At 36.3% G+C, this 67,252-nt stretch overlaps 3 protein-coding genes and 2 long non-coding RNA genes across 15 annotated transcripts; 4 read left to right on the top strand and 1 right to left on the bottom strand.

Annotated features, from left to right (window-relative positions):
• Positions 1–8,720: 8,720 nt before the first annotated feature.
• On the top strand, positions 8,721–14,164 carry LOC125497412 (uncharacterized). Of its 3 annotated transcripts, none has more exons than XM_048644211.2 (13): positions 8,721–8,868; positions 9,196–9,313; positions 9,505–9,603; positions 10,291–10,464; positions 10,737–10,835; positions 11,330–11,431; positions 11,521–11,556; positions 12,215–12,241; positions 12,329–12,391; positions 12,888–13,150; positions 13,396–13,472; positions 13,604–13,643; positions 13,760–14,164. In XM_048644211.2, the coding sequence occupies exons 3-10, from the start codon at positions 9,505–9,507 to the stop codon at positions 12,963–12,965; spliced, it is 678 nt and encodes a 225-aa protein (XP_048500168.2). In that variant the 5' UTR covers positions 8,721–8,868; positions 9,196–9,313; the 3' UTR covers positions 12,966–13,150; positions 13,396–13,472; positions 13,604–13,643; positions 13,760–14,164. The 3 variants fall into 3 exon arrangements, with proteins under 3 accessions (XP_048500168.2, XP_048500165.2, XP_048500166.2); XM_048644208.2 differs by having other exon boundaries at positions 10,288–10,464; XM_048644209.2 differs by having other exon boundaries at positions 8,743–8,868; positions 9,245–9,313; positions 10,288–10,464.
• Positions 14,165–20,888: 6,724 nt separating this feature from the next.
• LOC104894134 (hypothetical protein) lies at positions 20,889–25,232 on the top strand. Of its 7 annotated transcripts, XM_048644219.2 has the most exons (9): positions 20,889–21,050; positions 21,385–21,504; positions 21,696–21,794; positions 22,481–22,657; positions 23,516–23,617; positions 23,708–23,743; positions 24,402–24,428; positions 24,516–24,578; positions 25,077–25,232. In XM_048644219.2, the coding sequence occupies exons 2-9, from the start codon at positions 21,436–21,438 to the stop codon at positions 25,173–25,175; spliced, it is 672 nt and encodes a 223-aa protein (XP_048500176.2). In that variant the 5' UTR covers positions 20,889–21,050; positions 21,385–21,435; the 3' UTR covers positions 25,176–25,232. The 7 variants fall into 7 exon arrangements, with proteins under 7 accessions (XP_048500176.2, XP_057251200.1, XP_057251196.1 ...); XM_057395217.1 differs by having other exon boundaries at positions 22,484–22,657; positions 23,516–23,743; XM_057395213.1 differs by having other exon boundaries at positions 23,516–23,743.
• A 676-nt stretch (positions 25,233–25,908) lies between these two features.
• On the top strand, positions 25,909–26,958 carry LOC130591638 (uncharacterized). Its single transcript, XR_008969605.1, has 4 exons — positions 25,909–25,948; positions 26,194–26,270; positions 26,401–26,440; positions 26,557–26,958. It is a non-coding gene; the product is annotated as an uncharacterized LOC130591638 (long non-coding RNA).
• A 7,279-nt stretch (positions 26,959–34,237) lies between these two features.
• LOC104894135 (uncharacterized) lies at positions 34,238–50,031 on the top strand. Of its 3 annotated transcripts, none has more exons than XM_010680311.4 (16): positions 34,238–34,576; positions 34,860–34,929; positions 35,121–35,213; positions 35,911–36,087; positions 36,339–36,437; positions 36,935–37,036; positions 37,129–37,164; positions 37,829–37,855; positions 38,029–38,055; positions 38,140–38,202; positions 38,688–38,918; positions 39,096–39,348; positions 39,459–39,560; positions 39,813–39,889; positions 40,013–40,052; positions 40,169–40,515. In XM_010680311.4, exons 2-16 carry the CDS (start codon positions 34,861–34,863, stop codon positions 40,252–40,254), a joined length of 1,482 nt encoding a protein of 493 aa, XP_010678613.2. In that variant the 5' UTR covers positions 34,238–34,576; position 34,860; the 3' UTR covers positions 40,255–40,515. The 3 variants fall into 3 exon arrangements, with proteins under 3 accessions (XP_010678613.2, XP_057251195.1, XP_057251194.1); XM_057395212.1 differs by lacking the exons at positions 39,813–39,889; positions 40,013–40,052; positions 40,169–40,515 and adding exons at positions 49,263–49,339; positions 49,471–49,510; positions 49,624–50,031 and having other exon boundaries at positions 34,242–34,576; positions 35,914–36,087; XM_057395211.1 differs by lacking the exons at positions 39,813–39,889; positions 40,013–40,052; positions 40,169–40,515 and adding exons at positions 49,263–49,339; positions 49,471–49,510; positions 49,624–50,031 and having other exon boundaries at positions 34,242–34,576.
• A 10,706-nt stretch (positions 50,032–60,737) lies between these two features.
• Positions 60,738–61,310, bottom strand: LOC104894133 (uncharacterized). The gene is made up of 3 exons (XR_790182.4): positions 61,225–61,310; positions 61,092–61,134; positions 60,738–60,953 (listed from the first exon to the last, which is right to left on the bottom strand). It is a non-coding gene; the product is annotated as an uncharacterized LOC104894133 (long non-coding RNA).
• Between the last annotated feature and the right edge of the window lie 5,942 nt (positions 61,311–67,252).

Genomic DNA, 67,252 nt, shown 5'->3' with positions numbered 1-67,252 from the left:
TCCTCAAGTGTATAACCCCCGAGGAAGGAAACTATGTCCTTAGGGAAATACACCAAGGAGCTTGCGGGAGCCATCAAGGGGGCAGAACAATAGCCGGAAAGGCATTAAGGGCAGGATACTATTGGCCCACCTTGAAGGCTGACGCCTCGGACCTAGTCCGGCGATGCCCTTCCTGCCAGATTCACTCGGACATACCGAGAGCACCCGCCACTCCCCTCACCACCATCCAAGCGGTTCTGCCCTTCGACAAGTGGGGCATGGACTTGCTCGAACCTTTTCCCCCAGCTTCCGGGCAAAGGAAGTTCCTAATTGTGGCTATTGATTACTTCACCAAGTGGACCGAAGCCGAACCACTAGCGTCAATTACTGACAAGCAGGTCCAGCTGTTCATCTGGAGGAATATCATCACCCGGTTCGGAATTCCAAGAGCTCCGGTGTCGGACAATGGCCGACAATTCAACAGCGGGCCGACTCGAGAATATTGTGCCCGGTTCGGCATTCAAACGAGGTTTTCAGCCGTCTCCCGCCCTCAGACCAACGGGCAAGCCGAATCAGCCAATAAAATTGTCCTAAAGGGAATCAAGAAATCCCTTGATGCAGCTAAAAGGGCATGGGTTGACGACCTATCTGGAGTCTTTGGTCGGCCCGAACAACAGTGAAAGAAGCTACGGGGCACTCCCTTAGGGGCTTGGTCTATGATAGCGAAGCTGTCCTTCCGGTCGAGGTGGGAATCCCCTCTCCTCGGATGACATTCTATGAGTTTGACCAAAACGAGGAAGAGAAACCCGTCAACTTAGACCTGTTGCCAGAAACACGAGGCAATGCTTTGCTGCAAGCCATCCGGTACAAGCAGAAAATCACAAGGCACTTTAATAGGCGGGTAAAACCTCGGCCAATCAGCCTGGGCGACTGGGTCGTCCGAAAGGTGGAGGCCACCGGACTCTCCCATCTCAAAGGGAAGTTGGGGGCAAATTGGGATGGCCCTTACAAGGTTACAGAGGTCATCAAGCCAGGGACATTCCGACTCGAATCTCCCGAAGGGGTCCCCCTGGCTCGACCTTGGAACTTAGACAATCTCAAAAGATTCTATGTTTAATTTCTTTTCGTTACTTGCAATAGGGGCATGTTGTAAGGCCAGCACTACCTGGTCAGTTATAGCTAGCAAATCCAATTGTAACTCGGACTTAACCAGTCCATGTATCAAGTCGGGTTTCTACCCCAGAAATGAAAAGACTTAGCCAGTCTTATTATTTTTTGATCAAAAAGGCAAACAAGACTTAACCAGTCCATTGTCTATTAAATATTGTGATATTGCAAATAACGAAAATTGTGTAATAAACGACAAGTTGCAAAATAGTAGTTGTATTCCCATTGATCAAAATTTGCAAAATACAACCAAAAGTTTACAAAAATACAGGGTCGAAAGCGAAAATCCAAAAAGCCAACAAGGCAAAAGCTAAGAAAATAAGATCCTAAGGCAGCTGGGTGGAGGGGTCGGTCGCAGGTTGCTCAACACCCGGTTGCTCGGCAGCAGGCTGCTCGGCAATGATCTCCGGAGGCGGCTCGGTGCTCCCTCCTTCTTCGGCAGCTTCTTCATCATCGTCATCATCCTCATCATCATCCGAGCTCGCCTCCTCGACCATCTTTGCTCGGATCACAGCTGCCTCGGCCTCAGCTAGCTCCTGGTAGCGGGACCAAACCGAGTTCCAGTCAGCTGAAGGACAGGAATCGGCCAAGGCAACCCTGAGCTTGGTAAGGGCCTCGTCTTCGCCCATCTTGTGGGAGGATTGGCCCACGTCGGTGCAGAAATCGGTGCAAGCATCCGAGGCCTGCCAGACTTTGAACCACTCCTCTTGAGAGCGGGAGACCGCGGCCTGGGCTTCCTTCAGCTGAGCCTCGGCCGTAGAGAGTTTAAACCTAACCCTCTCCAAGTCACCTTCGATCCGGGTTACCTTGGCCTCGGCAGCAATCTTGCCGATTCAGCATTTCCCTTGGCCGTTGTCAGATTGGCCCTCTCCACCTTCCATTCTTCTTGCTCCTTCTGCCAGGCCTCCTCGCCCTTCCGGATTTTGTCCTTCGCCTCGTCCTGCCGTAGCTCAGCCAGCCGCTTACCCTCTTTGGCTTGATAGAGCTCGTCAAAGTGCGTCCGAGCCGCCTCCTTCAGGTCCTGGACCTCTTGGACCAAAGCAAGTCGATCCTCGGCCACCTTGGTCATTCGGATTGAAAACTGCCAAAACGAAACCAGTTAGGAAGGGAAGTTGAGAAGTAAAAGGCGAAGTAAAGGGCAAAGTAAAAGAAAGTTACTTACGTCCATCCAGGAGCGAAAAAGCTCGCTCGACTCGTTCCTCCCATTGACCTCATTGATATGATCTCGGTCGGTCTGGTTGCACAGGATCTCCAAGGCCTCGGAAATCCTTTTCTTCTTGTCCGTCTTGGACATTTGAGTAAAAGGAACGGGCGCCTCGGACAGAGAACGCTCAGCCAAAGAAGGGTGGGAGGTCTCCGGCACATACCCCAGACTCTGGACGGGTTCGAAGTCCGAGGGGTGAACCGAGACGTGAGTGTCTACGCCTCCAGAATCGGGTCGAGGACTGTTTACCTCGACAGAAGGCTCCTTCCGAGCCTTCTTCGCAGAAGCCTCCTTCTCGGCTCGTGTAATACTCCGTATTTTTAGTAAGTTATTATTTATATTTTTATAAAAGTTTTAGTTTTTGAAAAAGGTTTTATTTACTAAAAAGGCTTATTATTTATTAGAAAGGCTTTTATAAGAAAGGTTTTGGGTATTTAAAACGAACTTTAGCCCAAATGAATTTTGGGCCTAACTTTCCAAAGTTTTACATTCAAGTAGTTGTTTCAAAATAAAATTAAAAATATTTTAAAAACAATTTCAAAAAGGTTTGTAAAAAGAAAAGAAGAAAAAAAAAGGTTTATAAAAAGAAAAAGATTTTAATGAAAAAAAAAAAGGAAAAAAAAAAAAAATTTGCCGCAAACTCATAACTCACGCCAGTGAGTTACATGTTTATCAAATTTTTGTAATCTTTTCTTTTAACTTATCTTTTAGTTATTTTACCTTCTATAACTACGTATTATGGGGTAATTTATATCTTTTCCTAATCTTAGTTGGATAAGCGTAAATATTAGTTATATCTTAGCTAGATTAGTTTATCTTTTTCCTTAAATTTATCTTTTAGTTTCCTAATCCTATTCCAATTCTACTTTTCCAACTAGTATAAATAGGGGTCTCCACCCATCATATTTTTCACACCAAATTTGAGAAATAAATCTCTTTTCTCAAGTTTAAACTCTCTCTCCCTCTTAGCCTACCTTTTCTTTTCTCCCTAGTAGTTATTAATTATTCAAGGTGCGTGTATTTGTAGATCTTTAATAATTGTTTTGCAAGTGTAGTATCATGTTTTTAAGAAAATATTTTGGATTGAAATACATGTTTTTATGAGTTTTATTATGAACTGCATGTGTTTTATATGAACATGTTTGAATGTTTATAAATTTTATTTATGAACTTTGAATTATGTCCTTCGTATAACATATTTATAAAGTTTGATCTTTGAATTTATATTCAAATATTTTAGAAGGAGTTTGATCTTTTGATTCATATTTTAAAAGGAGTGTTTTCGAACTATTGTTATTTTTCAAAGGTTTAACCCTTGAGCAAGTTATTTTATTTATGCCTTTATATGGCTAAAGTTTTACAAAAGAATTATTATTCTTTTTAAAGGAGGATTATTTCCAAAGCATTTTAGTAGTTATATGATCTTTTATGATCACAATTTATAAAGAGGCCACGGCTTGTTATCTATTAGCAAGAACGGTAGCTATTATATTATTTACCCATGTACTTTTTGTATAAGTCATGTGGACAAGGTAGTAACCCATCGTAATAGACTCAGTAAGGAATACTAAACTTGGGGGGTGTGCACACTTTAGGCAAGGTACCTAGGCAAGGAAAAAGGATTTTTATTAAAGTTATATACTTTATATTATACAAGTATTATCAAGTATTTAGAAAGGTTTTTTGAAATTAAATATTTCAAAAGTTTATTTAAATAAACTGTTTAATATTCCGCATATACATGTACTCAGTATTTTTACTGACACGCGTTTTGTTTTGTTTTATGGCTTTGTCCCTGTGATGACCCTTTTGATGAGCAGAATTTACAGGTTGCTTGATGCATACTTCATATGGGGGAGCTAGTGAGGAATCATAATTAGTCAAGGAGTTGTTATTTTATTTTCTTTATTTGTATTGTTATATAGTTGTACGATAAAGTTTATATTAATAAAGAGAAGCTATTTAAGTTATTTCCGCTGCATTAGTTTAAGTTCAGTTAGTAGTTAGTATTAATGCCTTTAACGTTATCACGTGGCAGTAATACTCTCAAGTTTCTCAAGGAGTTTTATATTAAAATAAGTTTTCCAAATGAGAGAAATTTGGGGGTGTTACAGCTCGGGCTTTGGCCAAAGCCTTTTCTGTCAGCTCGACCCTCTCCTCGGCCCTCTCCTTGCGCTTCCTCGGCTTAGGGTTGGACGGGTCCTATAAAAACCCAAAAAGTTAGTAAGAATGTGCAAGGTAAGACCGAATCAGGCCGGATAAAAAAGTGCTTACCTTTGGCTTGGAGGGTTTGTTGATTTTATTGGCCTTCATCTCGGCCCTAATCCGAGCAGCTTTAAGGGCGACAGAAGTCAATCGCTCGGCCATCTCCTGGTCAGTTTCTTTTAGGAAGGCTAAAGAAGCTTCTGCAAAAGGAAAAAGACAGTTAGCAAAATACCGCAAATAAAGCAACAAAAACAAGTCAACCGGACCCCCTCTTGCCGAATTACCCTTAGGGAAGGTCGGACTCAGGCCGAACGCTGCCAGGAAGTGCTCATTCTTGAACAACTTGCAGCTCGGGAGCCAATTCCTCGCTACAAAAACTTCACCACCATCCACTATTTTGGCCTCCAACTGCATGTAGATGGTGGCCACTGCTTCCTCCTCCGATAGCTCGGGCACTTTGAAGTTAAGGCAGTGATTGGGGTCGGCAGATGGAGGTACGATTGGGATACCCCATTCTCCCCCATAATAGACAAAGGCAAATCCTCGGCGAAACCCCTTTTGAGAAGTGGGTAGGTCGAGGACGGTTCGGTAGCCTCGCCGAGCCTGGAAGCACCACCAACCAGGTCCATGATCCCCGGCAGGCATCTCGAACAACTTGTACAAATGGCGCCAGAGGGTGAGGGTCGGCTTAACGCCGATAATATCACATATTACCTGGACCGCCAAAATTCCGCCCCAAGAGTTTGGAGATAGCTGACCCAAGCATAGATTGTAGGCGTTCAATATGTCCTTCTCGAACTGGGTCAGCGGGAACCTCAAGCCCATCTCCATGGCTTTATAATAGAAGGCAGTGCATCCAGTGGTGGGCTCAGAATGGTGTGGCTGGCATCGGTCGGACCAACAAATATGGGTCCTTTATTTGGAATTTGGCCGCTTGGCCTCGGGCATCCTCCAGCAGGGCTTTTATTAAAGATGGGAGAGGAAATTTTGCTCCCGGACCGCCTTTGGGGTCGATTTCAGGATACGCGAGCCGCCCTGACGTCGAAGCCTCGCCTTCTTCTCCCGGCATAGTTACCCTAACTACACCATCAAACAAATATTTGTCTAAGTAACTCCTCGAAGAGGGATAGACCAGGGACACCTCCCAGGGTAGGGGGACGGCACCCTCGGCCTCCTCCTCCTCGGCTTGCGAAGGAGTACTCGGGAGGGAAAGCGCCTCAGGCACAGCCGAGGGATCTGGACAACTTATTAAAGTTGATACCAATATCATGCCCATACCCCTCACCTCCTCGGCTAAATTATAAAGAGGTGAAGGAGGAGGTGTCACTGACTCGGACGAGCTCCCCATTATTTATCAACAGAAGGGGGTCGGCCGATTTTATTAAAAGAAAGAGAAGAAAAACTTAGCGAAAAAACAAAACAAAAGCGTACCTGGTCGGACGAAGAAGATGGAACCCGGACTTAGAGAGAGAAAGAGCAGAAAACTCAAATTTAGAGAGAGAGAGAGAATTGTAAAAGTGACAAAATCTCTCCCCTCTCTCCCTACTTATAGGCAAAAGTCCTCGATTTCCGTGTCCCGCGTCGAAATATGGACCGGGACCTGCGTTTTCGCCACCTTCATGGGCCTCTCAGATGGCCCAAAACTATTCAAAAGGTACAGCTCCAAAGAATGTCAATCGTCACAAAGGTCATAAATGGCCAGAAGTTGAATCGCCACCATGTTTTCAAGCACCCCAATAATCCACCGTTGCCACGTGGCATTTTGGGTTTCAAGAAACTATCAAGTCCACCAGCTCAAGATTATTAGTTCATCAGCTCAAGGTTACCAGCTCGATCACTTCAACCAGTGGTCCAGCATCTTAGGCACCGACTCGGACAAGCATGGGGCTCATTGGCCCCTCATCCGAGCCGCGTCCAACCAACTCGGCCCAAGGAGGCTCTCCTCTTTGGTTGAGTAAGTCTCCTAAGTCCCAGATTGACTTAGCGAGAGCAGGCACCGGCTCGGACAAGCATGGGGCTCATTGGCCCCTCATCCGAGCCGCGTCACTCCTCGTTGGTTTAGTAGATCTCCTAAGTCCCAGAGTGATTTAGCGAGAGCAAGACACCGGCTCGGACAAGCCTGGGGCTCATTGGCCCCTCATCCGAGCCATGTATGAGCAATGCCCTTCCTTTCCTCTAAGGGACCGGGTCGACGCATATGCTTCCCCTCTCCTCTATTAGACCGGGTCGGCACATATGCTTCCCCTCTCCCCTATGAGACCGGGTCGGCACGTAGGCTTCCCCTCTCCTCTATGAGACCGGGTCGGCACGCACGCCTCCCCTCTCCTCGAAGAGACCGGGTCGGTCGGCACGTGCCACCCCTCCCTTTGACGAGACCGAGTCGGCACAGGCCACCCCTCTCCTTGAAGAGACCGGGTCGGCACATGCCTCCCCTCTCCTCAAGGAGACTGGGTCGGCACATGCCACCCCTCTCCTTGAAGAGACCGGGTCGGCACATGCCTCCCCTCCCAAGGAGACTGGGTCGGCACAGGCCTCCCTTCTCCTCCAGGAGACCAGGTCAGTCTGGGTTCAGGGCTATCTAGGTTCCGCCACGAACGGGAGACGCTTCAGCAAGGCCATAATGTTTCCCATTCCTGGCGTGGGGCTAATTGTTTGGGCTTATTTCCTGGGCTAAGCCAGCCAGAGACAATTCAACCCAACAAAGCCTTAAGCCTCCAGAGGGCCCACCTGTGATAGTGCCCCCCAGCTGTCAGTGCCTTCCAGCTGGCCTATAGTTGGGATATCCCAAGCACTATAAATACTCAACCTCCTCATCAATGAGAAGGTATTGAATTCTTACCTAACAAACCAGAGCATCTCTCTCTAGACTTTATCTCTCTAGCTTGATCACTGACTTGAGCGTCGGAGAGGCGATCCCGGAACAACCCCCGGGGAAGTCTAACCCTTACTTTTGCAGGATTCCGGCGTACGGACTTTGGACTCAAGACATTCAGATCTGACCCGGTATTCCCTAAGCAAAAGAATTAGCATCCTTAATTTCTAGACAGAAACACACGCTCATTAAATTTACTGCTATTTAAGACAAGCACTTAACTGAGTTCAATGTGTGTCTGACAAAGTGACAATTAATCTACAAAGGTATTAATTTGAGTATCACTTTTATTGACTCAGTACCACCAAAGTTCAAAGTTCCAAGTTCCAAGTTTCATTACCCTATGAGTTCATTGTTTCATTAGTACTTTCTATCATTCTATTATTTTGTATTTCGAGTTGTGAAAAGAGTTGAGAAGAACTCTTATTGTTTGAGTTTGGGGAAAGGGTTTGAGTGAATCTTGTAAAGTGTGAGGCTTTGAGTGAAGCAAAGAAAAAGAAAGACTTCGAGTGAAGTTCGAGAGGAACAACAGTTAGAGGGAACTGTTGTTGAGACTTGAGTTTGTAGAGGAACTCAAGGAGTGGCTAGAGAGATAATAGGTTTCTAATAAAGGTGTTTTGGCCTATCATAGTGAAAGAGTTGAGTTTAAAAATCTCTACTGTTCAAGGTTGTTTCTTCTTGTAGGCCTAAGAAGTTTTTCCTTGTAAAATCTCTTGTGTCTTTCTGTTGTTCCTTTCATTGTTTTATAATTCCGTGAAAAGTTACGTTTATTTCTCACACATACAATTCACCCGGTGACCCCTCTCTTGTATGTTTCCTAGTGAAATAACAAATGTGTTGAATGAAGAAGAGAGAGATAGCGTGAACTGTGTTGAGTCCGGGTAACTTTCTTGTTTTTGACGGGGAAGGAGAGTGTTGAAGAGGATGAGCTTAGAGAAAGTATGAAAATACTAATAGAAATCGATGTGGGCTTTATATATGGGTCGTCTACACCTATAATTATACGTGTGACAGACCAAATATAAGATATTTGTATTCTATTATTGATCCATAACAAAATGTCGGCAACTTATCCAATCTCATTACATTTCAACTTATTTGAAAATTGAATAGTGACAGTGAGAGCAAAACACTTTCATTTTAATTCGGTAAATTCACCTTTTTTATTGACGAATTGTGAAGGCATATTTGTTCTCATAAGGGTGTTCAATGGGCTGGGGGCTGTTTTCAGCTTGATCCGGCCCATTATAAAAGGGTTGGTGAAAGAACGCCAGCTGGAAATGAGCTTGTTAAAACCAATTAGGGCTTTAAAGATATTACAACTCAAGTACAAGTGATTTTCGCTCCAATTCTCGCACAATCGACCTTGATTTTCGCACCACCAAAGTTCCATTGAAGCTCTACATCGAAACTTATCACTCGGGCAATTGACCTCCATAAGGTATTTTTTCGAATTTCACATGTTATATGATGATGCAATTTGATTGTTGGAAATAAACCCAGAAAATCCCAACGAAGAAATATGCAAGGAATTCAAAATATAACCTTTTGTTAGCGATTAGATGGTATGATTCTGTATCTTCTTTTGATTTATTCACCTGAGATTGAGATAAATATGACAGCTGTTATATAAAGGCGGCGAGATTGAATTGGGAATTGATGTTTGATTGTCATTGCTTTATTGTTTGTTTCTTGTCGATGATTGCTTTAGTAATCAATTTTGACCTAGAAATATTCAGAATTCATTTAATTTATTATTGTTATAAAGATTGCGATTGCAACATTGCGATTTGGGGGCTGAACATCAACCATACCAGGATGTCCATGTCGGGTCGGGAAGCGGAAGTTCCGACAATGAACCTTCGGCTAAGAAGCTCAAATTTCTGGTAAAATTACTTTTACTTTATTCTATTTATATATTTATTTGGACTTCATTTTTTTAGATGAATTTTGAAGGTAGGTTTATTAATTAGCTTGACGTAGGAATTCAGTATATGTTTTAGTACTATTATTATGCTTTAGCTCAAAATTAAAATTAAAATTAAAATTAAGATTTTGGTGGTGAACCATGAACCAGATGTCGGAGTCGGAGTTGGAGTTGGAGTTGGAGTCGGAGTCGGAGTTGGAAAGCGAAAATTCTGACAATGAATCTTTGACAAAGAAGCCCAAAATTGTGGTAAAAACTTTCACTTTTTCTATATTATCAGTTTATTCCTCAATTTAGCTCCCATCTCTTTAATTTTAATTTTTATTTCAATATGGTTTGAATTAAACTTGTACAGCTAGTTTAAGTTTGTGTGCTAACTGGAATATATGATTGAGTCAAGTATAACATGTGTAATAATACAAATTAAGAAAAGGAAATTGAGTCTCTTCTCATGTTTATATTTTGATTTAGAAGATGTATATTGTCCAGTGGTAATGTATGTAGGTTGTGGTTGGGAATCAATTTTTCATAAGATTCTTTTTTTCAATAAAAAGAAAAGATTAGTATTAATTTATAATGTTTATGTTTTTTAGAAGAAGAAAACGAATTAATGAGAAGAGATTGGCTTCCTGGGACTCTCCAATGACAATTTCTTGAATTACTTTAGATTTGGGACGATCCATCATTTCAAATTATTTGTCACCAAACAATGGATTTAACCCAATTCCAGTATTTGGAAATGAAATAATTGATTCCAAGCAGGCCATTAGAGATTTTTATCTTTAGCTTTGTTGTATTTAGCACTTGTGAATAAATAATTAATTTGTAATGTTTTGGATTCGCAAAGTAGTCATTACGGAAGACCTTCACTTTTTATAATAAATTCAACTAGCATATCAACTAAGTAACTCACGTCTTTCGTGGGCGGGGCAGCAGGACCCTATTACTGATGAACTAGCTCATCTGGAAGCAACTGAGGAAGCTGCATTAAAATCAATAATCTGGAATAGGTGCTCGTATATTCTGGAATTGTGCAAGAAACTATCCGATCAACTTTACCATAGAGTGCTTGATAGAGCTGCCATGCTGGTTTGCTTGATCTATGACAAGGTAGGTACTCTCTGTAATTCCTACTCTTCTGTTTGATTGGTTTACTTCTGTCATCTCCTCTCTTCTCTATGTTATACTGGTACATATAGTCATCAAAAGTTGGGACCGGGTCTTCTAAATCAAAATGATTCTTTCTGTTGTATCTTATTATACATTTATCATTCCTATTTTGCATTTACGCTTTTTTTCAGCTCTTGTTATTTATACTACCAAAGTGACCAAAAATTCCTTTATCCAACAATTGCTAATGCCACATTGATGTCACATGACAGGACGATTTGTACCGGATGGGTCATTCTCGCATTGTTTATGGCCAAAGGAGCAAGTTTTGGGACGAACTTGAACAGGATCTTGAACAGTTTACAAATGTGGTTTGTGATTATTGTGGAATTTACCACTGCATGTTCTCTCTTTCATTTTGTATAACACTTGCATTATCAACTGGCACTTTTTGTTCCCACATAGTTTCTGTTTCCTTGCATTGGCAAAGGACGCGAGAAGGAAGTTGTATTCCCTTTTCCTTAATTTTTTTCTCCTTGCTTATTCACATATCACATGTTACCCCTACTTTTCAGTGTCCCCCCCCCCCCCCGACCCCAAACAACTCTAGGTTTTCTGTTCCACCGTCTAAAAAATAGCTAAACGCTCTGTGTGGTGAACCTATTTGTTTGTTTGAAACCACATGCTCAAAAACAAACACTTGGAATTTCACGTAGGATTCCAATTCTGCTTACACCTTTTGCACCAATTTATATGCAATCGTCATCATTTTTAGAGCCTTAATAGAAAGTTATGGGAAAGTAGTGCCGTTGTATCTTTCTTTCAAGTTTAGTAATTAATATATATGAATATTGTTTTTTCACAGAGAGGACCACTTTACGAGGCTTGCAAGTGGATTGTCTGTAAGAAAGTTGATCATGATAGATACTCTCTTTTGAACGAAAATGATGTTGCTGCTTTATTGTTGGTAAAGCTTTTATGTTTTGATGGATTTAGACATTCAGTTGCAATTTCTGTGATAATTCTATTCCTTCTATGTTTACTTTTGACATGCAGATGTATTGGAGTTTACCGGATAGGAAGCCTTATTTAGTACGTGCACCCCCCTCATCCCTCTCCTCTCTCCCTCTTCGCTCATTAAGATTCATTAAGAACTTGGTGCATGGGATGATGTCAGTCACTCTGTCCTTTTTATTTGATTGATTTGACCAAAAACTGTGAGAGCTTTTGTAATGAACTTGGAAATGAGGAAGGGTAATATAAGTTACTGCATAATAGGGTAGAAGAGAGAGAAATTATTAGGTCTTATCACTATAATAGCTAAGGGTAGAAAGCGTAACATATGTGATGAAAATTGTGTGTTCGGTTTGGTTAGTTTGTAGAGTTTCCAGCAACTCAAAAGGTCTATTATTGTATTCAAAGATTGGTGATTTATTTACATCAAATTACAACAAATTATCTGAAGTTTACGTTCTTACCTATCGTCTTATTACAACTTCTTTGTTAAAATATATCAAATAAAAAGGGACAAAGAATTGTGAATGTTTTGGTTAAAATGTAGCGAAGAACAAGGGACAAAAAGAGTATGTATATTTTGGTTAAATGCTTTATTGGGCTATAACTTGATGGTAGATCGTAGATTAAATGCATTGTAAGAGATTTTGAAGATTTAAGTGTCTACCTTTTTGGTATAGGAACTTTAGCCTATTTATGGTTATTTACTGACTTCTTTCGTTATTGTTAAGCACAGGATTTTTATGACAAGGAATTTGTGAAGGTAGCAATATTTTCTTTGCTGTTTAGCTGACTACGTGGTGTCCTGTCATCTTCAACATTAATTTGTTTACCTTGTTTGTTATTATAGAGTGCTATTGATGATGACATTCAGGAAGCAATCAGAAAGGCGAAGCTTTTTCCGAGATTGATGGTAAAATTTATTTTGAATATTACCATAATATATGGGGGTTGATTTTCGGCTGAAGCTTGCTTGAAGAATAAGAATATAACTAATGACCTACGCCTTCCATTTCAAAATGCTTGCCTCGTTTTTTTCAAAAGAAGTCAACTCAAAGTATGTTATATTTTGAAATGGAGGGAGTATTACAAGTCAAATACTAGTTTTCTTCTTGTAACTATAAATTATTATACATCCTTATAAAATTTCTCTCAATAATGTGCGTGAAAACACAAATGATCCTATCTTTCAGTATTCCTCAATTAGTACTTAAGATGATGAAATCCATACATCATTTTTTCCCGTTAATCTGCAGCAGAAAGGGCATCCATTTGGATGCGTTAATCGTCTCATCATTTCTTCTAGCTCATTTTGTCGGAAGGGTTTTTAAGTTTAATGTAGTTGATCATGAAATGAAGTTTAAAGTTGTTAACAACGTGGTCTTCTTTTTTTTTTTTTTTTGGAGCAGGTTGATCAATATACTTGTTTGCTGATAGAGATGGTTAGGGGCGAAAGTCAGGAATGGCTAGATACTGACTTTGCCTAGATGATCTGTATTATTTTGTTCATGGTTAATTCCCTTACTCTTGAGAATATGTAATGCAAATTCTCTCTTGGGTGATGCTGCAGGGCTCCGTACTGCGTTTAAGGATGAGTTAGCCTCAAGGATGGCTGCTGAAGGTCATCCCCCTTATCACATATATGGGACTGCGTTAACGTTGGCAAATGCTGGTATGGTTTCTGATGTGTTAATTTTTCCTCTTGCCACATAATTTTGAATTTTTTGTGATGGGACTTGGTGGACATTTTCTGGTTTTTAAGTGGGCAAACATGTTTCTGATCTTGTACTATCTCTAAATGTATTTTTGGTTGTAAAAGTTTGGAAGCACAATCCTGTCAGTATGTTACATATGCTCTTCGCATTAAAAAATAAATATAAGTGATGTTACATGTTCTTTCCCTTTCTTGGCCTGCAGAACAACAGCCCGTTCAAGCAGAACATCTTGCCTTTGCTGTCGTTTTTGGCAAAAATTTTGACTTTTCTGAGGAGGAGGTAAATCCTGTTAAACTGGATTTCTTATGTGTGTGCGCGTTTGTTTTTCTTTTCATTCTCCTTTGCTAAGCATGCTATTTAACTTCCTACGAGGCTACGAGTCAGTTTCTAATTTTTCATTCCGTTTTAAGGTGAAAGAAATGCAGGAAGACTTCCAAAGTTTCAAGACTGGTACTTTCTCTGCTCTTTTATTTTTCTGTGTATATATGTATATATTTTTCGTCAACCCATGGAAGGTTTCCATAAAAATTATTTCATCATCATATATTTTACGCTATTTTTGTCAGCCTTACGTATGCGCTGCGTGAGTCCCCCAAATGATTGGTTCATGGTCTCGTCCGAGGAAAGACTTAATTCAGGCTTGTGGGCGACTTTAGAGATCTAACGTTTTGATGATCGTCTTTTTTGTACATATAATTCACTCTACTTTTGCATCTTGCTGTGCTTAACTTCTTATGTCCAAAGGTGGATCCAGAATGTTGAACCTGCATGCGGCAGCATTGCTTTGTGACATCAATGTGTATATACATTAGTATTTAACGGATGGGCGAATAGAATATTGACATTACTCTATGTAATGCATTTTTTTTTGTTTCTATTTATGCGAAAATCTAAACTAGCGGAGTATTTCCTCTGTCTTTTGTATTTGCTATATTTTTATTCTGGGAAATCAAATTATCAAATTTGATCGATTGTTTGTTTTTCTTATAAGTAAAACTATAGTTATGTTTAGTCTTATTATATTTGTCTTGATGTGTATATTTATAATATTAAACTTTTATTATTATTTTTTACTTACGGAGAATAAGATATATTAAAAGTTAAAACTTGTTTTGAAAACCGTGCCAAAATGATGTGGCAAATATAAAAAATAGAAGGAGCACTATTTTAAAGATTATGTTGAGTGATTCTAGTAATTCCTGTAGCAAAATTTTCAAATATTATTTAATTATTTATTTAATAGACTTTAATCATAATATTCAAATTCATCCAACTTGTATCCTTTCATTGTATGCTAATTTGAAATGTTATGTTTGTCCTTTTCCTAATTTTAAGTACAATAAATTAAGTTTATATAAGTACTTTAGATAAAACTAATAAGTTCAAATGAGTTCAGACTAATATTCAACTTATTTGAATTTATTAGTTCTTATTAGATTTTATCTAATTTTATTTTTTGTGATAAGAAATGAAAATAAAGTAAACATAATAGATCTAGATTTCAAATCCAAGACCCATTATTTGAACTTTAAAGACCAGAAAATTCAGGTTTAAAACAACACAAAACGACGATGCAACCAACGTGTGTATACTCTATATTATCCACCCACCTAACAATAAATAAATCAATTTAGCACCTACTTATTTCCTCCGCTTCAACACCAAACGGGATAAGTCGAACTAAGTGATGAGCAACAAAATTCCCATCTCTTAACACACGCGACCAATTAATAGAGGCGAAGTCTTTACTCAAAAAGAGAGCATCCTCTAACACAACCTCTAAATCAGAAAAATACAAAGCACCTCGAAATAGTAAGACAATCACTTTTAAAGATAACATTATGTAACTCATGACACCGAGCCAACTTGATTGCTAGACAAAGAGAACTCCCTTCCGCAACTTCTACATGCCACCATGCTTTCACCTATCTCGTTGCGGCAACACCACCTCTCCCTTTTCATCATTGGCCACAACTCCCCAAACCCACCCAACCTGTTCAATAATCGATGTGTCTACCAGCAGGGGAGCCAGGATTTCAAAATTGAGGGGTCACAAAAAAAAAGGAGTACCACTAGCATTAGATGATGGAGTACCAATATCTACCGGTAGCATTGAAGAACATGAATTATCTTGAAATTTCATTTTCTTGAATATAAATTATCGAATATTGGGTTGTTTTCCCATTGCCTTTGATTTTTTTGATCTAGGTGTATCACTCATCGTTCCCTATATTCATTATTGAATATATTAACACATATGAATAACTATTAAGTATTAAACTATATGAAAATCAGTCAATAAATTACCATCATAAAGAAATTAATAATCATAGAAAATTATAAATTAATTAACATTACCTAATTTATACAAATTCACATTTCACAAATTCAACATTCACAAAAAAAATACAACAAACTAACAAAGTGCATCAATCACTTATCACACTTCACAAATTCGAAAATTAACACATGTATGTAAATATTACAATTAATATCAACCAAATAAGATTTTAAATATACAATTTAGGAATTCGGAAATAAATAATGTAAAAGAATTAAAATTAAATTTCTGTAAATGTTAATACAATAATTATTATAATACCTGATGGTCGCAGGCTGCAGGGCTGCGGGCGGGTTAGAGGACTAGGCGAGGAGCGGTGTCGGTGCGGGCGTGTGGCGCGTTGCGACGGTGAGGGTTGGCCGTCAGTCGTGTGGGCAGTAAGCAGTGTGTTAATATTTTTTTAAGCGTGAGCTTTAATTGAGATAGGTGTGTTGGTAAAAGAAGGAGTGAGAAACTGATAATTTTCCAAATTAAATGGTTTTTAATTTTTGATTTAATAAAAAGTCTAACAAAATTGGGAGTTGGACCTATAACTAATAATTATAAAGTATGCAAGTGGGCCAAAAAGTAGACAAACTGACATTAAATAGCTGCGTTTGTACTCTGTTGTGCTCCCTTTCTTTATTTATTTTTTCTATTTTTTTTTACGAAAAATCTTTATTTTTTTTAAAAAATTTGTGGCGTCATGTGACCCCACGTGACCCACTCTAGCTCCGCCTCTGGCATCTACATTCACCTTCACACACCCAGGAGGTGGCTTTCACTTCTTCGTGAGCATAGGTGGTCTGGGAGCCGTACCTCCATAGATTTTATTTGAGTACTCACCATATTCCCTAGCTGCAGTAAAAGCCAAGTCTGCTACTTGATCATTTGGGTGGCACAGGACTTGAAGACCACCTTATTCCTATGTTGACATACATAGTACGCTAGGTAGCTCATGGCCACAATCACTCATCCTCTACTGCCTGCCAGTTCCCAAAACCCAGCAAACCTCACCATCTTCACGCGACAGATGATCCCCAAACCCGTCATCTCCTACACTTCCTTTACCTTCGAGCAGGTCAGCTACACATGGCTAATGGTTTTAGGACCCTCGTTGCACAACGGGCAAACATCATCGACTAAGATATGTCAATGTTTGAGCATAGCTCTAACTAGAGATGGCAATGGGTAGGATCTGGACAGGGTCCTCTAGGATCCAGATCCGTTTTTGGAAAGATCCATATCCTACCCGGATCCGGTGGGTAATAAGATAGATCCAGATCCAGATCCGTATGGATCCTACGGATCGGATCCGGGTCCTAAATGGATCCAAACGGATCCTTGCTTATTCTTCATTAAATATCTAATTTTCACAATAATTAAAGATTTTAAACAATAAGTCATCTATATAAACCAAAAATACATTTTATTTTTGAAAAATAACCATTGTAACTACTTACAACTATTCAATTATAAAATGTAGATTAGTTATCAACCTAATTTTCGAACTTAACTATCCAGTGAATTGCACAAAAATCGCACATTAATTGGAACAAATCCAAAATTAAGCGAAAATCCGTTTACATGTAATAACTAATTTTATCAAATATATATTAATTATAATAATATTATAAAAATGGGTAAACGGATCTGGATCTGCGTAATTATTTAGGACCCAGCCAGATCCATATTTTTCAGGAGGATCCAGATCCTACTCCAAGGTCCGAAATTTGAGGATTCCGATTCGTCAAAAATGGATTGGATCCACGGATCCGGGTAGGGTCCATTACACAGCCATCTCTAGCTCTAACCGGCGAGTAGCCAAACAAACTTTCCAAAAAAATGTCTTACCTTTGGTGAGAATTGCAAGCTCCATATTAACCAAGCACGATGAAATAAATCAAGTATTCTGACTTACCCACCATATATGTTATCTTCAATAGTAGGAGCCATCCTTGGTGAAAGCCCATGCATCAAGATCATTAGCGTTGCGATCAATATGAGGCAATGCCATGATAGCTTGAACCTCTCTCATTGAAAATCTCACTAACAATTTCAGCATTCCACTCAATCGACCAAAATCAATCAAAGTCACAAAACATAGTTTAGCCATCAACTACAACACTTGTTATGAAATGTATCTCCATCCAAACCTGTGGTCTTCCCAATATTAAAATTAGCACCATTCCTACTCGATAAAGAGCTCTTCCTTCACTAAAACCTTCAAACCCAAATACTTCTCCACGAATAATACAAAGAGCCCCAAAGAGGACTCAAAAAAGTAAAACAAAAAATTATGTTACAAAGCAATAATAGATAGCAAACTAGCATTAAGTATTACATAACCATATGCTAGATATTATTCAAAATCAACCAGCCCAACTGGTGTTCAAAATCAACATAACTACAACTCCATAATAATTGTTAACATATGTGACCAGTTAGGGTTTTTTACTTTTTAACTTTCTATATGGGCTAGTCCAATACTTTTAACTGTGAAATGAGTTATGATTTTTTAGGTTGTTTCCATAAATGGGTTGAACGGATGAAATCAGGTCGAAATTTTCAACCTGATCCAACCATTTAATTAAACGGTTGGTCAATTCGATCCATTTAAATAAACGGGTTGAAAAATAAATGGTTGAGTTCGGTTGAGTAATATTTTGCCAGCTCTAGTAATAACCATAAACGCAGAGTTACCTTTGCAATCAAAATTAAGTCTGGCTACCAAGAGAAAAAGGCATAGTTTAGGGTTAGCATTGAGAATTTCCCTTTTTTATTTGCTATGTTTTCATTTTGGAAATCAAACTACCAAATTTGATCGATTATTTTGATTTTCTTATAAGTAAAAATATAGTCATGTTTGGTCTTATATATCTGTCTTGATGGAGAATCATAATATCAAATTTTTATTATTTTTGCTTAGGAGTAGTAAGATATATCTATACAAATATATTAAAAGGCGTGTGAAAACAAGAAACTCTGCCACGTCGCTCTCCCGAGAGAGTTTTAGTTCATGTAATCCATGTATAATTAAAAAAATAAGAAATTGCATAGTATAAGGTTTGATCCCAAGACCTCAAGTACATATATTAAAGTTCTAACCACTCGGGTAAGTTGTATTTAGTGTTATTATTATAAAGTTTTATATTATTAAATGAATTTTTTTTCTTACCTGCGGCATAGCCCGGGACTAATAACTAGTTAGAGGTTAAAAATGTCTTGAAAAGTATGTCAAAACAATGTAACAAACAAAAATGTAAAGAGAATACTTTTTTCTTAGAGGAAAACAGTAGAAATAAATTAATCAATGGACAAAATGTCCATAAGTACGTAGTTGGACACCTTAGTTGGACAATGGCATTCCTAGCGTTGTTCGACACCAAATTAAAAGGGATAAGGCGAGCTAGGTGATTAGCTAGGACAAAGGACATAGAGTGAGAACGAAGGATAAAGGGTTCGGGGTTTTTTGAGAGAGAGAGAGTTTGTGTGGGAAATGTTGTTGAGCCAATATGATTTTGATGAGTACAAACTAAAGTAATAACTAACAAGGTTTACAAGTTTTATGTGTGCAAGGTTCATGAATTAACAATGATGCTTTATAAAGATAATAAGTGAAGTTCTTGTGTTGGAATCCAAGGGTGTAATTAGGTTTCTTATGTAAGAAACAAAGATCTTCATAAGATAATGAATTGGAACTATGGAGTTGTTCCTGTGAATAAAGAAATTGTTCCTATGAAACTATGTTAGTGGAACTGTATAGGAAACATGTGTCTAAAACGATGAACTGACTAAAATTATAAGATATTGTTTATCAGTTCCTTTGTAAGGAACTGATGAAATGGCACTGTTAAGGAACTAACGAAATTAAAGAAACTAGACAAGTATTATATGGTGCAATAGTTATAATGTGTCAGTTGAATTGTTAAAGGCTAAAATTTAGGAAACTGTTTTGTGTTTGTTAAAAATCTGATTTTAAGGAAAATATTTTTAAAGGAAAGATTTTATCTTTATTGAAAATAAAATCTTTTTCGGTTTTTAGATAAAATATTTTAAAAGATATTTAAAATTTAATTAGATTTATTAAAGGATTTAATTGGTTTTATTAATTAAATACTTTTTAATTAAATCAGATTTTTGGTTTACTGCATTAAGTGGTTGCTATAATTAAGGAAGCAGTAAATTTCCATAACACAGTTTAACGTAGATCATAGATCATGGGTGTCAAAAGGATTAGAATTTTTTTCCATAACAAATGATCTAAACCACGCTCATTAAATTTACTGCTATTTAAGACAAGCACTTAACTGAGTTCAATGTGTGTCTGACAAAGTGACAATTAATCTACAAAGGTATTAATTTGAGTATCACTTTTATTGACTCAGTACCACCAAAGTTCAAAGTTCCAAGTTCCAAGTTTCATTACCCTATGAGTTCATTGTTTCATTAGTACTTTCTATCATTCTATTATTTTGTATTTCGAGTTGTGAAAAGAGTTGAGAAGAACTCTTATTGTTTGAGTTTGGGGAAAGGGTTTGAGTGAATCTTGTAAAGTGTGAGGCTTTGAGTGAAGCAAAGAAAGAGAAAGGAACTTCGAGTGAAGTTCGAGAGGAACAACAGTTAGAGGGAACTGTTGTTGAGACTTGAGTTTGTAGAGGAACTCAAGGAGTGGCTAGAGAGATAATAGGTTTCTAATAAAGGTGTTTTGGCCTATCATAGTGAAAGAGTTGAGTTTAAAATCTCTACTGTTCAAGGTTGTTTCTTCTTGTAGGGCCTAAGAAGTTTTTCCTTGTAAAATCTCTTGTGTCTTTCTGTTGTTCCTTTCATTGTTTTATAATTCCGTGAAAAGTTACGTTTATTTCTCACACATACAATTCACCCGGTGACCCCTCTCTTGTATGTTCCTAGTGAAATAACAAATGTGTTGAATGAAGAAGAGAGAGATAGCGTGAACTGTGTTGAGTCCGGGTAACTTTCTTGTTTTTGACGGGGAAGGAGAGTGTTGAAGAGGATGAGCTTAGAGAAAGTATGAAAATACTAATAGAAATCGATGTGGGCTTTATATATGGGTCGTCTACACCTATAATTATACGTGTGACAGACCAAATATAAGATATTTGTATTCTATTATTGATCCATAACAAAATGTCGGCAACTTATCCAATCTCATTACATTTCAACTTATTTGAAAATTGAATAGTGACAGTGAGAGCAAAACACTTTCATTTTAATTTCGGTAAATTCACCTTTTTTTATTGACGAATTGTGAAGGCATATTTGTTCTCATAAGGGTGTTCAATGGGCTGGGGGCTGTTTTCAGCCTTGATCCGGCCCATTATAAAAGGGTTGGTGGAAAGAACGCCAGGCTGGAAATGAGCCTTGTTAAAACCAATTAGGGCTTTAAAGATATTACAACTCAAGTACAAGTGATTTTCGCTCCAATTCTCGCACAATCGACCTTGATTTTCGCACCACCAAAGTTCCATTGAAGCTCTACATCGAAACTTATCACTCGGGCAATTGACCTCCATAAGGTATTTTTTCGAATTTCACATGTTATATGATGATGCAATTTGATTGTTGGAAATAAACCCAGAAAATCCCAACGAAGAAATATGCAAGGAATTCAAAATATAACCTTTTGTTAGCGATTAGATGGTATGATTCTGTATCTTCTTTTGATTGTATTCACCTGAGAATTGAGATAAATATGACAGCTGTTATATAAAGGCGGCGAGATTGAATTGGGAATTGATGGTTTGATTGTCATTGCTTTATTGTTTGTTGTTTCTTGTCGATGATTGCTTTAGTAATCAATTTTGACCTAGAAATTATTCAGAATTCATTTAATTTATTATTGTTATAAAGATTGCGATTGCAACATTGCGATTTGGGGGCTGAACCATCAACCATACCAGGATGTCCATGTCGGGGTCGGGAAGCGGAAGTTCCGACAATGAACCTTCGGCTAAGAAGCTCAAATTTCTGGTAAAATTACTTTTACTTTATTCTATTTATATATTTATTTGGACTTCATTTTTTTAGATGAATTTTGAAGGTAGGTTTATTAATTAGCTTGACGTAGGAATTCAGTATATGTTTTAGTACTATTATTATGCTTTAGCTCAAAATTAAAATTAAAATTAAAATTAAGATTTTGGTGGTGAACCATGAACCAGATGTCGGAGTCGGAGTTGGAGTTGGAGTTGGAGTCGGAGTCGGAGTTGGAAAGCGAAAATTCTGACAATGAATCTTTGACAAAGAAGCCCAAAATTGTGGTAAAAACTTTCACTTTTTCTATATTATCAGTTTATTCCTCAATTTAGCTCCCATCTCTTTAATTTTAATTTTTATTTCAATATGGTTTGAATTAAACTTGTACAGCTAGTTTAAGTTTGTGTGCTAACTGGAATATCATTGATTGTCAAGTATAACATGTGTAATAATATCAAATTAAGAAAAGGAAATTGAGTCTCTTCTCATGTTTATATTTTGATTTAGAAGATGTATATTGTCCAGTGGTAATGTATGTAGGTTGTGGTTGGGAATCAATTTTTCATAAGATTCTTTTTTTCATAAAAAGAAAAGATTAGTATTAATTTATAATGTTTATGTTTTTTAGAAGAAGAAAACGAATTAATGAGAAGAGATTGGCTTCCTGGGACTCTCCAATGACAATTTCTTGAATTACTTTAGAATTTGGGACGATTCCATCATTTCAAATTATTTGGTCACCAAACAATGGATTTAACCCAATTCCAGTATTTGGAAATGAAATAATTGATTCCAAGCAGGCCATTAGAGATTTTTATCTTTAGCTTTGTTGTATTTAGCACTTGTGAATAAATAATTAATTTGTAATGTTTTGGATTCGCAAAGTAGTCATTACGGAAGACCTTCACTTTTTATAATAAATTCAACTAGCATATCAACTAAGTAACTCACGTCTTTCGTGGGCGGGCAGCAGGACCCTATTACTGATGAACTAGCTCATCTGGAAGCAACTGAGGAAGCTGCATTAAAATCAATAATCTGGAATAGGTGCTCGTATATTCTGGAATTGTGCAAGAAACTATCCGATCAACTTTACCATAGAGTGCTTGATAGAGCTGCCATGCTGGTTTGCTTGATCTATGACAAGGTAGGTACTCTCTGTAATTCCTACTCTTCTGTTTGATTGGTTTACTTCTGTCATCTCCTCTCTTCTCTATGTTATACTGGTACATATAGTCATCAAAAGTTGGGACCGGGTCTTCTAAATCAAAATGATTCTTTCTGTTGTATTTATTATACATTTATCATTCCTATTTTGCATTTACGCTTTTTTCAGCTCTTGTTTTTATACCACCAAAGTGACCAAAAATTCTTTATCCAACATGCTAATGCCACATTGATGTCACATGACAGGACGATTTGTACCGGATGGTCATTCTCGCATTGTTTATGGCCAAAGGAGCAAGTTTTGGGACGAATTGAACAGGATCTTGAACAGTTTACAAATGTGGTTTGTGATTATTGTGGAATTTACCACTGCATGTTCTCTCTTTCATTTTGTATAACACTGTGCATTATCAACTGGCACTTTTTGTTCCACATAGTTTCTTGTTTCCTTGCATTGGCAAAGGACGCGAGAAGGAAGTTGTATTCCCTTTTCCTTAATTTTTTTCTCCTTGCTTATTCACATATCACATGTTACCCCTATTTCAGTGTCCCCCCCCCCCCCCCCGACCCCAAACAACTCTAGGTTTTCTGTTCCACCGTCTAAAAAATAGCTAAACGCTCTGTGTGGTGAACCTATTTGTTTGTTTGAAACCACATGCTCAAAAACAAACACTTGGAATTTCACGTAGGATTCCAATTCTGCTTACACCTTTTGCACCAATTTATATGCAATCGTCATCATTTTTAGAGCCTTAATAGAAAGTTATGGGAAAGTAGTGCCGTTGTATCTTTCTTTCAAGTTTAGTAATTAATATATATGAATATTGTTTTTTCACAGAGAGGACCACTTTACGAGGCTTGCAAGTGGATTGTCTGTAAGAAAGTTGATCATGATAGATACTCTCTTTTGAACGAAAATGATGTTGCTGCTTTATTGTTGGTAAAGCTTTTATGTTTTGATGGATTTAGACATTCAGTTGCAATTTCTGTGATAATTCTATTCCTTCTGATGTTTACTTTTGACATGCAGATGTATTGGAGTTTACCGGATAGGAAGCCTTATTTAGTACGTGCACCCACCTCATCCCTCTCCTCTCTCCCTCTTCGCTCATTAAGATTCATTAAGAACTTGGTGCATGGGATGATGTCAGTCACTCTGTCCTTTTTATTTGATTGATTTGACCAAAAACGGTGAGAGCTTTTGTAATGAACTTGGAAATGAGGAAGGGTAATATAAGTTACTGCATAATAGGGTAGAAGAGAGATAAATTATTAGGTCTTATCACTATAATAGCTAAGGGTAGAAAGCGTAACATATGTGATGAAAATTGTGTGTTCGGTTTGGTTAGTTTGTAGAGTTTCCAGCAACTCAAAAGGTCTATTATTGTATTCAAAGATTGGTGATTTACTTACATCAAATTACAACAAATTATCTGAAGTTTACGTTCTTACCTATCCGTCTTATTACAACTTCTTTGTTAAAATATATCAAATAAAAAGGGACAAAGAATTGTGAATGTTTTGGTTAAAATGTAGCGAAGAACAAGGGACAAAAAGAGTATGTATATTTTGGTTAAATGCTTTATTGGGCTATAACTTGATGGTAGATCGTAGATTAAATGCATTGTAAGAGATTTTGAAGATTTAAGTGTCTACCTTTTTGGTATAGGAACTTAGCCTATTTATGGTTATTTACTGACTTCTTTCGTTATTGTTAAGCACAGGATTTTTATGACAAGGAATTTGTGAAGGTAGCAATATTTTCTTTGCTGTTTAGCTGACTACGTGGTGTCCTGTCATCTTCAACATTAATTTGTTTACCTTGTTTGTTATTATAGAGTGCTATTGATGATGACATTCAGGAAGCAATCAGAAAGGCGAAGCTTTTTCCGAGATTGACGGTAAAATTTATTTTGAATATTACCATAATATATGGGGGTTGATTTTCGGCTGAAGCTTGCTTGAAGAATAAGAATATAACTAATGACCTACGCCTTCCATTTCAAAATGTTTGCCTCGTTTTTGTCAAGAGAAGTCAACTCAAAGTATGTTATATTTTGAAATGGAGGGTGTATTACAAGTCAAATACTAGTTTTCTTCTTGTAACTATAAATTATTATACATCCTTATAAAATTTCTCTCAATAATGTGCGTGAAAACACAAATGATCCTATCTTTCAGTATTCCTCAATTAGTACTTAAGATGATGAAATCCATACATCATTTTTTCCCGTTAATCTGCAGAGAAAGAGATCCATTTGGATGCAGGTTAATCGTCTCATTCATTTCTTCTAGCTCATTTTGTCGGAAGGGTTTTTAAGTTTAATGTAGTTGATCATGAAATGAAGTTTAAAGTTGTTAACAACATGGTCTTCTTTTTTTTTTTTTTTTTGGAGCAGGTTGATCAATATACTTGTTTGCTGATAGAGATGGTTAGGGCGAAAGTCAGGAATGGCTGGATCTTCTGCTCACCAAAGCTGAGGAGACAATTGATATAGCCTCATACGCTTAGATGCTAGTTCAATAGAGGATTTAATGGGGATATTCACAGACTGTTCTGCTATGAAGTTGTATAGGTTATAGAATTCAACCTCCTGTCAATTCTTATATGTAAAAAAACTATGGTGTGTTTGCTTAACCTTTCTAGTTTTGTCCTGTTTGGCATCTATATTTTGAGGTCGAGGTGCTTTACTGCTGGTTAATCAATGATTGAGGGGGCTGTTATTACTTATTAAGCCATTCAATAATTGCCCCCTTTTTTTATTAGTGAGAAAATTTCTCAACTATTATTGTGTTGTTTTACAGGTCCAAAGTCAGGCGGAAAAGTCAGTCATGCCTTTTGATCTGTTGTTCAAGATTGAGTTTCTCGAGGGACCTTCATCTAACGGTGATTATGACTCGAGCAAAGTTGCTGAATATCGTCGTAGGGCTGAAGAGGCTTCTTCATCTGTGGATATATGTGACTTGATTACTGTTGCTGAACTTCGTCGTAAGGCTGTAGGGAGTCGTTTTATCACGAGGGACCATTTCTTGTGGGCTTTTGATCAGGGAGGATGTGGTACTTGTTCTTTGATACTGACTTTGCCTAGATGATCTGTATTATTTTGTTCATGGTTAATTCCCTTACTCTTGAGAATATGTAATGCAAATTTTCTCTTGGGTGATGCTGCAGGGCTCCTACTGCGTTTAAGGATGAGTTAGCCTCAAGGATGGCTGCTGAAGGTCACCCCCTTATCACATATATGGACTGCGTTAACGTTGGCAAATGCTGGTATGGTTTCTGATGTGTTAATTTTTCCTCTTGCCACATAATTTTGAATTTTTTGTGATGGGACTTGGTGGACATTTTCTGGTTTTTAAGTGGGCAAACATGTTTTCTGATCTTGTACTATCTCTAAATGTATTTTTGGTTGTAAAAGTTTGGAAGCACAATCCTGTCAGTATGTTACATATGCTCTTCGCATTAAAAATAAATATAAGTGATGTTACATGTTCTTTCCCTTTCTTGACCTGCAGAACAACAGCCCGTTCAAGCAGAACATCTTGCCTTTGCTGTCGTTTTTGGCAAAAATTTTGACTTTTCTGAGGAGGAGGTAAATCCTGTTAAACTGGATTTCTTATGTGTGTGCGGTTTGTTTTTCTTTTCATTCTCCTTTGCTAAGCATGCTATTTAACTTCCTACGAGGCTACGAGTCAGTTTCTAATTTTTCATTCCGTTTTAAGGTGAAAGAAATGCAGGAAGACTTCCAAAGTTTCAAGACTGGTACTTTCTCTGCTCTTTTATTTTTCTGTGTATATATGTATATATTTTTCGTCAACCCATGGAAGGTTTCCATAAAAATTATTTCATCATCATATATTTTACGCTATTTTTGTCAGCCTTACGTATGCGCTGGTGAGTCCCCCAAATGATTGGTTCATGGTCTCGTCCGAGGAAGACTTAATTCAGGCTTGTGGGACGACTTTAGAGATCTAACGTTTTGATGATCGTCTTTGTTGTAATATAATTCACTCTACTTTTGCATCTTGCTGTGCTTAACTTCTTATGTCCAAAGGTGATCCAGAATGTTGAACCTGCATGCGGCAGCATTGCTTTGTGACATCAATGTGTATATACATTAGTATTTAACGGATGGGCGAATAGAATATTGACATTACTCTATGTAATGCATTTTTTTTTGTTTCTATTTATGCGAAAATCTAAACTAGCGGAGTATTTCCTCTGTCTTTTGTATTTGCTATATTTTTATTCTGGGAAATCAAATTATCAAATTTGATCGATTGTTTGTTTTTCTTATAAGTAAAACTATAGTTATGTTTAGTCTTATTATATTTGTCTTGATGTGTATATTTATAATATTAAACTTTTATTATTATTTTTTACTTACGGAGAATAAGATATATTAAAAGTTAAAACTTGTTTTGAAAACCGTGCCAAAATGATGTGGCAAATATAAAAAATAGAAGGAGCACTATTTTTAAAGATTATGTTGAGTGATTCTAGTAATATCTGTAGCAAAATTTTCAAATATTATTTAATTATTTATTTAATAGACTTTAATCATAATATTCAAATTCATCCAACTTGTATCCTTTCATTGTATGCTAATTTGAAATGTTATGTTTGTTCTTTTCCTAATTTTAAGTACAATAAATTAAGTTTATATAAGTACTTTAGATAAAACTAATAAGTTCAAATGAGTTCAGATTAATATTCAACTTATTTGAATTTATCAGTTCTTATTAGATTTTATCTAACTTTATTTTTTCAGATAAGAAATGAAAATAAAGTAAACATAATAGATCTAGATTTCAAATCCAAGACCCATTATTTGAACTTTAAAGACCAGAAAATTCAGGTTTAAAACAACACAAAACGACGATGCAACCAACGTGCGTATACTCTATATTATCCACCCACCTACCAAGGCTTCTCAATAGGATTTGTATCTGGAAAAAAAAAAGATGAGAGAGAAAGTTCTAGACCGAGAAACTCTAGAACCAAAAGACAACACAGCCGAAAATATCCATCCAAACCCTAGAAATTCCCCCAATTCAATTTCTCCCCCTTCGCAAGTGATTTGTTGGATTTTTCAATCAGTTAAGCTTCGAAAATCTTCTATCAAATATTTCTTTTCCCTTCTGATTTGGTTTATCTACTTTTTGAGCATTAATTATGAGTTCAGTAGCTTTTCCCTAATTCAATTTGAAGGCCATACCTACGATATAGCGAAATCATGGCATTTGTACTTTTTTGCCCCAAATCCTATTAAAATTCCTGCTAAAAAGACTGAATTTGTCTATAAAACTTCCCAAGCTAACTTTAATTGGGTTAAAGGCTTTGTTTATCCTCCCTTAAAATCCGATCCAGCTGGTTGTGCTAGGGTTTCTCGGTTGGTAGCATTAATGGTGAGTGAGAGTTATCTCTGGTGGTTTGTTTAGCTTCCTTGCCTTATTGCTTTCCTTTGGGTAATGGTAAGCGTGCAAGTATTGGTGAGAATGTCCTGCAATTTTCTGCTCCAGTATTTATTGTGATGGAATTTCTCATTCATACTTCTGAAGACAGGAGTATTATCTCTCTGGACTCCTCGGCAAATCGTTCCTATTTAAGGAACTCTCAGGTTGTTTCTTCCAATTCACTTCCTTATCCTACTTCTTTTTCATTCTCCTGTTTGGTAGAATTAAATTTGTCTGCAAGTTCGTTTTCATTTATTATGGCGTCCTCTAGTAATTTTAAAGATGTTCTCCTTTCGAACCCTAAACCTAATGCTGAAATTATTTCTTCGTCTGTTGCTAAAGAGTCTTCTCCCTCTGCTGTTGAAGCTCTAACTGTTTTCCCCTCTCCCTCCCAGAATGGCCCTCCTTCCCCCCCTCCTTTCCTGAGGCTGATATTTTGGATAATCTTCCTCAAGTCCAAAAGGACATTGATGAATTATCCAAATCTTGCCTCCTTGGCGAGATGTTATCTGCTCCCCTTGATTTGCGCACTATCATTGCTAGAACTAAGGCTGATTGGCGAGTTGTTAAAGGTGAAGTTAACTATTTAGAAATGGGTAATGGTTGGATCCTTCATCGGTTTGCTAACCCCCAGGATTTCTCTCTTGTTTGGAGTGAGAGACCCTAGCACATTCAAGGTGACATGTTTGTGCTTGCTCCCTGGAAGCCCAATTTTGACCCATATCTGGAAGAGATAAAGTGGGTTGATATTTGGGTTAGGATTCTGAGGCTTCCTACTGAGCTTCTAAACTTTGATTCTATTGCTAATATATTAGTTGCTAATGATATTGGTGCCCTCATTAAACTTGATCGAAGATCCTTATTGCGTAACAAAATTCGATTTGCTCGTGCTTGTGTTAGGGTTGACATCCAGGGGCCCTTGTTGGAGTTTGCTGAGGTAAGTAGAGTTGGGGATTTAGTTCATGGGTATGTGATCTGGTACGAGGATTTTTCCTCTTGTTGTTCGTTTTGTGGTGAGTATGATCATACAATTGATATTTGTCCTTTGCTTAATTCCCCTAAAAAGGAATTAACTATCCAATTGGTTAAGAACCCTAAACAAAAAGCTTTGTATGACACTCTAGCCAAGGCTGCTGGGCAAGATACTCATGTATCCACAGCTAAGCCAGCACATGTGGTACATGTGAAGCCTAAGCATCTTGGCAAGAATGTTGGTTCTAAGCCCCTGCCTAAGAAAAAAGCTGCTAATGTTTCTGATGCTGGTCTCCTCCCCACTCCTATTGCTAAAGGAGTGGTTATCCATGATGTTGTTCAGTCAAGTCCTAAGCTGCCTAAGAATGCTGATGAAGTCCTTGGAAAAGGAAAAGGTAAGTTGGTGGTATCTCAAGTGTTTTGTTCCGAGGATTCCTCTGATGATGAGGTTAACTTCCTTAAACCTCTAGTCTCTTCTCCTCCTGACCTGGGTCAGAGAAAGATTGTAGGTGCAACTGGGCTTGCACCACTCATTCTGCCTCCCCCTCCTATTCAAGTGTTCTGCCCTTCTGATTTGTTTGGTGACAATCAATTTGCTGTTATTGATCCCTCCTCTGATCCTTCTGATAATGATTGTTTTTTGGCTGATGATGAGAATGCAACCTTTTGCATTGAGGAGCAGGATAATAACTCTGCTGGTGGAGTTAATTCTCTGCCTGAGAATTCCTTCCACTCTTTGCACTCTGATAACTCTATTATTAATCAGTTGATAAGAATGGGTGTTGATGCTACTAACCCAGTCGAGCTCTCTTCTCAATCTGGGTCAGTAAAGAGGAGAATCGAAGACAAGGAGGATGAAGATGATGCTTCATCTGCTCTGAAGAAGAAGATGAACTAAGTTTGTCTTTACTATGATCATGGGTAGCCCTCTAACCACCTTTTTGTGAAGTTTAATAATGATAATTTCTAGTTGGAATATTCGTGGAAGTGTTAGGAAAAATGCTTTATTAGAAACAAGGGACTTTTGTTTAGTTAATCATGTTAAAATTTTAATGCTTTGTGAAGTAAAATCCCAACCCCCCCCCCCTACTCAAGCTACTGCCACCCAATGTGGCTTCCAGTTTTTTGATTTTATTCCAACTATAGGATTTTTGGGTGGCTTATGGATTATGTGGAAAAAATGTAATATTTACCCTTTTGATCTTTCGATTATCTATAAAGCTTCAAGGTTTATATCTTGTCTAATCCAGCTTAATAGCACAAATGTGTCTTATGTTATAATCTTTATATATGCCCCAGCACAACAAGCTTTTAAGCAAGAATTCTGGGAAGAGGTAATTTTGTATGCACAATCTCTTTCTCTTCCCTTTATTATTATGGGGGATTTTAATGAAATCTCTAATGTGTCTGATAAGATGGGTGGTGCTCCTGCAACTTTGGCCCGATTCTCAACTATGCAACAGGTTTTAAGCAGGCTTCCTTGTTTAGAAATCCCATTTTCAGGACCTCGATTTACCTGGCGCAAGAAGAAGGGGGGTGTTAATAACATACATGAGCGTCTTGATAGAGGTGTGGTCTCAACGTCTTGGCTAAATTTATTTCCTCAAGCCAAACTTACTCATCATGTATTTACTTCATCGGATCATTGTCCCATTTCTCTTAAGTACCTTCCCACTACTACGTTCAAAGTTCCCCCTTTTAAATTGGAAAAAATGTGGTGCCTTCGAAAGGACTACGATAATCTTGTTAAAAAAACTTGGTGTACCCAATTCATTGGGTCTTACATGTTTAGACTTACTCAAAAGTGTAAGTTATTAAAGATAATATCTAAAATCTGGAACCAAAGTCAATTTGGTAACGTTTTTAGGCAGCTAAGGGCAGTTGATGACAAACTTCAAATTATTCAACAACTTTTACTATCAGATCCCACTAATCACACAACTTATACTAAACAAGAGATTTTTCTGGAAAAACGGGCAAAGCTTATTTCGTTTAGCCGCGAGTATTGGAAACAAAAATCCAAAGCGGATTACCTGCTCCTTGGAGACACTAATTCTTCTTATTATCACACTCATGCTACTATACGGCGTAATAGAAATTCAATTAAGGAACTCATTACTCCTACGAATGAACATATAACAAATCCTGACGATATCTCTCGTGAACTAACTAATTCTTTTAAGCATCGTTTCACTTCGGACCCGAGTGTCTCCTTCCATCTGGACTATGATTTCTCCCTCCTTGATGCTGTTATTTCTGAGAGAAATAATTTGCTTCTTACTTCTCTGGTATCTGGAGAGGAGATTAAGAATGCTACCTTTAGTCTTGCCCCTGACAAGTCCCCGGGGACTGATGGGTTTCCTCCTTTTTTCTTTCAGAAATACTGGACTCTCGTTGGCAATAGTGTGATTCGAGCGGTCCAAGCTTTTTTTCATTCGGGTAGAATCTTAAAAGAAATAAATCATACTTTTTTAGCTCTAATCCCGAAAATTGACAATCCTTCCTCTGCTAATCACTTCCGTCCAATTAGTTTGTGCTCGACTATTTATAAAATCATTTCAAAAATTTTAACTTCGAGACTTAAGGAGGTGATGGGCCAAATTATTCATCCTCTTCAGGGTGCTTTTGTCCCGGATAGACTAATTCAAGATAATATCCTCATAGCCCATGAGATTTTTCAATCCTTTAAGACCAAGACTGGGTCTTCGGGTTGGATCGCTATTAAGTTAGACATGGAAAAAGCTTACGATAGGCTAGAATGGAACTATATTTTTTACCACTCTTGATAAACTGGGGCTTAGTGCCAAGTGGGTGGAGTGGGTTAAGGCCTGCATCACTTCCACCTCCTTCTCAGTACTTGTTAATGGTATCCCGGGAATAAATTCTCCCCATCTCGTGGAATTAGACAAGGGGATCCGATGTCCCCTTACCTTTTCATTTTGTGTGCTGAGCTTCTAGCTCGTCTATTGGCTGCTGCTGCCTCTGGTCCTACTAAACCCATTGGGGTGCCTATTGGTAAATCAGGGATGAGAGTCCCCTTCCTTACCTTTGCTGATGATACTATGATCTTTGCTAAAGCTAATAACTATAGCTGCTTGGTCATTCGCCAGATTCTCGATAAATATTGTTCAATGTTGGGGCAATTAGTCAACTATCATAAATCCTCCTTCCAATGCACGGCTAATGTTACGGGGGAGGAAAAAGCTAATTTTGCGTCGATTCTGCAAATGCAAGAAACTTTTGATTTGGGGGAGTATTTGGGATGTCCAATTATTCATTCTAAAGTCACGAAAGAAACCTTTAGTTCTGTCATTTGTAAAACTATTAGTCAACTGACAGGCTAAAGTCGTATCACCTTATCAAAAGTAATCCTAAAGTCCTCTAACAAATAGTAGTCAGGGAAGTAGGGTCGAATCCACAGAGAAACAGTGTTCTTTTCCTAATTGTCAGTCAAATCTAGAGTATAGGAACGAGTGTTTGTGAGTAATTATACTAAACTAGACTATAACTATATCAAGAATTATCAATAATAAGAAGTCTAGGGCATAGGTTCACCAATGATCAATATTTCGGGATGAAACACAAAAATCAACAAATAACAATGCAGTTAAATAGGTTGATTCGCACTCTCAAGTCTAAATCAACCATAGAACGATATTAACAGGCTCTCGCAATTTATTAATACCAACTCTACCTATTGAAACTAGCCTTATATCAAGTTTATACCTCTCGGCGCATAACCTAATATTGCAACACTATAACAATCAAATCTGACCAAATTGGATTGAAAAGACATAAAAACATTCAATAGGAATCAACATGCATCAATAAAAATCAATAGTTTAATAAACATCTCTTCCTAATTGATCATGGATCCCCCTAAACCCTAGAAATAGACAGGGTAAGTTGTATTTAGTGTTATTATTATAAAGTATTATATTATCAAATGAATTTTTTTTTTACCTGGGGCATAACTCGGAACTAATAACTAGTTAAAGGTTTAAAAAATGTCTTGAAAACTATGTCAAAACAATGTAACAAACAAAAAAGTAGAGAGAATACGTTTTTCTTGGAGGAAAACAGTTTAAATAAATTAATCAATGGACAAAATGTCCATAAGCACATAGTTGGACACCTTAGTTGGACAATGACATTCCTAGCGTTGTTCGACACCAAAAGGGATAAGGCGAGCTAGGTGATGAGCTAGGACAAAGGACATAGAGTGAGAACGAAGGATATAGGGTTCAGGGTTCTTTGAGAGAGAGAATTTGTGTGGGAAATGTTGTTGAGCCAATATGGTTTTGATGATGACAAACTAAAGTACTAACTAACAAGTTTTACAAGTTTTATGTGTGCAAGGTTCATGAATTAACAATGATGCTTTTTAAAGATAATAAGTGAAGTTCTTGTGTTGGAACTCCAAGGGTGTAATTAGGTTTCTTATGTAAGAAATAAAGATCTTCATAAGATAAAGAATTGGAACTATGGAGTTGTTCTTGTGAATAAAGGAATTGTTCTTATGAAACTATGTTAGTGGAACTAGTATAGGAAACATGTGTCTAAAATGATGAACTGACTAAAATTATAAGATAGTGTTTATCAGTTCCTTTGTAAGGAACTGATGAACTGGCACTGTTAAGGAACTAACGAAATTAAAGAAACTAGACATATGGTGCAACAGTTATAATGTGTCAGTTGAATTGTTAAAGGCTAAAATTTAGGAATCTGTTTTGTGTTTGTTAAAAAATCTGATTTTAAGGAAAATATTTTTAAAGGAAAGATTTTATCTTTATTGAAAATAAAATCTTTTTCAGTTTTTAGATAAACTATTTTAAAAGATATTATTTTGATAAAAGGATTTAATTTTGGTTTTATTAATTAAAGTTCTTTTTAACTAAATCAGATTTTTGGTTTACTGCATAAGTGGTTGCTATAATTAAGGAAGCAGTAGAATTTCCATAACACATGTTTAACATAGATCATGGAGATCATGGGTGTCAAAAGGATCGTGTTCCTCTGATTAAGGAACATCACGCGAAAATGCTTTTACCCACTAACACATGATCTAAACCACGCTCATCAAACAAACTGCTATTTAAGACAAGTACTTAACTGAGTTCAATGTGTGTCTGACAAAGTGACAATTAATCTACAAAGGTAGTATTAATTTGAGTATCACTTTTTATTGAGTCAGTACCACCAAAGTTCAAAGTTCCAAGTTCCAAGTTTCATTACCATATGAGTTCATTGTTTCATTAGCACTTAACTGATTTCAATGTGTCTGTGACAAAGTGACAATTAATCTACAAATGCTACTTCACCCAAAATCCCCAAATCGAAAACCCTAACAAAAGTCGCAAATTCGATTGAAGCTCCAATTCTCGCACAATCGACCTTGATTTTCGCACTACCAAGCTTCCATTGAAGCTCTACATCGAAACTTTTCACTCGGGCAATTGACCTCCATAAGGTATTTTTTCAAATTTCATGTTATATGATGATGCAATTTGATTGTTGGAAATAAATCCAGAAAATCCCAAATAAGAAATATGCAAGGAACTCAAAATATAATCTTTATTAGCAAAGATGCATACTTTGTATTCGACGAAATACCTGAGAGAAATATGACAGCTGTTATATAAAGGCGAGATTGAATTGGGAATTGATGGTTTGATTGTTATTATATATCTGTTTTCTTATTATTATTGTTATACTTACTTAAAATTACTTTTACTTTATTCTATATATACCAGGATGTCCATGTCGGGGTCGGGAAGCGGAAGTTCCGACAATGAACCTTCGGCTAAGAAGCTCAAATTTCTGGTAAAATTACTTTTACTTTATTCTATTTATATATTTATTTGGACTTCATTTTTTTAGATGAATTTTGAAGGTAGGTTTATTAATTAGCTTGACGTAGGAATTCAGTATATGTTTTAGTACTATTATTATGCTTTTGCTCAAAATTAAAATTAAAATTAAAATTAAGATTTTGGTGGTGAACCATGAACCAGATGTCGGAGTCGGAGTTGGAGTTGGAGTCGGAGTCGGAGTTGGAAAGCGAAAATTCTGACAATGAATCTTTGACAAAGAAGCCCAAAATTGTGGTAAAAACTTTCACTTTTTCTATATTATCGGTTTATTCCTCAATTTAGCTCCCATCTCTTTAATTTTAATTTTTATTTCAATATGGTTTGGATTAAACTTGTACAGCTAGTTTAAGTTTGTGTGCTAACTGGAATATCATTGATTGAGTCAAGTATAACATGTGTAATAATATCAAATTAAGAAAAGGAAATTGAGTCTCTTCTCATGTTTATATTTTGATTTAGAAGATGTATATTGTCCAGTGGTAATGTATGTAGGTTGTGGTTGGGAATCAATATTTTATAAGATTCTTTTTTTCAATAAAAAGAAAAGATTAGTATTAATTTATAATGTAGGTGTTTTATGTTTTTTAGAAGAAGAAAATGAATTAATGAGAAGAGATTGGCTTCCTGGGACTCTCCAATGACAATTTCTTGAATTACTTTAGAATTTGGGACGATTCCATCATTTCAAATTATTTGGTCACCAAACAATGGATTTAACCCAATTCCAGAATTTGGAAATGAAATAATTGATTCCAAGCAGGCCATTAGAGAATTTTATTTTTAGCTTTGCTGTATTTAGCGCTTGTGAATAAATAATTAATTTGTAATGATTTATATTCTCAAAGTAGTCATTATGGAAAACCTTCACTTTTTATAATAAATCCAACTAGCATATGAGCTAAGTAACTCACGTCTTTCGTGGGCGGGGCAGCAGGACCCTATTACTGATGAACTAGCTCATCTGGAAGCAACTGAGGAAGCTGCATTAAAAGCAATAATCTGGAATAGGTGCTCGTATATTCTGGAATTGTGCAAGAAACTATCCAATCAACTTTACCATAGAGTGCTTGATAGAGCTGCCATGCTGGTTTGCTTGATCTATGACAAGGTAGGTACTCTCTGTAATTCCTACTCTTCTGTTTGATTGGTTTACTTCTGTCATCTCCTCTCTTCTCTATGTTATACTGGTACATATAGTCATCAAAAGTTGGGACCGGATCTTCTAAATCAAAATGATTCTTTCTGTTGTATCTTATTGTACATTTACGCTTTTTTTTAGGTCTTGTTATTTATACCACCAAAGTGACCAAAATTCCTTTATCCAACAATTGCTAATGCCACATTGATGACACATGACAGGATGATTTGTACCGGATGGGTCATTCTCGCATTGTTTATGAACAAAGGAGCAAGTTTTGGGACGAACTTGAACAGGATCTTGAACAGTTTCCAAATGTGGTTTGTGATTATTGTGGAATTTACCACTGCATGTTCTCTCTTTCATTTTGTATAACACTGGCATTATCAACTAGCAATTTTTGTTCCCACATAGTTTCTGTTTCCTTGCATTGGCAAAGGACGCGAGAAGGAAGTTGAATTCCCTTTTCCTTAATTTTTTCTCCTTGCTTATTCACATATCACATGTTACCCCTACTTTTGAGTGTCCCCCCCCCCCCCTCTCAGGCCCCGAACAACTCTAGGTTTTCTATTCCACTGTCTAAAAAATAGTTAAACGCTCTATGTGGTGAACCTATTTGTTTGTATGAAACCACATGCCCAAAAACAAACACTTGGAATTTCACGTAGAATTCCAGTTTTGCTTACACCTTTTGCACCAATTTATATGCAATTGTCATCATTTTTAGAACCTTAATAAAAAGTTATGGGAAAGTAGTGCTGCTGTATCTTTCTTTCAAGTTTAGTAATTAATATATATGAATATTGTTATTTCACAGAGAGGACCACTTTACGAGGCTTGCAAGTGGATTGTCTGTAAGAAAGTTGATCATGATAGATACTCTCTTTTGAACGAAAATGATGTTGCTGCTTTATTGTCGGTAAAGCTTTTCAGTTTTGATGGATTTAGACATTCAGTTGCAATTTATGTGGGATAATTCCATTCCTTCTGATATTTACTTTTGACATGCAGATGTATCGGAGTTGCCCGGATAGGAAGCCTTATTTAGTATGTGCACCCCCTCATCCCTCTCCTCTCTCCCTCTTTGCTCATTAAGATCCATTAAGATCATGGTGCGTGGGATGATGTTAGTCCCTCTGTCCTTTTTATTTAATGGATTTGACCAAAAAATGTGGAGCTTTTGTAATGAACTTGGAAATGAGGAAAGGTAATATAAGTTACTGCATAATAGGGTAGAAGAGAGAGAAATTATTAGGTCTTATCACTATAATAGCTAAGGGTAGAAAGCGTAACATATGTGATGAAAATTGTGTGTTTGGTTTGGGAGTTTGTAGAGTTTCCAGCGACTCAAAAGGTCTATTATTGTATTCAAAGATTGGTGATTTATTTACATCAAATTACAACAAATTATCTGAAGTTTATGTTCTTACCTATCTGTTTTATTACAACTTCTTTGTTAAAATATATCAAATAAAAAGGGACAAAGAATTGTGAATGTTTTGGTTAAAATGTAGCGAAGAACAAGGGACAAAAAGAGTATGTATATTTTGGTTAAATGCTTTATTGGGCTATAACTTGATGGTAGATCGTAGATTAAATGCATTGTAAGAGGTTTTGAAGATTTAAGTGTCTACCTTTTTGGCATAGGAACTTTAGCGGTTTAGCCTATTTATGGTTATTTACTGACTTCTTTCGTTATTGTTATGCACAGGATTTTGATGACAAGGAAGTTGTGAAGGTAGCAATATTTTCTTTGCTGTTTAGCTGACTACGAGGTGTCCTGTCATCTTCGACATTAATTTGTTTACCTTGTTTGTTATTTCTTTGCTGTTTAGCTGACTACGAGGTGTCCTGTCATCTTTAGCCTATTTATGGTTATTTACTGACTTCTTTCGTTATTGTTATGCACAGGATTTTGATGACAAGGAAGTTGTGAAGGTAGCAATATTTTCTGCTGTTTAGCTGACTACGAGGTGTCCTGTATCTTCGACATTAATTTGTTTACCTTGTTTGTTATTATAGAGTGCTTTTGATGATGACATTCAGGAAGCAATCAGAAAGGCGAAGCTTTTTCCGAGATTGACGGTAAAATTTATTTTGAATATTACCATAATATATGGGGGTTGATTTTCGGCTGAAGCTTGCTTGAAGAATAAGAATATAACTAATGACTTACGCCTTCCATTTCAAAATGTTTGCCTCGTTTTTGTCAAGAGAAGTAAACTAAAAGTATGTTATATTTTGAAATGGAGGGAGTATTACAAGTCAAATACTAGTTTTCTTCTTGTAACTATAAATTATTATACATCCTTATAAAATTCTCTCAATAATGTGCGTGAAAACACAAATGATCCTATCTTTCAGTATTCCTCAATTAGTACTTAAGATGATGAAATCCATACATTATTTTTTCCCGTTAATCTGCAGCAGAAAGGGCATCCATTTGGATGCGTTAGTTGTCTCATCATTTCTTCTAGCTCATTTTGTCGGAAGGGTTTTTAAGTTTAATGTAGTTGATCATGAAATGAAGTTTAAAGTTGTTAATGACGTGGTCTTCTTTTTTGGAGCAGGTTGATCAATATACTTGTTTGCTGATAGAGATGGCTAGGGGGGAAAGTCAGGAATGGCTAGATCTTCTGCTCACCAAAGCTGTGGAGACAATTGATATAGCCTCATACGGCTTAGATGCTAGTTCAATAGAGGATTTAATGGGGATATTCACAGACTGTTCTGCCTATGAAGAGTTGTATAGGGATATAGAATTCAACCTCCTGTCAATTCTTATATGTAAAAAAGTTATGGTGTGTTTGCTTAACCTTTCTAGTTTTAATCCTGTTTGGCATCCTAATATTTTGAGGCTGTGTGCTGATGGTCAATCAATGGTTGAGGGTAGCTGTTCTTATGTATTAGAGCCATTTAATAATTGCCCCCTTTTTTAGTGAGAATTTCTCAACTATTATTGTCTTGTTATGTTACAGGTCCAAAGGGAGGCGCAACAGTCAGTTATGCCTTTTAATCTGTTGTTCACGATTGAGTTTCTGGAGGGACCTTCATCTCTTGGTGATTTTGACTCGAGTAAAGTTGCTGAATATCGTTGTAGGGATGAAGAGGCGGCTTCATCTGTGGATATATGGGACTTGATTAAAGTTGCTGAACTTCGTCGTAAGGCTGAAGGGAGTCGTTTTATCACGAGGGACCATTTCTTATGGGCTTTTGATCAGGGAGGATGTGGTACTTGTTCTGATACTGACTTTGCCTAGATGATCTCTATTATTGTGTTCATGGTTAATTCCCTTACTCTTGAATATGTAATGCAAATTCTCTCTTGGGTGATGCTGCAGGGCTCCGTACTGCGTTTAAGGATGAGTTAGCCTCGAGGATGGCTGCTGAAGGTCATCCCCCTTATCACATATATAGGACTGCATTAACGTTGGCAAATGCTGGTATGGTTTTTGATCTGTGTTAATTTTTCCTCTTGCCATATAATTTTGAATTTTTTGTGATGAGACTTGGTGGACATTTTCTGGTTTTGAAGTGGGCAAACATGTTTCTGATCTTGTGCTATCTCTAGATGTATTTTTGGTTGTAAAAGTTTGGAAGCACAAATCCTGTTGTCAGTATGTTACATATGCTCTTCGCATTAAAAAGTTAAATATAAGTGATGTTACATGCTTTTTCCCTTTCTTGGCCTCCAGAACAACAGCCCATTCAAGCAGAACATCTTGCCTTTGCTGTCGTTTTTGGCAAATTTTTTGACTTTTCTGAGGAGGAGGTAAATCCTGTTAACCTGGATTTCTTATGTGTGCGCGTTTGTTTTTCTTTTCATTCTCCTTTGCTAAGCATGCTCTTCCTACGAGGCTACGAGTCAGTTTCTAATTGTGCATTCCGTTTTAAGGTGAAAGAAATGCAGGAAGACTTCCAAAGTTTCAAGACTGGTACTTCCTCTGCTCTTTTATTTTTCTGTGTATATATGTATATATTTTTCGTCAACCCATGGAAAGTTTCCATAAAAATTATTTCATCATCATATCTTTTACGCTATTTTTGTCAGCCTTACGTATGCGCTGCGTGAGTCCCCCAAATGATTGGTTCATGGTCTCTTCCGAGGATAAGTCAGGCTTGTGGGACGACTTCTGAGATCTAACTTTTTGATGATCGTCTTTGCTTTGTACATAATTTACCTCTACTTTTGCTTCTTGCTGTGCTTATGTCCAAAGGTGGATCCAGAATGTTGAACATGCATGATGCATGCGGCAGCATTGCATTGTGACGATCAATGTATATACATTAGTATTAAACTGATGGGCAAATAGAATATCGACATAACTCTTATGTAATGCTTTTTTTTAATGTAACTTTATATATTTTATTTTGGGAAATCAAATTTACCAATTTTAATCGATTGTTTTTTTTCTTACAAGTAAAAATGTAGTCATGTATTGTCTTATTATATTTGTCTTGATGTGTATTTTTATAATATTAAATTTTTATTATTTTTTACTTAAGGGCAATAAGATATATTAAAAGTTAAAAGATGTCTTCAAAATCATGTCAAAACAAAATAGCAAACAAAAAAATAGGAGTATTATTTTAAAGATTATGTTGAGTGATTCTAGTAATTTCTAAAACAAATTTTTCAAAAATTATTTAATTATTTATTTATTAGACTCTAATCCTAATCATAATATTCAAATTCATCCAACTTGTATCCTTTCATTGTATGCTAATTTGAGATATTATGCTTGTTCTTTCACCTTATTTTAAGTACAATAAATTAAGTTTATATAAGTACTTTAGATAGAACTAACAAGTTCAAAAGAGTTTAGACTAATATTCAACTTATTTGAACGTACCAGTTCTTATTAAATTTCAATATATTTAAATTAAAAAAATACAAAAAAAAATTTAATTTTTGAGTCAAAAGGGCTGCGGTGATGGTTAAAACCGCAATCCTTTGTACAAGAAGGGTTGCGTTTTAAGCCCAAAATCGCAACCCTTCCAATAAATCGCAACCCTTCCATATTGGAAGGGCTGCGGTTTTGGGCTTAAAACGCAACCCTTTGTTGTGAAGGACTGCAGTTTATCACTTTTAGTGAAGGCTGGCCGAAAAAATAGCCTTTAGGACAGTTTTGATCATAATCTTTGCGTTTCTTTCCTCTAGTGAATCTATTTTTCATTGAAAATCTCATTAATAATTTTAGCATTCCACTCCATCGACCCAAAATCAATCAAGTCACAAACATAGTTTAGCCCATCAACTATAACACTTGTTATGAAACTGACTATCTCCATCCAAAACCCACGAGTCTTCCCAAATTTTAATATTAGAACCATTCCCCACTCGGCAAAGAACTCTTCCTTCACTAAAACCTTCGAACCCCAAATACTCTCCACGTATAATTACCAACGATCCCCCAAGAGGACTCAAAAAAGTAAAACAACAAAAATTATGTTACCAAGCAATAGTAGATAGCAAATTAGCATTAAGCCATTACATAACCATATGCTAGTTATTGTTCAAAATCAACAAAATTAACCCAGGTCTTCTGCCTGCCTATGGTCGAATTGGTGTTCAAAATCAACACAACTACAATTTCATAATAAATTGTTCAACATTCATTGTGACTAGTTAGAGTTTTTTATTTTTCAACTTTTTATATGGGCTAGCCCAATTTTTTTTAGATGTGATATGAGTTAGGATTTTTAGGTTGTTTCATAAATGGGTTAAACGGGTTAAAATCCGGGCAAAATTTTCAACCTGCCCCAACCCATTTAATTAACTGGGTTGGGTCAGTTCGACCCATTTAATTAAACGGGTTGGAAATTAATGGGTTGAGTTTAGGTCGGGTTGACAGGTTGGGTAATATTTTGCTAGCTCTAAGTATAACCATAAACGCGGAGTTACCTTTGAGAATTAAAATTAAATCTGGCAACCAAAGAGAAAAAGGCATGGTTTAGGGTTAGCATTGAGAATTTTCCTTTTTTATTTGCTATATTTTTATTTTGGAAAATCAAATTACCAAATTTGATCGATTATTTTGATTTTATTATAAGTAAAAATATAGTTAGGTTCGGTCTTATTATATTTGTCTTGATGTAGAATCATAATATCAAATTTTTAGTATTTTTGCTTTTGAAAACTGTGTCAAAACAATGTAGCAAATAAAAAAGTAGAGGGCATACTTTTTTTTAGAGGAAAACAGTAGAGATAAATTAATCAATGGACAAAATGTCCATAAGCACATAGTTCGAAACCTTAGTTGGACAATGACATTTCCAGCATTGTTCGACACTAAAAAGGATGAGTCGGGCTAGGTCGCCTAGGTGATGAGCTAGGACAAAGGACATAGAGTGAGAACAAAGGAAAGAGGGTTTGGGGTTTTTGGAGGAGAGAGAAGTAGAGGGGATTAGGGTTGAAAGGTGAGACCATGAGAGGCGTGCATAATATAAGGTGATAGCGTGTTTTATGTATTGGGCTTATTACAGAGCTCATCTGGGCCTGCAATTTTGGGCTATAACTAATCCGGTTGGGACGAACCAGATTAGTTAAAAATTGATTTGATTCTCCTCCTAATCGGATCAGTTGATTGACCCAAATTTTTGCGCCCAAAATATTTTGATTTACTAAACCGGTTTTAGGAGAATCGGATCAGTCTCGTTGTGTCATATAAAGTTTTTCAACTAGTATGGTCTTCACCATAGATTTCCATGACAAGGGCAAAGAAGATAACAAAATCAATGTCTTTACTTCATCCTCAAATTTAATATCAACAAAAGACAATTGGCCCAAAACCAAATCAATCTCATTGATGTGTTCGGTGGCTGAACTACCATCAACCATCTCCATATCAAACAAACGACACATCAAATATACTTTGTTGATAGCCGAAGGTTTCTCATACATATTTGACGAAGTTTCCATCAACCCGCCGTTGTTTTCTCATCCTTGACATAGAAAGCCACACTCTGGGATAATGTCAATCTCATCACACCATGACCTTGTCGGTCTAGTACTTTTCATTCATCTTCTTTCATATCACTTGGCCTTTTACCTTCAAGTGGTAGGAAGAGTTTCTTTTGTACAAATAGTCCTCTATTTGCATCTTCCAAAAGCCAAAATATTTCTCATTAAACTTCTCAAGTCTCACCTTTTCATCCTCCATTGTTGAACAACAATCCAAGTTCAAAAATCACAACTTTATATAAAAAAAGCAAAAAACTTTGCACTCCAATCAACAAATAACTAGTTTTGCACACAAATCTAATTCAATTACACCAAAATTAACCTTGGCTCAGATACCATTTGTTGAAAATTAGACTAAATAAGCAAAGCACTAATTACTTGTAATTAACACTAATCAACAACTAACAAAAAGCGAAATTAAGCACAAATATGAAAGCAATGAAAAATACACTGAATAACGTGAGAAAACTCGAGCACCGGGAGAAAAAATCCACCAAGCAATCACCTTTGATTAATGGTAATAATGGATGATGATTACAAGCATTAATGGATGAGGTTAATGCTATTTTCTCTCTCTTCTTCACTAAAGCCCAAGAAGATCTCTCTATTTGTGAAGAATAACCTAAAACATGAAAGAGGAGGGTTTATAGAATTATATACTTTAAGGGGCTTAGTACCATTCAAGGGACGATATTAAAGCTCAAAGCCGATAGGAAACGCGACATATCTGGGTAGCTCGGACGAGCGACAAGAAAAGCCATCCCTGAATGCTTAATAAATCATTTTTATACAGAGTTTTTAGGCATATTTAGGTTGTATTTTTAAAGCATATTGAAAGCATATTTGTTCATAAGGGTGTTCAATGGGCTTGGGGCTGTTTTCAGCCTTGATCCGGCCCATTATAAAAGGGTTGGTGGAAAGAAGGCCAGGCTGGAAAGGGCCTTGTTAAAACCAATTAGGGCTTTAAAGATATTACAACTCAAGTACACGTGATCTCGCTCTCCTAAATGCTACTTCACCCAAAATCCCCAAATCGAAAACCCTAACAAAAGTCGCAAATTCGATTGAAGCTCCAATTCTCGCACAATCGACCTTGATTTTCGCACTACCAAGCTTCCATTGAAGCTCTACATCGAAACTTATCACTCGGGCAATTGACCTCCATAAGGTATTTTTTCAAATTTCATGTTATATGATGATGCTGATTGTTGGAAATAAATCCAGAAAATCCCAAATAAGAAATATGCAAGGAACTCAAAATATAATCTTTATTAGCAAAGATGCATACTTTGTATTCGACGAAATACCTGAGAGAAATATGACAGCTGTTATATAAAGGCGAGATTGAATTGGGAATTGATGGTTTGATTGTTATATATATCTGTTTTCTTATTATTATTGTTATACTTACTTAAAATTACTTTTACTTTATTCTATATATACCAGGAGTCCATGTCGGGGTCGGAAGCGGAAGTTCCGACAATGAACCTTCGGCTAAGAAGCTCAAATTTCTGGTAAAATTACTTTTACTTTATTCTATTTATATATTATTTGGACTTCATTTTTTTAGATGAATTTTGAAGGTAGGTTTATTAATTAGCTTGACGAGAATTCAGTATATGTTTTAGTACTATTATTATGCTTTTGCTCAAATTAAAATTAAAATTAAAATAAGATTTTGGTGGTGAACCATGAACCAGATGTCGGAGTCGGAGTTGGAGTTGGAGTCGAGTCGGAGTTGGAAAGCGAAAATTCTGACAATGAATCTTTGACAAGAAGCCCAAAATTGTGGTAAAAACTTTCACTTTTTCTATATTATCGGTTTATTCCTCAATTTAGCTCCCATCTCTTTAATTTTAATTTTTATTTCAATATGGTTTGGATTAAACTTGTACAGCTAGTTTAAGTTTGTGTGCTAACTGGAAATACATTGATTGAGTCAAGTATAACATGTGTAATAAAATCAAATTAAGAAAAAGAAATTGAGTCTCTTCTCATGTTTATATTTTGATTTAGAAGATGTATATTGTCCAGTGGTAATGTATGTAGGTTGTGGTTGGGAATCAATATTTCATAAGATTCTTTTTTTCAATAAAAAGAAAAGATTAGTATTAATTTATAATGTAGGTGTTTTATGTTTTTTAGAAGAAGAAAATGAATTAATGAGAGAGATTGGCTTCCTGGGACTCTCCATTGACAATTTCTTGAATTACTTTAGAATTTGGACGATTCCATCATTTCAAATTATTTGGTCACCAAACAATGGATTTAACCCAATTCCAGAATTTGGAAATGAAATAATTGATTCCAAGCAGGCCATTAGAGAATTTTATTTTTAGCTTTGCTGTATTTAGCGCTTGTGAATAAATAATTAATTTGTAATGATTTATATTCTCAAAGTAGTCATTATGGAAAACCTTCACTTTTTATAATAAATCCAACTAGCATATGAGCTAAGTAACTCACGTCTTTCGTGGGCGGGGCAGCAGGACCCTATTACTGATGAACTAGCTCATCTGGAAGCAACTGAGGAAGCTGCATTAAAAGCAATAATCTGGAATAGGTGCTCGTATATTCTGGAATTGTGCAAGAAACTATCCAATCAACTTTACCATAGAGTGCTTGATGGAGCTGCCATGCTGGTTTGCTTGATCTATGACAAGGTAGGTACTCTCTGTAATTCCTACTCTTCTGTTTGATTCGTTTACTACTGTCGTCTCCGCTCTTCTCTATGTTATACTAGTACATATAGTCATCAAAAGTTGGGACCGGATCTTCTAAATCAAAATGATTCTTTCTGTTGTATCTTACTATACATTTATCATTCCTATTTTGCATTTTCGCTTTTTTTAGCTCTTCTTATTTATACCACCAAACATTCCTTTATCTAACAATCACTAATGCCACATTGATGTCACATGACAGGACGATTTGTACCGGATGGGTTATACTCGAATCGTTTATGACCAAAGGAGCAAGTTTTGGGACGAACTTGAACATGATCTTGTACACTTTACGAATGTGGTTTGTGATTATTGTGGAATTTACCACTGCATGTTCTCTCTTTCATTTTTGTATAACACTGGTATTATCTACTAGCAATTTTTGTTCCCACTTAGGTTCTGTTTCCTTGCATTGGTAAAGGACGTGAAAGTTGTATTTCCTTTTCCTTAATTTTTTCTCCTTGCTTATTCACATATCACATGTTACCCCTACTTTTGAGTGTCCCCCCCCTCTCAGGCCCCAAACAACTCTAGGTTTTCTATTCCACTCTCTAAAAGTAGCTAAACGCTCTATGTGGTGAACCTATTTGTTTGTATGAAACCACATGCCCAAAAACAAACACTTGGAATTTCACGTAGAATTCCAGTTTTGCTTACACCTTTTGCTCCAATTTATATGCAATCGTCATCATTTTTAGAGCCTTAATAGAAAGTTATGGGAAAGTAGTGCTGCTGTATCTTTCTTTCAAGTTTAGTAATTAATATATATGAGTTATTGTTTTTTCACAGAGAGGACCAGTTTACGAGGCTTGCAAGTTGATTGTCTGTAAGAAAGTTGATCATGATAGATACTCTCTTTTGAACGAAAATGATGTTGCTGCTTTATTGTCGGTAAAGCTTTTATGTTTTGATGCATTTAGACAGTCAGTTGCAATTTCTGTGTGATAATTCCATTCCTTCTGATATTTACTTTTGACATGCAGATGTATCGGAGTTGCCCGGATAGTAAGCCTTATTTAGTACGTGCACCCCCCCCTCCTCCTCTCCCCTCGCCCTCTTTTCTCATTAAGATTCATTAAGATCATGGTGTGTGGGATGATGTTAGTCCCTCTATCATTTTTATTTAATGGATTTGACCAAAAAATGTGGAGCTTTTGTGATGAACATGGAAATGAGGAAGGGTAATATAAGTTACTGCATTATAGGGTAGAAGAGAGAGAAATTATTATGTCTTGTCACTATAATAGCTAAGGGTGGAAAGCATAACATATATGATGAAAATTGTGTGGTTAGTTTGGTTAGTTTGTAGAGTTTCTAGCAACTCAAAAGGTCTATTATTGTATTCAAAGATTGGTGATTTCTTTACATCAAATTACAACAAATTATCTGAAGTTTATGTTCTTACCTATCCGTTATATTACAACTTCTTTGTTAAAATATATCAAATAAAAAGGGACAAAGAATTGTGAATGTTTTGGTTAAAATGTAGCGAAGAACAAGGGACAAAAAGAGTATGCATATTTTGGTTAAATGCTTTATTGGGCTATAACTTGATGGTAGATCGTAGATTAAATGCATTTTAAGAGGTTTTGAAGATTTAAGTGTCTACCTTTTTGGCATAGGAACCTTAGCCTATTTATGGTTATTTACTGACTTCTTTCGTTATTGTTAAGCACAGGATTTTTATGACAGGGAATTTGTGAAGGTAGCAATATTTTCTTTCCTGTTTAGCTGACTACGAGGTGTCCTGTCATCTTCAACATTAATTTGTTTACCTTGTTTGTTATTATAGAGTGCTATTGATGATGACATTCAGGAAGCAATCAGAAAGGCGAAGCTTTTTCCGAGATTGACGGTAAAATTTATTTTGAATATTACCATAATATATGGGGGTTTATTTTCGGCTGAAGCTTGCTTGAAGAATAAGAATATAACTAATAACCTACGCCTTCCATTTCAAAATGTTTGCCTCGTTTTTGTCAAGAGAAGTCAACTCAAAGTATGTTATATTTTGAAATGGAGGGAGTATTACAAGTCAAATACTAGTTTTCTTCTTGTAACTATAAATTATTATACATCCTTATAAAATTCTCTCAATAATGTGCGTGAAAACGCAAATGATCCTATCTTTTAGTATTCCTCAATTAGTACTTAAGATGATGAAATCCATACATTATTTTTTCCCTTTAATATGCAGCAGAAAGGGCATCCATTTGGATGCGTTAATCGTCTCATCATTTCTTCTAGCTCATTTTGTCGGAAGGGTTTTTAAGTTTAATGTAGTTGATCATGAAATGAAGTTTAAAGTTGTTAACGACGTGGTCTTCTTTTTTTTTTTGGAGCAGGTTGATCAATATACTTGTTTGCTGATAGAGATGGTTAGGGGCGAAAGTCAGGAATGGCTAGATCGTCTGCTCACCAAAGCTGTGGAGACAATTGATATAGCCTCATACGGCTTAGATGCTAGTTCAATAGAGGATTTAATGGGGATATTCACAGACTGTTCTGCCTATGAAGATTTGAATAGGGTTATAGAATTCAACCTCCTGTCAATTCTTCTATGTAAAAAAACTATGGTGTGTTTGCTTAACCTTTCTAGTTTTAATCCTGTTTGGCATCCTAATATTTTGAGGCTGTGTGCGGCTGGTTAATCAATGATTGAGGGTGGCTGTTATTACTTATTATAGCCATTCAATAATTGCCCCCTTTTTTTTAGTGAGAAAATTTCTCTAACTATTATTGTCTTGTTTTAAAGGTCCAAAGTGAGGCGGTACAGTCAGTCATGCCTTTTGATTTGTTGTTCAAGATTGAGTTTCTCGACGGACCTGACGGTGATTATGACTCAAGCAAAGTTGCTGAATATCGTCGTAGGGCTGTAGAGGCTTCTTCATCTGGGGATATACGTGGCTTGATTACTGTTGCTGAACTTCGTCGTAAGGCTGAAGGGAGTCGTTTTATCACGAGGGACCATTTCTTGTGGGCTTTTGATCAGGGAGGATGTGGTACTTGTTCTGATACTGACTTTGCCTAGATGATCTCTATTATTTTGTTCATGGTTAATTCCCTTACTCTTGAGAATATGTAATGCAAATTCTCTTTTGGGTGATGCTGCAGGGCTCCGTACTGCATTTAAGGATGAGTTAGCCTCAAGGATGGCTGCTGAAGGTCATCCCCCTTATCACATATATGGGACTGCGTTAACGTTGGCAAATGCTGGTATGGTTTCTGATGTGTTAATTTTTCCTCTTGCCATATAATTTTTAATTTTTTGTGATGTTGGTGGACATTTTCTGGTTTTGAAGTGGGCAAACATGTTTCTGATCTTGTACTATCTCTAAATGTATTTTTGGTCGTAAAAGTTTGGAAGCACAATCATGTCAGTATGTTACATATGCTCTTTCACATTAAAAAATAAATATAAGTGATGTTACATGCTTTTTCCCTTTCTTGGCCTGCAGAACAACAGCCCGTTCAAGCAGAACATCTTGCCTTTGCTGTCGTTTTTGGCAAAATTTTTGACTTTTCTGAGGAGGAGGTAAATCCTGTTAAACTGGATTTCTTATGTGTGTGCGCGTTTGTTTTTCTTTTCATTCTCCTTTGCTAAGCATGCTATTTAACTTCCTACGAGGCTACAAGTCAGTTTCTAATTTTTCATTCCGTTTTAAGGTGAAAGAAATGCAGGAAGACTTCCAAAGTTTCAAGACTGGTACTTTCTCTGCTCTTTTATTTTTCTGTGTATATATGTATATATTTTTCGTTAACCCATGGAAGGTTTCCATAAAAATTATTTCATCATGTATTTTACGCTATTTTTGTCAGCCTTACGTATGCGCTGCGTGAGTCCCCCAAATGATTGGTTCATGGTCTCGTCCGAGGAAAGACTTAAGTCAGGCTTGTGGGACGACTTCTGAGATCTAACTTTTTGATGATCGTCTTTGGTTTGTACATATAATTCACTCTACTTTTGCATCTTTCTGTGCTTAACTTCTTATGTCCAAAGGTGGATCCAGAATGTTGAACCTGCATGCGGCAGCATTGCATTGTGACATCAATGTATTTTATGCGGCAGCATTAGTATTTAACGGATGGGCTAATAGAATATTGACATAACTCTATGTAATGCTTTTTTTTTTCTATTTATGCGAAAAGGTTAAATAGCAGAGTAGTCCCTGTCTTTTTGTATTTGCTGTATTTTTATTTTGGGAAATCAAGTTTTCAATTTTGATCGATTGTTTGTTTTTCTTAAGTAAAAATATAGTTAAGTGTAGTATAATGCTTGATATTGTTGAATCTATATGATACTTGAATTTTTTCCACTCAAAATCAGATTCGATTTCTAATATTAAAGCTAATGTTGGCAACATGTTAAACTCTTCTGCACAACACAACAACCAAAGTCGACGTCGCCGGAATCTAGATTCAGAGATGTTTTCAGATTTTTTTGGCCCTTGGGCAGTTTCCTCACGTGCACTAACAACGATCACCATCACACATTTTTCATTTTTTTTGTTAAGCGTTTTTTACTGTTAATTAGGAATTATTTGCGTTTTTTTCTATTGTAATTAATTTCTTGATGTATTATTTGCTGTTTATTCCAATGTGATGTTCTTGGCATTTTAATATTACATTTTATGTTGTAAATTTCTTAATATATTTAGAGGTAAAAAAATAGATTTTTTTTTGGGTCAAAAGGGCTGCGGTTAAATCTCCTCAACCTTGACCATTCCGATTCTTATCAACGAATGATGAATCCTTTGTAATAAGAGTTGAATATAAACAGAACACAATCATATCAACTCATTAAAATTAACCAATTCTGTTAAAATCAAGACAACCCATGACAAAAGTTGGCATTTGAATCATTAAGTGACAATCTTCGACAAGTAACAACATTATCCGTATAGAAAAGAAGACCCCACCAACATTCCAAAATCTTCTCTTGTGTGGTTAGAACTAATGTAGATGCCAAAATTGCACACCTAAAATGCAAGTTTTAATTTCTCCCTAAAAAGCCCCTAAACACATTTTTAAATCAAATGCAAATATAATGTCGATTGATTAGAAAATGAATTTGATATCTTAATTGTGGAAAATCAGAACATATAGTTTGAAGTAAGATGGGAAAACCACATGTGAAAAGATAAATGAAAACAACACTGTTAGTAGATGCTAGAAAATGAATACGAGCCAACATCTTGAACTTTGGAAGAAAGTTGAAGCCAGACAAAACTAACCTATATTGGAGATCAATGTATATAATGTACTGGTGATATTGATATTTCTATAAGCCACGTCATCCTCTAGTTAGTTATATGTGGGTATTCTCTCTAACTACCACTCTAACAAACTTCTATATATATAGCTAACAACCAACTTTTGTACAACAAGTTTTTCAATACAATTCATTACAACAATTATGAACTTCTTTCTTTTCTCTCAATCAGTTTCTCTGTAATAATGAAGCTAAACTTCATAAATTGACATGGTATCAGAGCAAAATCCCGAATTCTAGGTCATTTTTGCTGAAATTTACGCATTGATTCTGATTCACTTGAGGTTTTGAAGATCGCAGCAGAAGAATTCCAGCTAAAATTCTTCAACTGTGGTGTGATTTGTCCAAATTCTATTATGAAATTCTGATTTTAGATCTTCAATTTTCCTAATTCAAATTCCTGGCTCAAATTTCTCAATCATTTGAGCATTGAACAATTTCGTTCTTGTTGATTACTAGTATTTGCTGAATTTCTTGGCTAATTTCACTTATTTCTGCTAAAAGAATTCATCTATTCTTGCTGAAATTCTTTCGGTCATCTCTAAAAGTTCTTGAATCTTAGAATCTGCTAATACTAGAATCATATTCATCTGATTTTTCTTCTTGAATTCATTATCTTGTTTTTCTTCACTTCGTTTCTCTCAATTTCTATCTGAATTTTTCTCAAAGTTTGATCATCATGCCTGTTAATTCAAACACACAATCTACATTACCTCTGAATCAGAATCCTAGTAGCATATACTATATTCATCCATCCGATTCAAACTCTGCTCAATTAGTTTCTTTCAAGTTTAATGGTGAAGGCTATACTAGTTGGAAAAGAGCAATGTTGCTCACCTTACCAGCTAAGAATAAGGTAGGTTTTGTTGATGGAGTTTGTAGATCACCTACTGATGAAACCTTTGATGAATATAAAGCTTGGTCTAGGTGTAATGATCTAGTATGCTCCTAGATCTTGTTCAATCTTGATGAAAACATAGCTAGTAGCGTTATGTTTATGAAAACTGCTAGGGATATCTGGATGGATCTTGAGAACGTTTTGGTTACACATCCTTGGCTCAGATTATTTATGCATTAGAACATAAATTAGCTGATATTCATCAACAAAAGGAACTCAATCTGTATCTGAGTTTTCACCAGCATCAAGACAGTTTGAGATGCAATTGATGAAGCTAACTCCTTACCTTATTGCACCTGCAATAAATGTTCTTGCAACCTGACAAAGAGGCTCCTTGAAAGGCATCGGGAGAAGACGTTCATACAATTCATGATGAAATTGACAGATCAATTTGCAACAATTAGAGGCAATATGCTCATGATGCGGAAGCTACCTAAGGTGACTGAGGCCTATAGGATGTTTGCTCATGAGGAAAAACACATGGAGATTTTGTAACACCCCCAAAATCTACACGCGTCTACCACTGCTACATCGCGTCGACTTCGGGGGCGTTACCGCCGCGATGGAACGCAAGGCATAATAAGAGTAACGATAACTTAAAACATTGTCTTGAAAACTAAAATGCAGCGGAATTAAAATATAAATACAACTCGGGAATCATCAATGACCCCTTTCATTCAAACAACAAACCATTTATATAAGTCTTAGAAAAACCAATAATACTTATTTCAAAATGCTTTAATGTAAATACCAAAGCCTATCCCCGTATGCTCGAGATTATGCAGCAGCACCAGCACACCTAGTCTGCTCCCCATTGTAGCATCAATGGTTCATCGCAGTTCATCAAACACATAATAACACACAATCAGCTATGCTGAGTACGTAATGAACCATTGAATACATATAAGCATAAATGATGCACACATGAACAATCTTAAGCATGATGCTACATTATGTTACATCCTTTAACCTTTAATCTTTAATCTTTATTTGGCATCGAACGGGCACCGTCATCTTACTAGAATCATACGGGCTACTGAATCCTTAATAGACATAGGTCTATTAGATGAAATGCAAATACGGTTTTGTTCCGTCTCACACCCATCACCTTAGTATGCATACCCCCAAGATCGAACGGAACCTTCCGCCTACTTGAGTGTCAAAAATATAAGGACACTACTGTCGTCACAGTAGGCCTGCGTAGGAGCGTAGACAAGTCCCACACTCCCCCATTGTTCATCACTTGTAGGGAGTCCAGCTACAAGATATTGCCATAATTCATTTTAATTTAACCATTCATTTCATAACCACATATAGTCATTTACCTGTTCTCTTAGTTACAATGCTCAAATCGTATCTCTTGTAACACTCTTGTTACACTATGGATACATAGAATCATTTACCTGTCCTCTTAGTTACAATGCTCGAATCATATCTCTTGTAACAACCTTGTTACACTATGGATAGATTAAAAATGCTCTTGTTTATACTACGATAGAATTACGCATTCCAATGCAACATATCGATTTCAATTACAAATGTCTAACCAGACAATCTCAATCAATCAAACGTTCCCTATCATGCTTCTAGGTTCCAATAACATAGATTGCAACCTAATCATGATACTAATACTTGGGATTAAACTGGTACGCGTACGTACCTTGTAGCGGAGAATTTTTGCTGTCTTAATCGAACGTTCCGCTTATGAAATTGGGACCTAAACCGTTAAATAAAAGCTTTAGTGCTACTGTCGTTGGTAATATTAACAACTACTACGTAATTAAGACTATACGGTTTAATAATTTGAAGTAAACGATAACTAAACCCCTTGTTTATGAATTTTCGTTACTTTTCTATTATAAAGAGTTTAACGTCTTTTAAGGATTTAAGGTTAGTGAGCATACTATTATTAGTTAGTGTCATTAGTCAACTATCTTTACCAAACCAATTAAATCATAAGTCCAACCATGTTTTATGTCCAAAATCTTATGTCCAAAAGTCTTAGGTCTAATCCAGTATTATGTCCGAAAGTCAGATCCGCAATTATACTCAGATCAGTAAAATAAACTCATTAACTTGAATTATTAATTAACTAATTATAATTTAACATAACTATGAAAACATAAATTATAATTAAACTTAATATAATATATTCAATATATTAAATGTCTTATACAGTTAAGCTCGCCGAAAATCAAATTCCGGCGACCGATTTTCGGCAACGGCGCAACACACTCGCGCACTACCGCAGCCCTCGATCCAGCCTCGTTGCTCGCAGCACACACACGACAACACGCTTCGTCGCTCGCAGCCCTCGCACCAGCTTCGCCACTCGTAGCCCTCGCACCACACTCCAACGCGAGGCTTCGCACAGCACCCCTCGAGCCTCGTCGAAGGCTCGCACACACACGCTGCACTCTTCACACAGTCTTGAGCTTTGTCGCTCGTCTCGAACACCGCACACACACACACACAGCCTCGCTCGTCGCGCACAATTGTCGCGACTCGCTCGATCTACGAACTCCCTTCGCACAAACCCGCTCGCTCGCACCACTTCACGTCGCAGCTCGCTCGCTCGCTCTCTTAACCGACGCACAGCCTTCGCTCGTGCACTCGTCTCCGCACGCCCAACAGCCTCGACGAGGATCCGCGCAGGACCCAACGAGGGGACGAAGAAGAGACGAACGACGAGGGAGAGACAAGAGATCCGAGAGAGAAGAGGAGAGCAGCTAGAGAGGAGAGAAGAGGAGAGCAGCGAGAGAGGAGAGAGAAATTGAGAGGGAAGAAGGAGGTGACGGCTGAGAAGGAGAAAGGAAAACTTAGAGTTTTCTGAAATTTCTCTTATTTCCCTTTTTATAGCCTTCTAAAAGTGATAACTCTAGATCGGGTGAACTCGGCTTAACTTTTATAAATCCGAAATTAACACAACCGACTCGTATTAATATTATTATATTCTTATTATTCTGTAAATGATATTAAAATACCTTTTTATTATTTTCTTGGTATTTCTTAATTATTACGAATTAATTCCAAAAATACGGAGTATTACAGATTTCCTCTGACACTACTTCACATTATGAGTCCATGGCTTTCATAGTAGACAAAAGAAGATACTCTGAACCTAAGTCTTTTGGCAACAATGTAAAACACAACAACAACAGTTTCAAGAGGAATTTCAAAGGCTCAAGAGGATCTAAGTCTGATAAACAAGGGTCTAAGTATTATTGTACTCACTGTGAGATTCCAGGGCATAATATTGATAGATGTTTCAAAGTCCATGGATATCCAGCCAACTTCAAAGGCTTTAAAGACAAAAGAGTTGCAGCTCTATCAAATAATGAAATCACTACTGCTATGGATATTCATGATACACCAAGTACCTCACTGTCTATGAACCAATATAATCAGCTCATGACTATGCTTAAGTCCAACTCAAACACAACCGGTGCTCAACCTATGATGGCAGGTAACAGTTTATGTTCCCTATCTTTTTCTGATTCTAAGTGGTTACTTGATAGTGGTGCAACATACCCACATTTTCTCTGACTTAACTTATTTCTCTGAATATAAAAATAAGCATGATTCTAAAAATTTCATTACTACCCCTGATGGGAGTAAGATACCAGTGAAACATAGTGGTTTAGTAAAATTGACTAATGAAATTATGCTCCATAATGTCTTACATGTGTCTCTGTTCAAGTTCAACCTAAATTCTATTCACAAGCTATGCAAAGATATGACATGTGAATTACACTTTACTCCTGATGAATGTTTTGTTTCTCAGAATGAGAAGTTGATTCCTCTTGGTAAACTCAATGCTAGGTTTTATAATGTTCAAGACCAGAAGGTTTGTCACAAAGTTGCTGCTGTTTCTCATGAATGTAATAAGACATGTCTAGCTGCTGTTGATGATGCTAAGTTGTGGCATCTTAGGCTAGGACATTTATCATTTAATAAATTACATTTTCTTCCTATCTCTTGTGATCCTAAGTCATGTTTACAAGACACAATATGTGAAGTTTGTCCAAAGGCCAATCAAACTAGAGTGTCTTTTCCAAGAAGTTCAATAAAGACCACTAAATCTTTTGAGTTGCATCTTGATGTATGGGGTCCTCACTCTGCTAACACACCCTCTGGATGTAACCAATTTTTCACCATAGTGGATGATTTTAGCAGATTTACATGGATACATTTCTTGAAGCATAAATCTGATTCTGTGTCATGAAGAATTTTTTGCAAATGGTTCAGACTCAGTTTAATACCACAGTGCAATGTACTAGATCAGATAATGCTGGTGAGTTGTGTGGGTGACATGAAGCTACTATATGATCATCTTGGTATACTTGATGGGTTTTAAAATATACCGCAAGTGCACGGTGTCTGTTTGGCAGAAACTGGCAAATACGGGTCGATCCACAGGGAGAGGAGTTCTACAGATTTATGTTCATTATCTAACTACTTCAAGAGGAAAAATAATTGAGGAATTAATAACTAAGCTAGAGTAAACTAAACGCAGAAAAATGGGGATTTATCAAATACTTAAAAGCCTAGGGCAATCGATCGGTCCACCATGCTTATACCAGTTTAATCAATATAATATAGTTCAACAACACTTGGATTAAGGTTCGAATAAATGAAGCATTTGCTAATCCTTGCAGGCATTAACAACTCCTAGATTAACATATGCCAGTACGGTCGCTCAACATAATCAAATCTACCTATTGTAATAAGCCTCTAATGAATATGATCTTTCGATTCTAATTCTTATTAGCTAAACATAACTCATGATATTGCGCAATTACATGAATTAAACAAGTATAACAAATCAATAGGAATTATTCTAATTCAATCCAATTATAGAAGAACATCAACCTACAATAAAAAAGGTATAAACATGGCTTCCCTCTCTAAACCCTAGAAATAGACTACTCACTCATGATGATATTAAACGTAATAAACATAATCAAAGTAAAAGAATTCATAAAATTAAACTAAGTAGAGAAGAATACCAAATGATTGAAGAACGAAGGAAAAGGAAATCGACGATCTATATAATCTTCCAATGTAAAAGTTCAACAAAACTCGAGAGAATAAACTAAGTGTTTTGGCCCTAAAACGTAGAAAATAAGATAGTCTAAACGAAAATATAAAAAACCTATTTATACTCTTTACAAAACCGGCTAAAAAATCCAAAAAAACGCGTCTCGAGAAACCGCCCGGTCGACCGGGCGAAATCCGCCCGGTCGGGCGACGGTGATTCACAACTTACGACAAAAAAACAAATCCTCCCGGTCGACCGGGCGAGCGCGCCCGGTCGGGCGCGCAAGCGATTTTGGATCTTTTCTCGCCCGGTTGACCGGGCTAACATTCCTTGCATTTTGGTGAAAAATTGATTTCGCCCGGTCGGGCAAAACCGCCCGGTCGACCGGGCGGAGAAACAGTGATTTTGCATCAACTTGTGAAGGCTGTATCTCTCGAACCAGATGTCGGATTGGGGCGTGTGACCTATCATTGGAAAGCCCTTGAAGTCTAGTTTCGAACCCAACTGGAATTTATTTATTATCAATTGTATATCAAAAGTTATAGCCAAAATAGTGAATAGGTGTCAGTTTTGACACTTCTTTCACCAACTCTTTGCTTCATTCTAACTCAAAATTGTCCCGAAATGATGCATTGTGATCCTTGTGCAAGATATCTTCATCTTCAATGATTAATAGGCTTGATCTTAGGTAATCATAATCAATTTGCATCAAAGTAACCTGAAAATGGATCAAAACACGCAAACGGGAGTAGTAGAGCACAACTTACGTAATTCATTCCATTATGCACCTAAATGCTCTAAAGAGAGTTCCAAATGCAATCAAATGCATCTAAAAACTATATATAATTGTGACATATCAATACTCATTCAGACCAGCTGTAGTAATACACCCCAACAGAATGGGGTTGTAGAACGGAAGCATAAACATCTTCTAGAGACAGCCAGGGCATTGTACATACAGTCAAGGGTTCCTGACAGATTTTGGGGATATTGTGTCATGTGTGTTGCATATCTAATCAATTAAATGCCTTTGAAAGCAGTCAACCATGATACTCCTTATTTTAGATTGTATGGCAAAGCTTCTTGTCTTTCTCATCTTAGAACTTTTGGTTGCTTATGCTATGTCTCTACTCTTAAGCATAAAAGATCTAAGCTTAATGAAAGAGCCAAGCCCTATGTTTTCCTTGGGTATTCTGATAGACAAAAGGGCTATAAGGTTCTTGATATTGACAGTAACAAGGTTGGTGTAACATGAGATGTTTACTTTCATGATAGGCATTTCCCCTATCACATATTTTATAAACATTCTAATCCTGCATCCAATTACATTAATGCCATCTATCTGCTTCCATCTAGTTCTGCTCCAATTTTTCATGATTCTCCCGACTTCTCTTCACCTAATGCAATTTTTCCTTCCCATGATTCTCCACCATATTCACCTATTTCTCCTTCATCTTCTCTTATTCCTGACTCATCTCCAACTCAAGTTACAACTAATCCTAATGCTTCTACGGATGTTGTTGTTATACCATCCTCTTCTTCATCCGTACTTGATCTCTCTGACTCTTATTCACCTCCTCTTGTCTCTAGAAAATCCACCAGACATCATAAAACACCTTTCTATCTTCAAGATTATCATTGTCATTCTAATTCTTCTTCTCTGCATCCCACTCATTGGGGCAATCTTGTTTCATACACCCATTTTCCTATTGATCATGAAGCTTTCATTTCTCAAGCTTATGACTTAGTTGAACCTTCTAATTACTCTGAAGCATCTACGGACCCTCTTTGGATAGATGTTATGTCAGTTGAGTTATTAGCTCTTCAAAACAGCCACACTTGGGACTTAGTGCCTCTTCCCAAGGGTAAAAAGCCTATAGGTTCTAAATGGGTTTACAAAGTTAAACTCAAGGCTAATGGTGAATTAAAGAGGTGTAAAGCTCGACTGGTTGCTAAAGGTTTCAATCAAAAGTATGCGATAGATTATGCAGAAACCTTTAGTCTAGTGGTAAAAATGAGCACAGTCAGAACACTTATAGCTGTGGCAGCTTGCAAGAAATGGCAATTATTTCAACTAGATGTGAATAATGCCTTCTTGCATGGAGACTTAAAGGAATTAGTCTATATGAAAGTACCTGAAGGGATGCCTAATCCTCACAATCTTGTCTGCAAACTCACTAAATCCCTCTATGGCCTAAAACATGCTTCTAGACAATGGCATGAAAAGTTAGCTCAGACTCTACATGCTCAAGGTTTTGTTAAATCTCACTATGATCATAGCCTGTTTATCAAGAAGCATCATGAAGATATTTGTATTGCAGCTGTTTATGTAGATGACGTAATTGTCACTAGTACTAATCTTACTGAAATAGAAGCTCTTAAAGCTCACTTGCATCATGAATTCAGTATTAAAGACCTTGGTAAGTTACATTACTTTATCGGTCTAGAGGTAGGCTACACTGATTCTGGTATCTTGTTGAGTCAAGGCAAGTTCACCAATGAGCTCCTATCATGTTGTAATCTTGATCTCACTAAGAAGGTTTCCAATCCTATTCCTTTGAATATCAAGCTTCAAACAGATCTTAGTGAACTCCTAGGTGATCCATCTAGTTACAGATCATTGGTAGGGAAGCTGAATTTTCTTACAGCAACTAGACCTGATTTTGCTTATGCAGTTCAAAGTCTTAGCCAATTCATGCAATCTCTTAGAACATCTCATCAAGCTGCCTTGCAACATACTTTCAGATATGTCTCTTGTACAGTTAGTCAAGGAATTTTGTTGAAAGCTAGTGATGAGCTTTGTCTTCAAGCTTTTTCAGATTTTGACCGGGCTTCTTGTCCAGATTCTAGGAAATCCATCACTGGTTACATTATCTTGCTTGGAGGTTCTCCAGTTACTTGGAAATCCAAGAAACAAAGCACTGTATCCAAGTCCTCCTCTGAGGCTGAATTCAGGGCCATGGCAGCAACAGCCTCAAAAGTAACCTGGGTTATCAGGTTATTGGAAGACTTGGGCATCACTAATCTGAGGCCCGTCACTCTTCATTGTGACAATCAATCAGCTCTACATATTGCTAGGAATCCTGTCTTCCATGAGAGGACCAAGCATGTAGAGATAGATTGTCACTTTAATAGGAAAGAAGTGCTTGAAGGCTTGATACAACTCACTTACCTTCCTATCCAACAACTTGCTGATGTTTTTACTAAGGTGCTTCCCTCAAAGCAACTCAATAGTCTTCTTCACAAGTTGGGAATGTCTACTAATTTCCCTTCCAACTTAAGGGGGGTATTGGATATTAATGTATATAATATACTGATGATGTGGATATTTCTATAAGCCACATCATCCTCTAGTTAGTTATAGGTGGTTATTCTCTCTAACTATCTCTCTAACAAACTTCTGTATGTATAGCTAACAATCCTCTTTTGTACAACAAGTTTTTCAATACAATTCATTACAACAATTATGAACTTCTTTCTTTTCTCTCAATTAGTTTCTCTGTAATAATGAAGCTAATCTTCATAAATTGACAACCTACTTTATCATCTTAATTATCAAAAAAACTAAACTTATAATCTTTGTTCAAGTTTGACATATGTTATTCAGTTGTTTAAAGTTTGAAGAACATGGCTTCTTAGTCTTAACTTTTGCTGAACATCGTCTTGCTTGCATAGGATTCACAAACTGGTACAAAATAACTGTGTTCTCATAAGTCATAACCGTATGTTAATCAACAGTATCAAAATGAAGTTATTAAGCACAGTGTTTGTGAGTTGTGACAACTCTAATGGCAAATTACATAGTCCTAGACCCTAAGATCCCAGCACATGACTGTCTGTGCAATGTAATTTCTTCCTGGGAGAGATGTGCACCAAAGGGTGCTGCCAAACCACCCCCCAACATCTGTGTAGTCAGGATCTAACACGCGAAGACGACCCTGCCAAATGCCAATGCACAAAAGGGGGACGAAATCAATGTTAAAAGGAAGAAACCTGGTAGATGCGGCAGGAAAAACATGATAAAAATAAAACTATACCATGTTAATCGACTGTCTAGATTATAGATAATATCATACCATGATTAGAGACTAAGAGAACATTGTCGAAGATGAAGGGGCCCTACACAGCATAAATCATTAACATTTATGGGAATGAATTAGTATAATACAAAATTATATTTGGAAAAGGAAAAAATTATAAGCAACTTACAATAAATATGACTGAACGTTTTGCACAGCATCAAAAGAAATCTGGTTCTGCATTTTTGCAAACTCAATCATATGATTGGGAAACACATGTTGATACATGTGTTGTATATCTTCGAATGTAAAACGTTCCTATTATAAAGAAAAAAGGACTTATCATTAAATTCCCATGATAAAATAGATTATATCTTGAAAGTTGCTCAGTTCAGTTCAATTATTGTGCATTTCCATAAAATATAAAGAAAATTTGTTAGACCAATAATGATCTTGATATACTATTGATTGGCCCCCTAATTATCTTTAATATAGCAACTCCTAAACAGCCCCGACTCATAGCCAGTTCAACCGGTTCGGTAGAACAGGGCCCCAAATTCTTAGGGGTCCAAAAAAACTGTAAACACAGGAATTCAACAGATGATCACGCGTGAAAGACAACCGAACACTTCTTCTTGAGAATTGTTAAACATCGCCCTGAAATTACTTAAAATCGCCCCGGGACTATTTTATTGGAATGTTTTACCCTTCTTCTTTATTTCACCACCCACCACCCCACCACCTCCCCACCAACCTGCTAACAAAATTTCAAAATTTTTTTTACCATGGTGGTGAACGCCTCGCCTGGACGTTCGCCCTATGGCCCGAACGTAAGGGGATGGTGGTGATTTAAGAAAACAAAAGAAAAGGTTATATATGTAATTTCATATTTTTTTTTGCGATTTAAAGTAATTGTGGGGCGAAGATTAGAAGTTGAGTTCTTATTCTCCCCTGATTTATTTCTCTAATTACTCTTGCAATTCCCATAAAAAATTAAAACTTTCTATATTCCATTCTTCCCGAATCTCTATATCTATCATTAATTTTCAGTTTCAACAAGTTTTCAGTAAACTCTCTCAATCAACAAATATGAAGAAAGAAGACAATACTTGGAAATTGAATACTATCAATGGAAGATATAATTTCAAGTTCTCCTCCATTAAATCACTATCAAGCGACCAAATTTTACCCCTATATATTTTCACCCAATTGCAATATTTTTTTCAAAGAGACAAAGACCAACAATATCAGAAATCGAATCTGATTTTGAGTGGAAAAAATTTCAAGTATTATACAGATTCAACAATATCAAGCATTATACCAGTAGTCCAACGTGATAGAGGCATTTAGTTGGAGTTGCTTCTAATTTCAATAACATAAGGTATTTATTTTAAGTTGTAGATTATATAGCTTCACCAATCACCCGAAATATAGTTCTTACATTAGCTTTAATATTATCTTATATTAACTTCTATATTTGCTACTCATTACTGAACTACATGATTTCATCTTTACAGTTACATCATACTAAAATTTGTCCTTTGCTTGTTAAAATATTATTAATTATCTTTTTGTAGAACAAAAAAGCAATACTTTAGTTGGAACTTGGTAGTGAAGAAGACAAGCACTTTAAGTCAATTTTTAATTAGAAGGATGACTCTTTTTGGGTAGGTAGAAGCCAGAAGGTCGATATTAGCTTAATGTTGTATTGGAATGTTATTTATGATTAGAATAAATTAGTTTGTGTTTTTGGTTAAATTTTGGTTAAAATCTGATTATATTTTGACATAATTTGTAATCATTAAAATTACACTTTAAAAAATTAGGGCCTAACTTTTAAGATTAGAACAGGGCGTGGGCGTCTCAATGGTTGAAGACTATCCTGCTCCTAAACCAATTTCAGGAAGCTAAGGTAAAAAATTGTTTTCATATTCTAATAAATATATCACAATTAAAAATTCTAGTCTAAACATTAACATGTATTGAACCAGCCTATTAGGAGAAGGGTAGTTTAGGCACTGTACTAGTTTCATTGACAGGGCTAGGTGGTTAAAAAAAAGAGGGAAAATTCTATAACTAGAGCACATTGCAGAGAGAAGAACATGTTGAATATTGATGCGTCTCTTGTTGAATTCTCAACAGTTCACTCTATCCCAAAACTTTTATTTATTTTGTTATTATGTAATTTCAATTTGTTACTAATAATAATGTCGGTTCATTACATAACGTACCAGCTATGAAACAGTATGTATATAAGTCAAATCACAATTGATAAATAATGTTTACTCACTTGAGTGTTTTGAAAGGGATGTCGAAAGGAGTCCCGGATACGAGTTAGTCCTTGCTCTAATATAATTTCAACAGTTGGTCCCATTATAATTGAACGTCGAATACTAGGGGGAGCAATCCGCAATCCGTGTGTCCAATCATCATATTTTACCGAATAGTCGTTATCACCCTCAGTTAGCAATACATTCAGGAAAGGAATATTTGACCCTTTGATCCTTGCACGGAAATTCGCTGTGGCAGGTGTAGAACTGTTGTCACTTGGATCCACAAGCGCATTTAGACACGTGGGATAAATTTTTAATCCATTCTCTATCGAATCTTGCAATTGAATCACATATATGATCCGGGTTTTAGTATTCCAAAAGAATACATTTTCAAAAACCATGTTTATGTTGTTTCTGCATATTAATAAAAGACAAAATCAGATCATTAGTTATCTAAACAACTTTTGAAAATTACTTGTTAGAATAGTTTAAGTGATACGAAGTATATAAGTTGCCGGCACATCTAAATGACGAGAGTCAAGATCTTTAGATATAAAACTCAACCTTTGGACACTATTATACATTTACTTTTAAGAATTGACCATACGAACACAAGGTTCACATTTAAGATATATTATATAACAACTTACTATCCATAAAAATATATTAAAAGGTATGCATAACAACGTCTAGAATTTTTCCACGTATTTATTAATCAACAATAAGTCGAGTCATCATTATTTAAAAAATATATATGCTAAAGTTTGGGCTCGAACACCTGACTCGGGTAAGGATTTCTAAAGACTCACCATCTCATCCAATATCTTTTCGTGATTCATATTTCCACAAAATTATAAATATGTGTTGTAATTAGTAATATGGCAATAAATTCCTACTTCCAGTCATAAAGTTTATTTTTCTTATTTGATTTGTTCTTTGCAATCATCCTCTTGCTCCATCTCCCCTTTCGAAATTCACTGTGAATGTGAGAGTCCTCTACTTCGTAACTAATGAGGTTTAGTTTTACAAATTATTCTTGATGCAATCAAATCTTATTGTTGTTGTTCGAGAATACAAATCAGGAGATGGAGTTTAAAGGTCAGAAGGCAACTCACATAAAGAAGGTAAGTGAAGTTGTTAATCATAACACAAATTTCTTGATTGCGTATATAATTATTTCAGGTGTGCTTTTATGTGCCATGTGGAACCTTTCCTCTTGCTCTAGAATTTTATCGCGTGTGCAATAAACCATCCGTAAATTGATCATCATATTTTATGGAAAAAATTTAATGATATCTTGAATCGATATTAATATGTATTAAGATACATTTTATTCTGCGACACCAAGTGATATAGGTGTAATTATTTTAAAATTAAATTATTAATAGATGAAAAATATAAGTACCAGAACATAGCGCGGATTCAAAAACAAGTTCTTTAATTTATTAGATTATTTTACTCACCCTTGTAAAGCTAACCATGGAGTTCTGCGCAACCAATCACAAAATGCTTTTAGTTCCTTACGTACGGTGTATGACGATCTTGCTTTATTCCTTCCCAAGGTTTGGAAGAATTGAGACATATAATTTGTCTCATATGCCCAATCATGTTTTGTCTCTGGAAATCACAGATATACACTCAATCAATCAAAAGAAAACTGATTTTGTATCTTTTCAAGATAGAATAATTTTTCTATTATTTATTATCGAATATAAACAAATATAAATACATACCCCGTTCTTCAAAGTCAGTGAAGATGATGTTTTCGCCTACACCAATGTACATGGATTGTAAATCCAACACAGGCCTAAAAGGCGTGTTGCAAAATTCCAACACTGTCCTCACTATACTCAATACTAACTTTTTGCATTTGCCACTAGCATACAAACGTTGAGTTGAATTGCTTGAATCGTGAATTTTGACTTTTGGAAAAAACCAATCTGCAGTAATGGTTGATAGTGGACGATTTGTTTCATAACACTTGACCATTAGTACATCGCTGTTGTTATGACCTTCTATGGTGAAAGGAAAGAGATAAGTAGGCATCCAGACATGTTGTTGCATCAAGAGTGTCAAAGTATCATGGAGATACCTCAACAATCTTGAAGGCCTACATGTTACTGGTTTGTACAGCAATGTATCATCACCATAGCTTATGGAGACTTCACCACTATAATTTGCTTGATATTCATTAGGGAAATTCATGACATAAACTAGTACATGCAAAGAAAAAACATATGGAATAGTTACTTACAAACACAATGACATAAAGATAAAATAACTTTTAACTTATCATCTCCTTAATAAGATCAGTAGGATGTATATATCACAAGCATGCATAAAATTAGTAACGTCATTTTAAGAAAATTTGCAGTCAAAAGAAAATATATCAAGTAATGACATGAGAATACATCTTCATTCAAAGTAATTATCTTTTAATTCACAAGTGATATTGACATGTTTATCATATTGTCAAGACAAATCACTATGAACTATGATAAGTCAATAATAGTTCATATTTTAAGTGTATTTTTAAGTCTCATTTAACTTAGCTTAGAACATTTAGGACTAACTCTTGCATAATTAATTTGGCCTCTTTTAGTTCCATGCTACTTCACGAGGTATTTTGTGGCTTTTGAGTTAATTTTCAGACTAATCAAACATATTGAACATCTTGTGGTGGAGTTGGGGATGGCGTGGACATGAAGATGGGTTGAAGCAGGTCAATACCGCCACACGGGCGTGTCACTGATAAGTGCGTTCTTAACGCACTTTATGACTTTCTTTTGGCTTATTATGGCTCCCTTTTTCCCCTTTTCTTCCCTCTTTCTCCTCACTTTTTCCTTCTATTTCATTCACTTGATCATACTTGATCATAGTGACATTTTGCTAGATTTTCGATCTATTTTGATCGAATTTCTAGCACATATGCTTTCACCATGTTTGCTCGTGTTTTTATTGAAGGTATGACCCTTTTCGGGGTCGAGTAATGCGAGCAATGCCACAAGGGAACGAGCTAGAAGATGAGAGGGAGCATGAGGTGCGCTTGGTATGCCCCGCACACGATGGTGCGCCCGCACACGCTACTGGTGCGCTCGCACCATCGACCATTTTCGGAGCAGAAAACAGACGACATTGGTGCGCCCGCACCAAGCACAAGGTGCGTCCGCCCCAACTGCTGGTGCGCCCGCACCAGCTACGGAGCATTTTTACAAAAGACAGAAGACTCAGGTGCGCCCGCACCTCCTTATGGTGCGCCCGCACCATGCGTTCCGGAATGAAAAATTCGATCATTAAACCCTTTTTTCTCTTTTAGTTTTAGACTTACGCTTTATTCTAGTTTTTTACACAACATTCTAGGGTTTTGTATTAGAGAGAAAACCCTTTAGTTTCATTGTGAGTTGTTGTGATCATAGTTTGTGATTTCAATACATTGGTACTTTTTATTTAATTAATTCAAAGTTTTAGTTTTTATTTCATTCTTTCCGTCTTTGTTCTTGCTTTTGTTATTCTAGATCTTCATTCTCTTAGTTTCATAATTGCGATTTCGATTAGTTTATTTCAATTCAAAGTTTAGCCTTAGATTAGGTAGATTCATTGTTTAATTGCTTTAACTCCATGATTAGTGAGTAGTTTCATAATCTAGGGTTAGGGTGAAAGTATGAATCAGGGTTTTAAAATATGTTGTTGATGTGATGTGGTTTAGAGAAGTTTATGCATTGATCTTGGTGTTTTGAAACCTTAGGATAGATATTGATCACATTTATACTTTGGTATTTAGATTTCAAAAGTTTTAATCGAATTTTGACTCTTTTATCATCCCCAAGAATCAACTTAATTTCTAGCCAAGATATTGGGTAGGAAATTAAGGAGATCCTTTATTAGGGGTTTTCCGAAACTTATTGAATCTCTTATCATGACTAGAGACCTTCGAGAGAGGATTGT

Source organism: Beta vulgaris, chromosome 5 (genome assembly GCF_026745355.1).
Source record: "Beta vulgaris subsp. vulgaris cultivar EL10 chromosome 5, EL10.2, whole genome shotgun sequence".
Classification (NCBI taxonomy): Eukaryota; Viridiplantae; Streptophyta; class Magnoliopsida; order Caryophyllales; family Amaranthaceae; genus Beta; species Beta vulgaris.
This window is presented reverse-complemented; position numbering and strand designations above follow the sequence as displayed.

Bases quoted from the DNA above. Each gene is read 5' to 3' on its own strand.
- LOC125497412 (XM_048644208.2), top strand. From the start codon at position 9,505: ATGTCGGAGTCGGAGTTGGAGTTGGAGTTGGAGTCGGAGTCGGAGTTG. The intron at 11,432-11,520 runs GTAAAGCTTTTA...TTTGACATGCAG, and splicing joins ATGTTGCTGCTTTATTGTTG to ATGTATTGGAGTTTACCGGA. The intron at 12,242-12,328 runs GTAGCAATATTT...TTGTTATTATAG, and splicing joins ATGACAAGGAATTTGTGAAG to AGTGCTATTGATGATGACAT.
- LOC104894134 (XM_057395213.1), top strand. From the start codon at position 21,436: ATGTCCATGTCGGGGTCGGGAAGCGGAAGTTCCGACAATGAACCTTCG. The intron at 21,505-21,695 runs GTAAAATTACTT...ACCATGAACCAG, and splicing joins CTAAGAAGCTCAAATTTCTG to ATGTCGGAGTCGGAGTTGGA. The intron at 24,579-25,076 runs GTAAAATTTATT...TTTTTGGAGCAG, and splicing joins AGCTTTTTCCGAGATTGACG to GTTGATCAATATACTTGTTT.
- LOC104894135 (XM_057395211.1), top strand. From the start codon at position 34,861: ATGTCCATGTCGGGGTCGGGAAGCGGAAGTTCCGACAATGAACCTTCG. The intron at 37,037-37,128 runs GTAAAGCTTTTC...TTTGACATGCAG, and splicing joins ATGTTGCTGCTTTATTGTCG to ATGTATCGGAGTTGCCCGGA. The intron at 37,856-38,028 runs GTAGCAATATTT...TGTTATGCACAG, and splicing joins ATGACAAGGAAGTTGTGAAG to GATTTTGATGACAAGGAAGT.